The sequence below is a fragment of the Pithys albifrons genome, chromosome 14 (genome assembly GCF_047495875.1).
Source record: "Pithys albifrons albifrons isolate INPA30051 chromosome 14, PitAlb_v1, whole genome shotgun sequence".
NCBI classification, from domain to species: Eukaryota; Metazoa; Chordata; class Aves; order Passeriformes; family Thamnophilidae; genus Pithys; species Pithys albifrons.
In genome coordinates, this window is record NC_092471.1 from 13,630,829 (window position 1) to 13,701,988 (window position 71,160).

At 40.6% G+C, this 71,160-nt stretch overlaps 3 protein-coding genes across 6 annotated transcripts; 2 read left to right on the top strand and 1 right to left on the bottom strand.

Annotated features, from left to right (window-relative positions):
• The first annotated feature begins 5,298 nt into the window (after positions 1–5,298).
• On the top strand, positions 5,299–8,646 carry LOC139678444 (protein EOLA1-like). Of its 2 annotated transcripts, XM_071569277.1 has the most exons (3): positions 5,299–5,525; positions 6,038–6,321; positions 7,649–8,646. In XM_071569277.1, the coding sequence occupies exons 2-3, from the start codon at positions 6,069–6,071 to the stop codon at positions 7,864–7,866; spliced, it is 471 nt and encodes a 156-aa protein (XP_071425378.1). In that variant the 5' UTR covers positions 5,299–5,525; positions 6,038–6,068; the 3' UTR covers positions 7,867–8,646. The 2 variants fall into 2 exon arrangements, with proteins under 2 accessions (XP_071425378.1, XP_071425379.1); XM_071569278.1 differs by lacking the exon at positions 5,299–5,525 and having other exon boundaries at positions 5,630–6,321.
• A 1,516-nt stretch (positions 8,647–10,162) lies between these two features.
• TMEM185A (transmembrane protein 185A) lies at positions 10,163–20,935 on the bottom strand. The gene is made up of 7 exons (XM_071569276.1): positions 20,809–20,935; positions 18,426–18,602; positions 16,507–16,714; positions 13,708–13,791; positions 12,658–12,834; positions 11,806–11,929; positions 10,163–11,254 (listed from the first exon to the last, which is right to left on the bottom strand). Exons 1-7 carry the CDS (start codon positions 20,844–20,846, stop codon positions 11,010–11,012), a joined length of 1,053 nt encoding a protein of 350 aa, XP_071425377.1. The 5' UTR covers positions 20,847–20,935; the 3' UTR covers positions 10,163–11,009.
• An 11,968-nt stretch (positions 20,936–32,903) lies between these two features.
• On the top strand, positions 32,904–41,677 carry IDS (iduronate 2-sulfatase). Of its 3 annotated transcripts, XM_071569530.1 has the most exons (10): positions 32,904–33,022; positions 33,847–33,983; positions 35,016–35,193; positions 36,058–36,146; positions 37,296–37,496; positions 38,089–38,259; positions 38,838–38,964; positions 40,481–40,654; positions 40,807–40,976; positions 41,055–41,144. In XM_071569530.1, exons 1-9 carry the CDS (start codon positions 32,923–32,925, stop codon positions 40,953–40,955), a joined length of 1,326 nt encoding a protein of 441 aa, XP_071425631.1. In that variant the 5' UTR covers positions 32,904–32,922; the 3' UTR covers positions 40,956–40,976; positions 41,055–41,144. The 3 variants fall into 3 exon arrangements, with proteins under 3 accessions (XP_071425631.1, XP_071425629.1, XP_071425630.1); XM_071569528.1 differs by lacking the exon at positions 40,807–40,976 and having other exon boundaries at positions 41,055–41,677; XM_071569529.1 differs by lacking the exon at positions 41,055–41,144 and having other exon boundaries at positions 40,807–41,048.
• The last annotated feature ends 29,483 nt before the right edge of the window (positions 41,678–71,160 follow it).

Genomic DNA, 71,160 nt, shown 5'->3' on the forward strand with positions numbered 1-71,160 from the left:
AACTCTATACAGACATCTACATGCACATCTCTTTTCTGAGCTTTCATTTTATCTTAAATATTTTCAGACAGTAAGAACAGAAATACAATCTGTATCAGCTAGAAGCAACATTCTTTAGCAATGTCATTACCAGTGATATAACAACCCATTTATTGGTAGCTTCTCTAACACAGCCACTAATATTCCAAAACCAATCAATCAAAAATGACCAAAAAAATCCCAAAAGCTCAACTTAAGAAAACCTTCCCACTCAAAAGCCCCAACCAAAAGAGCCAAGAAGAAACAGAACTGAACTGACCCCTGATATGGAGGCACTTCTCTCAGGGAAGAAAACTCAGGGAGGAAGATAATTCAGAGAGAAAACTGCATTTTCCATTTCTATTAGTGTTTTATCAATAGTCAAAAAGTAATGTTTTAATTATAAAAGAACATCAGGACCAGTTAGAAAAAGCATTTTCTTCTGCAAATTCTTTTTCTTGTAGTTCTTGTCAGGAGTATCTTTTTTGGTTATTTCAAAATGGTGAGGCAATTAATTTTCTCTTCTTTCTTTAAGTGTCTTCTGATTAGATGGAATGAAAAGGTACTTAGCCAAACACAGTAGAAATTGGAGAATTCCTAAGCATTGTAACTGTCATATAAAGTAGATTTTTCTAAGGAAACAAAGTCATTCATATTTTATTTTAGCAGTGCAAACTTTGCAACTATTAGAAACGGCTCTAAATTACTTTTGAAAATTTGCAGTAACATCTTGCATCTGAAAATAGATTAAAATCTGAAGTTATTACAAAGCTGGACAGACTACATCAATTAGACGAAGGATACCTGCACCCTTTATAGCAGGTATGCAGGTTAATTTAAAATAAGTCTTCACATTTCCGAGGGCATGAACCCTGTTTGTAGACTCCTGGCCATAAAAAGGTGTTGATCAGTCTTATCTTTAAAAATGTTTTATGCAGCCACATACTGCAGCATTGCCTGTGGATTGGACATAATAATCAGCAGGGGAAGGAGAACTCATTACTACAAGCTCTCCTTCCCCTGCAGATTACCTCAGCATGGAGCCACGTATCTCAATCAAAAAAGATTGCTACAAAGAGCTACACAAGATGTTTCTAAATCAGCCAGCTTGGTGTTCAGTCTATAGCTACAACCTTCTTTTAACCTTCAGAAAAGCAGAAAGACCAGGATGGTCTCCGAATATTAGCAAACCCTAAGTTTGGAAATAAATCACTAAGCAGATACATCTCACCAGCAGTCCTGGCCTGTCCCGTGCTCACACAGCTGATGCCCAGTTCAAACACAAGCAAAAATAAGCAGCAAGATCTAATTTCAAGGGGACAAGGCAGGATATTTCATGTGTTGGGAGTAATGGGGGTTTAGGAGTGTCTAACACATTGAATAGTACCAAGAATGTTTAAGGGGAAAAAAAGGGCAGATTGTTTCCTTATATACATATTTAGCTCCTTTAAATAACACAAAAATATAAGCATAGCTGAAGGAAGCAAAAACATTTGCCTATCAGAAAATTTTAGACCCTACTTGCATAAGAGCTCCAAACCATAACATTACTGTTAAGAAAACCCTTTAATCAGAACACAATATTCTAGAGAGAAACAATGTTTGTCCTTTGTTCCCAACAAGTAAGAAAATCAAGCACTTGTGGCAACTTTTGAGGACTAAGGATACCACAAAGGCAGAGGCTGGAATGCAATATGAATTTCACTGAAATAATGTCCTAAATACACAGACACTCTCAGGTATTATGTATGTCCTATTTACTTCTGAGATAAATTATCATAAATAAATTATTCAAAAAGCCCAGTAATTGGCAACAAAAGGGAAGACAAAAATCTCACTGAGCTCTGGAGCTCAACTCCCGTGTTAATAAGATCCGTGTTGCTACTTTGCATCATATGTTGTCTGTCTTAGTGCATGGGAACTGATGACTCTTCCACTGCACACCTGCACAGGCAATGTGAGCAACTTCAGGTGTGCCCTCAGTGGAAAGGGACCGAACACGTATCCCTTTGCCAAAAATTCAAATCTATATACTCTAAAAAAGTTAATATCTCAAAAGCAAAACCTGAAAAGAGAGTTTTTGAAATTTCCACCTAGGCTGCAACTGTGTGACTAGAAGCTATTTTAAAATAGAATTTGTCTGACCCCAGAAAATGGATACTACTTAAGTCTCTCTCACAATTTATCTTTGTCCAGTTTACCTGGTTCCACATTTTATGCAAAGCACTTTCTCAAAAAGTGCTTGTTTATGTATTTTCTAAAGCCATTTATTCTGTCTGTATTCAAATGCTTGAAGTAAGAAGGCACTCAACTGCTTGATCAGAAAAAAACAAACAGAAAAAAACCCCACCTAACACAGTCAAACACACTGGATTTGTTCTTAATTTATGGCAATTTGTACTCTTTGTCCACTAAGTCTGTTTGTTTTATACAAAAGAAATGCTTTTCAATTTGAGTTATGGAGCTAATTCTAAACCAAGAAAGCAAGGCTTTCTTACATCACAGCAACACAGTTGATTTTCAAATGACACTATCTCCATTAATATTAGTAAACAAAGGATATTTTCCAGTGATTATTTTTTCTGTACAGAAACTCTGATACAGACAAGAAGTTAGATTTGATAAAACCGAAAAACAGTATGTTAGGTACCACATACCACTACACAGTTACTACAACACGCCATTACCAGAGGAATATGTTTGACTGCAAACAAATATTAGAGGCTGATTCCTCCACTATACCTTTTGCTTTCAGGATGGATATTGAATGTTGTCAGTGAATGCTGACTATTAAATAGTGACCACTCACTTCAAATAATTGTATTGAAATATATTTCATGGGTTATTAACAGCGAAATTTCAGTTTTGCTCTCCATATCCTGGAACATACTGCCCTGCATCTGTCCCTGTTTCTGAACTGAACCACAGCTGATCAAGTGCTTTGAGCCGATTTTGACCCAAGACACCCCAGCCCCCATTGCTGTGCAGAGTCCTGTAAAATCAGCTACTAAGTGAATGTGACACGGAACACAGCAATGCTTGCCTATCTAGATGAGATCAGACCTGAGTCCTCAAAAATGATGTACCAGGCATTGTTGTAGCTTCACAGAAAGCAGTAACACATCCTGTAGGGGGAATTACACAGTTCTTATTCTATCAAAATTAAACTTAGGGATTCCCTAAGAAGACCTAATACAGAAACACTGAAAAGAAGTGTGTGTTACAGAAGTGTATACACAAGCTGCAGACATTCCTGTTGTTGAGAGTATAATCATGGGAAGGACTGCACCAAGAATAGATCACTTAGGATTCGTTCGAGCATGTGAAAGCCACAGTGACCAAGAAACAATTACATGCATCCAAGATATCAAGCATAAGCTGATCATCTGTTAAGGTCAGAATGAGTTTTCTTTGTCAAATTCACTGCTGTAAGTCAAATCATTATCTTTTATCCTGAGAAAACCTACTAGTCAGTTTACCGCTCATCACACAGAACACATACACAAATATTGCTAATTTCAGGGCCTTACTCAGCTGCTCCTAGAAATTGTTTTGAAGTCTTCTGGTGAGTGTCACAAGATGTGGGACAAGGTTTTTACAAACTAGGTAAGCTAGTTTTGTGACAGGAGACTTTCAACAAAATATTTATTCACCATTGGTAGAAGAAAACAAGTCTTCTATTTATATTTCATTTAGAACTGTTAGGCTTGAGATTTTAAGTACCTTAGAGATTTTTCCTTAAATCAAGAAAAAAAAATCCAATTTATTTACATGATGAAACACAATGCAAAATCCTCCTATAAGTTACATGAGCGTAAAACAAAGCTACTAACACAACATGAAGACATTTTGGCCTATATTTTCCCCAAAATAAATAGCCCTCACACAAACTATAATAATGCAGTGGAAAAATACCAAAAGCAAATACCAAAAACTCCATGAATGCTCATTACTTGCTTGCAACTCTAAACAGATTCAACAAGTTCTTCAACTGACCACACACTAAGACAAAAACAGCTTAAAGCCAAATAAAATTTAAAAATAATAATCCTGTAAAAACTACAGTGGCTTCAAATTCACATCATCTATTAATTTCTCTTCTTATTATGGCATTACATAAAGGACTGGAATTACTCCACTTGAAACATTTTGAACAAGATACTGAAAATATTTAGGGGGGAAAAAGGAATAATGAAACAGAAACTTCAAAAAACCCTACAGTTATAGAATACTAAGACTACAAGTACAGTTTTACTGATAAATATCTGTTATTCATGAAGTCATAGGCCTGAACAAAAGAATACCATCAATCTTACCTTTTACTGTATGAAGTTCCCCTGCCCCTCTCCAGCACATCACTTTTCTCTTCCCACCTCTGAGCTCCTGCAATTGTTAAAGTAATTTTGAGATCCCTCATGGTTGAGAAATGTGGTTCAACAGACTAAAGGACAAAACAAAGGTCACCATCACCTTCTGCCTTTGTAAAGATTACCATTTTTTCTTTTCCTTCTCTCACAGTTTTCCTCTGTTGTTCTTTTACCTGTCTTTCCTAACTTCTAAACTCCCTCCTTTTGGTCAATGTTCTTTCTTCTCTGCTTTCTTACCTGCTAATATGGCATCCATTGAAAAGCTCCCCAGATACTTCTCATATTTATAGCCCTCAGCTGATAGCTATGGCTCTCCAGGAAAAACAGCTTCTCCTGTGATTTCTAGTGGGATACAGATGCACCTGGAGCTTTTTATCTTCAACACCTGCAGAAATTCAGGCAGTGCTCAACTCTTCAATTTGCTGCACCTGTAGCCATTTTCAGTGTCAGTTTCTGCCTTAATGAGGTCACTTCTATTTGTAAACACGGGAAATTAACTCTGTAAAAACAAATGTGTTCACCGACATAAAATATATATTGACTGCCCATTAAAACCAAACACACACAGTGTAGCACATCTATTTTGACCCCTTTCTTTTCCCAATCATGCTTTACTGTAAGGTCTCTGGTTTTCACCGTGTTCCCTGGGCCTTCACACGCTGCTCCTGCTGCCACAGCAGGACCAGCACAGACAAAACCTGCTGTCAAACGATAACTGCGCTGCCCGAAATGTTTGTATCAGAAAGGCAAAGTGTTGATGCAAAACACAAAACTGAACAGGAACAGGACACTGATGGGACGCTCCTCAAGGAGCAGGGCTGGATGAGATCATTTAGGAAAATACTCTCCCAACCAAACCAGTCGCTACAGAAAGCGGGGCAGTGGCAGACGCTGCGTTTCCACGTGCCAAGTGCCTTTTGGTTACGCGCAGAGCGGCCCCGGGGCGCGCAGCGGGAGCTGCGGCCGACACGGCCCCATCGCCCCACCCGGGCGTGCTGGAGCTCCCCGGGCCGGGCCGAGAGCCCGCGGGCAGCGGCACCACGCGGGGCTGGGTCGGGAACTCGCCCGGGGCCGCTCCGCACACACCGCCCCGCGCACACGGCGGGCCCGGGCGGCGCGGAGGGTGCGGAGCCGGCACAGGTGGGCGCCGGGACCGGGGCCGCCATGGCCGGGCGGGGCCGAGCGCTCCTCGGGGAGGGCGGCGGGGCCGGGGCCGTGCACGGGGTGTGGGGCCGCTGCTCGGGCCGGGGCCGCTGTTTGTGCCGAGGCCGCTGTTTGTTCCGTGTCCGTGCCGGAGGTCGCCGCTCGGGCCGTGGCCGCTGTTTATGCCGGGGCCGTGCCCGGGGCTGCTGTTTGCGCCAAGGGCGCTGCTCGGTCCGGGGCCGCTGTTTGTGCCGGGGCCGGTGTTTTTGCCCTAGGGGCGCTCTTTGTGCCGGTGCCGTGCCCGGAGCCGCTGTTTGTGCCAAGGGCGCTGCTCGGTCCGGGGCCGCTGTTTGTGCCGGGGCCGCTGCTCGGGCTGGGCCGGCTCGGCCCGAGCGGCCCCGCGGGTGTCGGAGCCGCCCCCGGGAGGCCGCGCAGCACCAGGGCCCGGAGCTCGTCGTGAGCATCGGTGGCTTGTTGCGACTCATCTACGTCTGTCTGTGTGTTTACAGGAAATAAGCGCATTTTGATGCGGGGAGCACGATGAAGTTCGGGTGCCTTTCCTTCCGACAGCCTTACGCGGGGTTGCTTCTAAACCAGATCAAAACAGTGGAGACTCGCTGGCGGCCTTTGCTAGCAGGCTACAAGAACTGCACCATTGCAATTCATATAGCTGTTAAGGACTGGGAAGATGAAACGTGGAGAGAAATTCTTTTGAGTAGGCTGGGTATGACACCAAAAGAGGTGCAAGATTTGTTGGATGAAGGGGAAAAATTTGGCAGAGGAGTTATTGCAGGTAAGCAACCTTAGGTTATGTTTTCTAAGCAAGCTTTCAGTCTGTAAACATTCACTCAAATGCATGTCTCTTTTATCTTGTTTGCTGCTCTCATTAAGTTTATTTAGCACTCTGAAGCAGTGGAGCCCGAGTTGTGATGGAGGGTCTGTTTCAGTGCCTGTAGGCTAAGGACAGCAAGGGAGGTTGTCAGTAAGCCTTGCACTGTTTCATTGTGTTGGAAATGCATCTTTGACGTTCATGTTAAAGAATCTTAGGCCTCAGTCTTCTAAAAACACTACCAAAAACTGCAGGCTACAACTCTGAAGTCTGTACAAGAAATAAAATGGATTTGTGCTAACTCATCATGCAGTAGGATAAAGTAGGTTGCATGTTATTTTGTTTCAGGATAATAAATGTCAATTCCACACCCACTGCATTTTGAGCTCAGGAACTCTTGCATTACTCATGGTCAAGTAGAGTCAGGACATTGCAGCACTTTGCATGTCATTTTACATAAATAATTACATAAATCTTGTCTCAGTTTTATAAATGCTGTCACTCGGTATTTGGGCAGTGAAGAAGTTTGTAACAGTCAGGATGGAGTGATGTTTCATTGTGTAAATTGTGCTGACATACAGTGGATGTTGCTGCACTGCACAGGTACAAAGTTTTCATCCAGCACTCATTTGGCACGATATCCATTGAGGTATATTTGTCATTTGAATATATTTAGCTATTCCTGCACAACAAATTACTTCTATGACATACATTGAAAACTTGTGGTTCTACAGTGCTGAAAACTGCAGGTCCTACAAAATATGCAGATTTAGAGCCTTGACATAAATTGTACTCAGTTGTGGAGTAGGTATCAAAGCTTCTTTGATCTTTATTTAACATTTTTAATCATTAAGCAATATAGAAATTCCCCTTTGTGACACTAAAAGGTTTCCAGAGAGCAGGAATTTCTGTATAATGATTTTAAAATGTTAATAGAATAGTATTCTGAAAGGAGCAGAGAGTGTTGTTTTAATGAATCTGTTTCAAGGCCAAATGTAGCTCAGTTTTGATAGCAACTCTATCTCCTCAGATGCAGGCGGCTTTTCACAGAATTTTGTGTCAGAGTTGTGGTTGTAACTGGGTGCTTCTGTTCTTCACCCACCTAAGGTCAGTTCACAGGAGTTAGCTTTGGCAGCAAACAGCACAGACTGGAGGTATCATCCCTCTGACTGTGTCCTTCTGGTAACAAAGTGGCTGTTCTGGATGTCCTCAGAGAGGGGTTACTTCTGGGAAACCTTTCTGTAGGAAATCAAACAGGCAACTAATGTTGTATTTTAATTTTACAATACAGGATTAATTGATGTTGGAGAGACATCACTGTATCCAGAAAACCTGCCTCCTGAAGAGATCCTGGAGCTGGAAAACAAAGCTGTCCTCAGTAATCTAGATGAGAAATACTTGACTGTTGTTTCAAATCCAAGATGGCTCCTGGAACCAATTCCTGCCACAGGGAGAACAGGTGTATGGCAGGTGGACATCCCTGAAGAACTGATTCCTTCAGAAGTGTAGGTGTTGTCCCTCACTACTGTTTTTCCTGCCTAAAAGCAAGTCAGTGTCTTGAATACATCAGCATCTTGTTTAGGATTCCCTTCCAAAACTGTGTAAAAGGGCAAATACATTTGAAGAACTGCTCTTCTGAGGCAAAACAACAAAGATGTAATTTTTATGATGTTACTGGGAATTATATTTTCCTAGATTTTTCCTACATAAACAACTAAGTAATGTCATTTTTTAAATACATGACTTTTTATTGTGTGCCAATTTAAGATATAAGTAAATAAAACCAATTATATGATGCCTGCATCTCTGACTATAGGAAAATAGTGCTTAAAAGCAGGCTGCCATCATCAACAGGGCATGTCTCACAGCCTACTCCTAATCCTACTTTGACAGATTGTTTTCACTCAGGTAGGTACACAAATGTGCATATGAAGGATATGGCTCTGTGACCTGACAGACATTGTAGAATGGCAGTACCATTTCTCATGCAAGCTCCGTGTCTGGTTTTCTTTCCCAGGTGTGCAGGCAAATCCACATCCACTGGAAATCCTGCTGGTGTTTGCTTTTACTCCAGTAGTTTATGTGAAAAATGTCTTCTAAAATTTGGGTTGTGGTAGAAGTGAAACTAAAAAATATAATACTTGCCACTGCCTTGAAGCCACAGAATTACAAGAACTAAGAATTTTAATTGCAAAAGAGGAATGTTGATGTTAAAAAGGACTATCAGGGTGTTCGAAAGCTGAAGTTTAGGCTGAATAAAATGCTGTGATGCAGTCCTGTTCAGTAGTATCCAGCCTTTTGCTTTTGTTGCTTGGTCAGCAGATAACCATAGGTCTTTCAAAAACATACAAACTGGTCTAGAAACCCAACCACCATTAATTGTCAGACACTTCAGCATGGAATGAACATGTAGGCAACTCTGTGATGCTGACACCTTCTCAGCCTGCATCCAATGCCACAAGAAAACTGCACATCTGGTACAGCAAGACACATAGCAATTAAAAAAAATCCCAATGACAATATCTTTCCATTTTATGTGTTTAAAGTACTTGGAAATAACCAAGGTATATTCTATCAGCATTTCTACTACTCAGACATGGTACCTCAGGTGCAGAACAATGACAATTAGAACATTTACTGCCATCCTCATGTCCCATGTAGTTTATAAAGGCTTATTTCATTGGAAAGCAATCTGTCCCCATTAGAATATTCTCAGTTAGTTTGCACATAGAGGACCCAACGTACCTCCCTGGCTGTTTTTAATGCTGGCTGGTCATTGCAGTATCATTCCTCTTTGAACAATACTTCATGAATCACTACACACTCTCCCTTGGCACCCCACCAAATGGACTCAAACCAATTGCCCTCAACAACATCCCAGAGCTGCTTTGGAAAGCTGAGGTATGTAGAGGCATTGCTTTGGGTAATGACTTCTCAGGTGAACTCAGACACTCTTGACCAGCTCAGGTTTGTAGAGCCCTTCCCTCTCCTGGAGATCCAACAGCAGTGTCACTGCTGCTCTTTTGTCCCATGCTGGAGAGAAGCTGAACATGACTCAACTACATTGGCTGAAAGAATTGCATGAAGTTTCTGATGAGGAAAGCTCCATTTTAAATTCTTTTTTCTTGTTTTGAGTAAATTTTTCAGTTAAAGCCATTTACCTCAGCAGTCAGATGAGTCTGCAGCCAGCCAGCTTGAAGGAAATGACCAACTCACTGAGAATGCCAAGGAAGAATTTCAGTCATCACTGTGACACCCATGCTGTGCTGCCCTGACATCAGAGCAGCATCCAGTGTCCCAGAGACATGAAACAGAAGCAGCAAGTGCTGAATACCACTTGCTGCTTTTCATTTCCGTATTCTTTTTCATTCAAGCAAAAAAGGAAGTAAAACTGCAACTAAATATAAGGCTTGGGATAGGACAGTGCTGGGCTGGGTTTCAGCCAGTAGCTGGTCCACAGGCAGGAAGAGGGAGCTCTGCAGCATCAAGAATGGAAGTACCACTGCCAGGTTTTCCAGGTGTGCACCTTGCACACGTGCAGAAATGTCCATACACTCCTTGCTCTTGTTGCCATGCTAACATTAAGGACACAAAACCACCCAGGGTATTTAAACTACCAGAACTGGGGGTTACCTAAACACAGAAAGCAGCTGCAAGGATCTGGGAATATCAGACATCTGTTTTTGTAAACTACAGGACTACAGGTTTCATAGACTCAATTTCTCCAAAGCACCTGTAAGTCCAAGATAATCTGTCGAAGCAGGTCTTTCTTCAGGCAAGAAAATGCTATACCAACACCAATGAGTTCCTATCTTGAAAAGTTTAATCATTTACACCAACCAAGACAAAGTTGGTAACGAAGACCAAGCTATGATATTTATACCTAACCATCAGCTGTGAAACCTACAACAAATGTTTCTGGCGTAGACTGCAGACAATGCAATGGGGAACAACTTGATGAACAGCCAGACTAATGGGAGAATGGTGTACATTCTGCTCAGGAAAAGTCAAAATGTGAAACTGGAAAAACAGAAGCAACACGTAACTCCCAAGCCAGTGCAAGAGTTGAAATACTTACATGGAAATTTACATGGCTGACTCAAAAGCATCATGTAAATTTCCATAAAATCTACTTCTCCCCCAAAAAAAACTTTCCAGTGTTACCTGAGAAGAGCAACACTCTTGTGCCTCATAGCTGAGACAATGATTGTGGCTGAACAGAAAAAGTAGTGAAGAGGTACTATTCTAAGGCATCCCCATGGCATTTAAAAGAGACATGAAAATCAAGTGTATATTTAGGACCTAAAAGACACCTGGAATAGCATAGGCATTTCATACAGGAATTTTAAAAAAATACTTTTAGATAATACTTATACTGTACACAACAAAACTTTTAAACAATATATTACACTGCTAAAAATGTTCATATAAATACTATACAGGCAAGCGTGCAACCAACCCGTTAGGAAGGTTCACAAATTAGACAACCACGTATCTCTGGAAAAACTCTCAGATTATCTTCAAGATCTCTGATTTGTGTAATCCAAGCCACTGATTCAGCAATACCTGTTTCAAAGGAATTGGGACAAGGCATGAGATGAAATACATTTGTCTACTGATGACCAGTTCAAGTTTAATATGCTACTGTCATCTTAATCTGGCATATCAATGTTTAACTTGGGAGGTGGAATCACGTATTTTCCTGGACTCTGTGTAATGACCACTCCAGTCTTTTTTCGAAACATCGGTGCAATTTTTGGCGGTTCAGGCAGTGGAGTTTCTTCTGTCTCCTCATTATCTTCATGATGAAGATCGTAAGAAATATTTCCATATTCTCGTAAAAATGGGAAAATTTCAAGTAGGAACTGGCAAAAGTCTTTGCGAATTCCAAACCACCCTAAAAAATAAATTATTTCACATTATTGCAGAACAGAATGAACACATAATTAAGTAGGCAGACTATGCAATCTCATTTAAGTTCTCTTGATTGTTTGCATATGAATAATATAAAAATGTGTTAGTGCTGCTTCTCAGTGTTTTTTTACCCTATCATAACATTACCATTCAGGTTATATACACACAGACACACAATATGGACATGCCTTTGCACACACAACCTTGTGTGCGTATCCATCTGTGTAAATTACAGCTGTACTAATACAGCAAGAATCCATTTCATTTCTTAAGTTACACAGTGTCAGGTCACATCAGTATAAAGAAAGAACACAAAGAACTTTGCATCTCAACCAAAGCAAGCAGTGCCACACGGATGACACTGTAAACACTGAAAACTTACTACAATCACCCAAAAATAACAATAACAGACACATGTGAATTATTTCATGAGGATCTACACAGAAAACCCCTTTTGAAAATACAAATCTTAATAAAATACACTTAGTGCAAGCACTGACTTCCAATATGTCTTCAGGATTTTGAAATACTTACAGTGATTTCCTCCTTTCTGTCCAAATGTTGTTGCCATTAAAGTTATCAGAGAAAGCCAGAGAGGAACAAATATGGGTATGAAGGAAAAAGAATTATGCCCATCCAGTCTGTGTACTAGCAAGATCTAAATGGCAAAAAAAAATTACAATATAAGTTTAATTGCAGTAATCGCTTTCAAACTGCTTAAAGCATATGCTGATATCAGAACTTCAACTTCACAGATCTGTGGGGAAAAAATGGCCTCCACAGACACATGCATGAAGTAAACAATAAATACCATGGAGGAAAAGGACACCACGCATCAGACCAGCGTGATCAAGCAAATGCCATTTATTACACACTGCACACAGTTTAAATAGGGTTAAAGCTACGTTCCGTTGGCTAAATTGAACCTCACCATCTAACTGCAAACTCTAATTGGTTATAATCCATATCTCACAAGCCCAATGTTTTGGTGAACTCATCCTGACTGTTTTCCGGAACATCTCTGGTGTGCTGTGAGAAACCTGAGGAGTTCTCATGAGAAATTTCTGAGGAGTTGCTAAGAACTCCTAGGGAGTGATCTCTTCTTCACCGGACAACAGCAGCTGGGGCCTTGATTATTCTTAGCTGCTTTCAGTCTCACAGGGTCTTATATAGATCTGAACTGCTCACCTTTGATATTTCTGTACCTATACATGTAGTTACAGTTCCAATGCAATGCAGATTTTGCTCAAAAGAAAACTTTCAAGAACACATCTGTTGTTAGTATTTTATTAAAAAAAAAAGTAGCATTCTCATTTAAGTTAAAAAATCAATATTCATCACTCACTGAAAAAAGAACAAGACACATCAAACTCGTTACGCTCTTACCTCAAATGTGAGCAGTGGAACCACAATTGTCATCCAGCTGACGGCCATCGTGATATGTGTCCTCCTCTGCTCAGCAATCACATCCATGGAGCGCAGGAACAGAACAGACCACACGATGTAGTAGAGCACTACCAGGCACAGGAAGGACATCAAGATCCACAGTGGAACACAAACAACCTGAAGAAGAGATTTGATTTGTTTCAGAAGTGGGTTGTTTTTTTTAAAAAAGCAAGTCTACATATTAAACCTAAACAAGAAAAAGAAATTTAAGTCTTTAACTAATATAATCCTTAAGAGAAATGCATCAAATTCAAGCCTGCTGTTTTGAGCCATATCAGCTCTCTGGGGTTCCTTAGCTTTCTAAAACTCATGAAGATGAAACAATTTAAAATTAAGTCAATTTAATTCAACTTTAGTAAGACTTCCATGATTTTACATGGGCTCAAAATGCACTTGAAATTCATTTTAGCAAGTATTTCCTACAGTGGACATCTTATTTGGAAGATTTTTGATCCTTTCTCAAATTCTTTGGAAAATGGAAAGGACAGACATAACCATACCAAGTTGTCAGCTTTATGCTAACTCAGACATAGAACCAGAACTTTTGTATTCTAAAGGCTCTTGGGACAGGACATCCCAGCAGTTCACAGCAACCACTTGCACAGTAAGTGGATTTACATGCATGGTAACACAATAAATAAAACTAGTTATTTACCACACCATATTTACCAACACATTCTCTAGCTCACCAATCGTTTTCATGTCCAGTTTACTGTTCCCATTGGAAACTTTTAGTTAGGATTTCTCTTTCAGCTACTGCTCAGAGATGAATTGCAGTTGATGGCACATTCCTGTCCCTCAGAGGATTGCCCAAAGAACAGGCTCCAATTACCACGACCACTGAATGAAATGCCAAACCTTCAGTGAAGGATTGCTAAGCGAGCAAAAATATTATCATGGACTAATCATGTATTAACTGTTCCCTACAGTAAATATCTTCATGAAATTCAGCATTTAAACAAGGATAAGAAGAAAACAGTTGTTACATACAAGCCATGGCCACCTGATGATGTCGTCTAGTCTGAGTGCAATAAATATGAACTGTAGAATATTGACTGAACACAAGATTTCCAGCTAGAAAAAGAAAAAAACATTAGTTAACTCTTAGCATGATAAAGCTACTTCCAAGACAACCAAGGAATCTGTCAAAGGACTTCTCTGTCTCCATGTTCATCACTGCAATATGAAAATACCTTTGCATTTACATTAGTTATTACTAAACAGCCCTGAATTTGTGAGGGTGTGATCCCAACCAAATAATTGTAGAACCAGCTGTTTTCAAGGAAAGACCTTCCTGGTATTTAAAAACAAACAAACAAAAAACCACTACCTGCAACACATAGAGTGATTAGAGAAATAAGAAAAGTAAAACTAGTAAGACTGAAAAAAGCAAAGCATCACAACACAACTATTTTCTTCATACAAGAAATACTGCTAGAATATTCAGTAGTAAAAGGGACCTTCAACTTAAAATTAGCAAAATTAGTCTTTTAAGATACTGTTTAGTACTTTCAGTAATGGACAGAACTACTAACAGACCAGTTTAAGAGTCCCAGCTCTATCTGGGGGAAAAGAGAAATACAGAGAATATTGGAAGATGACATCCAAATTCAATCATTTCCAGCATAACTGAGAGATATTTTAAATTATACTGAAGACATGGGGTTTGCAGCAATAGAGAAAAGGAGTATTTCTCATTAAAATGTTAATGAAAGCTTTTCATGAGTCCCACTTGCCACTAAGAGAAACAACCCTTCATTATACTTTAAAAAACTGTTTTGGTCTAGCTTGAACAAAGTGAAACAATAAAACATCATCAGACTTGGTAAGGTTCTGTTTCTGAAGTTTATGGGCAACTCTACATGGGTAGGAATTTCAAAGATTATTAACTGATTATTATCTGAAAAAACTAACTGAAGCTCTTGAGTATAAGTTAGACACATTATCCATTGCAATAAAAAATGTAGGTAGTTATGTGAGGCATCTTTCAAATGCAGTATTTCTCAGAGGGCAGACACTACATGTACTTCTCACTAATACAACTGTAGCTCCCTGATCTGGATAAATGCCTTTGGAAGTCACAGCACAGGGAGTCAAAAATCCAACAGGCAGTAGGCACTTGTCTCCTTCAAGGACCACACCAAAGTCTCCACTGCTGAACTACACATTAAAAAGACTGGAAAGGCAGATTTAAAATAACTTCATACCACTGGCTTTCTCAAAAGAATTAACCACCAAAAACCCCACACTCAAGCATAAGACCAAGCAACCTGAAAGCTGCAAGAGCAAAGAAAAAAATATAAAGATCAGAGGATCAATTGCCATAAACAATTTTCAGAATCAAATTAACATATGAGGTTTATATGGCAAGTGCATGTGTATTTGCACTGGCTGAGCCCACAATGTAATGAATTCAATATGCCTAAAAATGGTGCTTTATTGACTATAAAAATAATGTAACACTTTTTCTGAGCCCACCACAATGCAGAGACAAAACCCCACCACATATCACCTAATCAGTTGCAGAACAGGAATGAGCAGACTAAATACTTCTGAAAAATAAACTAACAACTACTTTGATTCCTCATGTCAAAAATTAATGTCCTGGATTAAAGAAAGGCCCATCTTATGTTTCTAGCAAATGAAAGGGAAATAATGAAATCTTCATAGAATAAAAAGAGAAAGTAGAACAGCACTAACTGAAGATGACAAAATATTAAAAAAAACCCAATAAAAATGAGTAGAGACAGCTGTTCCCTTTTATGGATTCCACTTTCTTCTGGCAGTATTTAGCAGCTGTGCAGACATCTGTAAATCAATGGGCAATCAAGCATCATCCAGAGGAAGAGAAGTAGTTCTACACAGATTTTTACTTTTAGGAATGGTTAACTATGAACAGAACTCTGCAAAATAAGATTCTATTGGCAACTGTTTTAAAATTAACATCTTGAGATATCAGTTTACCAGCTATCCTAACAATCAACATGTAAGTTTCTCTCTCTAGTGATAAACTCACCTTATGCCAATGTTAGAGAAACAGTCCCTTAAAATTAAATGTTTTAAGATATTGTTCAGTAGTTTCAGTAATGGACAGAGCTACCAACAGTCCAGTTTAAAAGTCCCAGCTCTGTCTGGGGGGGAAAAAGCTGAATCTAATCTAAAAATCAGATTCTTAATTGTTATGGGGTATTTTGAGGACACAGCAAAACAAAAAACTCCTTAAACAAAATAAATTCAAGAAGAATTCTACATTTATTGCAAAATGCCACAACTGTGGGAATATCTTGAGAACGCTTCCAAAGTTCTTCCAAAACCAAAAGGAGTTAGTGAGAAGACAGAGGCAGAAAACAAAATCCTGCTGTTTTATGCCTATCATCCACATTCCCAAATTAAAGAATAAACATACAGGTATATTAAGGCATTTTCAGCCCTGATTATCCAGAGCTGGAAATTCAATTCTGGAAATTCAGTTCTCCCCAGGGACAGCTTCCTATCAGTGAAATTTTTTTCAGTTGTTTCCACATAAATGCCCAGTATTAGTCTACACTGCAGAGTTCCTGCTTGGTTCTTTTAACGTACAATAATAAAAAGGCAGGTTCAAAACATGGTGCAATTTGGTAGTTGAAAACATCAGCAGATACAAGAAAAAATTATATTACTCCTGATCCTGATTTTCATTTGTTTGCAGGTGAGTTCAAATAATTAATTGTACTGATGCAGTCCTTCAGATCAAGCTTTCCTGAGAGTCAAACTGGCACAGAGTTTGACACATCCCAAATGAAGCCTCACCTCCAGGGACCTGTCGTGCCGGAATCCCCACACACAGGCGGCAACCGACACCGGGGACACGAAGAACAAGGGCATGAAGACCAGAAGCCAGAAATGGGTCCCTCTCTCGATCCTGTCACACACCAGCACTTCAAACATCAGCAGCAGCAGGTGGATGCCTACAGCAATCAGCATAGCTTTGAACTCCACGCAGGTTTCTCCTTCTGCTCTGAAGAGAGGATAAGGAAGCATTCAATTGACTTGCCGAAAAGAAATCACATTATCCTGCAAACATTCCAAGACACTTGCTGAAGTTTCAGATATTGACACTTGTTTTTATTAAACATACACATTCTACCCAAATAGACACTGACTCCACTCCTGATGGCCTGATAGGATTTCCTGCACATAATGATGCACAATGGAACTATTTACTCAAAGGGCACAGCAGGATTGTAATAATTTGAAAATTTTCTTAGGATTCCACAGCTGGGCAGAGAAAACAGGATTTCTTTACTACTACACTTATATACCATGCAGGCTGTTAGTAAATAAGCTAAATCCAAAATTATCTCTTTGATTCCTGTGTCCACTTTCACTGAATCAACATGTTCCCCCAGAATTTCTTTATTCACCAAAGTCAGGATATTGCAACAGAATATTTTCTGTTACTAACAAATGAAATGCCTATAAAATGACAGCACACACAGAGAAATCACTTTTCTCCACACTGGTAGAAAGGGCAATCAAAACCTGAACCACACAATGTTGGTGTATCAGAAGGAGACCAGGGCATCAGCATTTTGCCATTTAATATTCACCACAGATAGAAGAGACAACAGAATTTATTGCACTTCATTTAAGGTAATTTTTCTTTTGCATTGGGATCTTCAAATCACATCCTACTCAGATTAACAAAAAAAGTCAACACTGATGTATTTAAAGGTCTCAAAATAATTTTACTGTAGATTGATAATATCAACATTCAACAACTTTGAGAAAAATTAGGAGGAATTTGTTGTCACAAACATCTTACTCTGAAAATGTTACACCTTTGCCTCTGTTAAGTGTAATAAACTACTGGAATATTTCTTACAAAACAGCAACTGAAGTCTGAAAAAAAAATTGTCTACATTCACAACATATTCAAGAATTGCTGAGTATGTTCGCTGAGGTTATATGCACACAAAGAAGAGGAAAAAACCCCAAATCTGACATTTTTCAGTCTGGTCTGTACATTTTCAGGAAACTGATTTAGAAAATCGTCCATTTAAATCAGTATATTCCTAGTGCATATGAACATACATATTTATGTGGCTTACACTAAAAGAACTTCCAGTGTGTAAACAGCTGTGTAAAGCTGTGCATACACTATAGGTGAAGATAATTATTTTTAAAATCATAGAATCGATTGGGTTGGAAAAGACCTCTGAGATCATCAAGTCCAACCCTTGCTCCAACTCCAGTCCCTTTACCAGATCATGGCACTCAGTGCCACATCCAATCTCAGTTTAAAAACCTCCAGGGATGGGGAATCCACCCCCTCTCTGGGCAGCCCATTCCAATACCTGATTACTCTCTCTGGAAAGAATTTTTTTCTGATCTCCAACTTCAATTTCCCCTGGCAGAGCTTGAGCCCATCGTGCCCCCTTGTCCTATTGCTGAGTGCCTGAGAGAAGAGACCAACCCCCACCTGGCCAGAACTTCCCTTCAGGCAGTTCCAGACAGAGCTGAGGTCACCTTTGAGCCTCCTTCTCCAAGCTAAACACCCCCAGCTCCCTCAGCCTCTCCCCATAGGACTTGTGCTCCAGTCCCTTCCTTTGTTGGAAGCAAACCTTCTGGATGCTCTTATGCTGTTGAAAGACCCGTTTATGAATTGAATTCAGAATGGAACACACATGATGCTCCCTCTGTTTTGCCAAATAAACCCCCTCACTTACCGGTACTGCGGGTTCCGAGCCCACACTCCTGTCCCCACCGAGGCACCAACAATCACCATCAACTTCCACAGCCATATTGGAGCAAACACAGCCCAGTAACTCCACTGGATTTTGTCATCCAGACGTAGAGAGAGCAACACAGAGAAGAGCAGCAGGCAGGCGTAAATAAGGAATTTGCTATTAAACAAACAAGCAAACAAAAAACCAGAGTCAGGAGTCAAGGCAGGCAACTTCACATGAACTTTGTACAGATCAACAAAATCAGTCATAGCTGAAATTTAATTGGGAAACTTTCTAAAAGAAGACATGTCAAACTTCTTTGCAAAGAATCAGATATTTCATCATAAATAAAGCATGCCATCTCTTCCACCTGTAAAACCATTGCTTCAAGGGACAGCATCAAGTATTCTTGCATGGCAATCTCAGTGAATGGACAGCTATAAATAGTTCCCTCCCACAAGGATCCAGTCGGGAGCTGTGTTACCAGAGGCTCAGAAATACACCAGCTGTACACGTTTGTAGATGATTTGTTCTGCCGTACAAATCAACTAACATGGTTCTGAATGTCAAAAACTGAGTTATGTTACTTACGAAAGTTGATCCACACCATTTTTAAATAAAGGTTAGAAGCTATTACAAATTTTAACAGGGCAGACTCCAGAGGTTTTTTTTCTTAATATTTACATTCAGTTAAAAAAGCAACATTCTAGAAAAAACCCCCACAGGATAAACTTTTAACCAAGTTCCTGATTGCAGACTGAAATTTCTAACTGGAATACTAATGATGGTGCTTACAAGTTTAAAATAGCTACATTGATACATTTATGAGTTAGTCAATTTAAGAATGAATAAATGTATCCGGAATACTTGACCAGTGGCACAGCAGTTGCTTGCACCACCAAAAATCAGACAAAATAATTACATAGTAGGCTATTTCCTCATCGGACAGGAAGAGAAAAGTAACCCACCCATTCCCCAGAAGCTCACAGACTGCTTTATAAAAAACATAATTAGGTTTCAACACCACTTTGGTGAAGTAATTATATGTATCTTAAAACATGGATAACGTGAGGAATAGAGTAAAGTAGCAAAACTCAGGGAAAAGTCTCTCTCAGTCAGCACAACTTCAACTATCCACTTTAACTCTCATCAAATAACAAAGCATTCATCAGAACACCACTGGTACCTTTAGATATAAAGTTGCCTTGTCTCTACTCAGAACAAAAGTTTCATGTGCCCCTTAATAAGGAAAGCAGATTCTTGTGTTATGCTTGATGAAACTACCTGGGAACAGGATGACAGAAAACCGTCACTCTTCACAGCAACAAAGAGCTGTCTCAGCTTCTCATCCTTTTTTAGCATTCAATATTTGTGTAATTTGTACTTTTCCTGGCTCAATAAATAAAGCAACAAACGCCATGTGTAAAGTCCCACTGCTCCCCGAGTTTTCCAGCAGCATCAAAACACTCGAGATGAAGATTCCTGCACAAGTGCAACATTCAGCTTCCTCATTCATCACTCAGCGCTCAAATAAGCTGCAAGCATCGCTCTGCAGTAACAAAACTTTGTAACCTCCCGGGAGTTCTGCTCCCACTTTTCCATTACTTCCAACCACACATATTTCAATTGTTTATTTCAGCCTCTGCAACAATGCATTTCCCGGAGCGCTGGTTACCCTTTTGTTTGTCTAAACAACCGATTGAACACAGTTTGCTGTAATTGCCATCGCGCAAGGCCTTCACGAACAAGGTTTTTCCAGGACTCAGCATCTCAGGCCACCTTGCACAAAGTTACTTGGAGACCTTTATTCCGTGGTCTTAAAAGTACCCGGTAACAGCAAAAACTTCAATACAATTATCTCAGTTTCTTTAACAGTTTCGTGTATCAGTACTTGCTTGGCGAGCCAGCAGGACCCCAGGCTGCAGTGACTTGGTACCTTCAGGAAGCTCTCAGAATTAAGGCTGGCGCCCAGCAATGCTCCCTGTCCACCCCAGGACCGCTCACACCGCCGGTCCCGAGCCTGGGCCGGGGCGTGAGGCCACGGGGAGCACTTAAACACCAGAACGAGCCTTGGGCTCATTTGAGAGAGTCACACAACAAACAAAATGAAGATGACTGGAATTGGGGCTGGGAACCAGGTGCGGAGCGCCCGCACGGCGGGGAGCCCGGACGGACCCCGCGGCGCCGGTCGGGTCGGACTCGAGGGGCTCAGAGGGGCTCGGGGTCTCTTCCACCACGGTCGATGCCGTGAAGGAAACCGGGACCGGCGTGTTCCCAACGCCGCCCGACCCCAGGCCGCGCTCCGCTCGCCCGCTGCCCGTGCCGCACGCAGCGCCGCTCGGGGCTGACCCCACGGGGTAGGCAGTGCCCCCGCCGTGCTCACCTGGGGTTGAAGTCCTGGAAGAAGCCGCGCAGGTTCATCGCGGCCACTCTACCAGCCGCTCATGGCGCGGCCTCCGCTCTCGGGCCTGGCCTGGCCGGGCCTCGCCGCCTCCCGCGCCTGCGCACGGCCCGCGGCCCGGAACGGGGCGGTGCGAGCGGCCAGACTTCACGGGAGGCACCGCGCATGCGCCGAAGGACTCTGCCAGTGAGTGGGCGGGGCCTGGCGGGGCTATAAAAGGGCGGAATCAGAGGGCGACTCTGCCCTGGGGCTGCCGCCTCTGGCAGGAATTGCTCCTTCATACCTGATCCAAACCCGCCCTAGAATCATAGAATCGATTGGGTTGGAAAAGATCTCCAAGATCATCAAGTCCAACCCTTGGTCCAACTCCAGTCCCTTTACCAGATCATGACACTCAGTGCCACGTCCAATCTCAGTTTAAAAACCTCCAGGGATGGGGAATCCACCCCCTCTCTGGGCAGCCCATTCCAATGCCTGATTACTCTCTCTGGAAAGAATTTTTTTCTGATCTCCAACTTCAATTTCCCCTGGCAGAGCTTGAGCCTGTGCCCCCTTGTCCTTTTCATACTCTGCACAATACATTCATCTCATAAGGCAAGAGCATGTCAAAGGCTACAAAAAAGCAAGGACATGTCAGCACAAATAATGGCAGTGGGGAGGGTGTGAGGAGACTGGTGAGAAATCAGGATAAGAGAGAAGGAAGGAAACACAATGGAAGAAAAAGGAAGGAAGAAAAGGCAGCCTTCTGAGACTGATAAGATGGAAAAGGTCTGTATGATGCCAAGGCAGTACAAGGAATCAAAGAATTAACAGGCCAAAAGAATTGAAAACTAGAACCTTGGGTATCATTCTGCTTGTGAAAAAGTGAAGCCTCAGCAGTTTGGAAGAGAGACAATTATGCATAATGTATTTATCCAAGATAAAAACCATCTATTGCAATGGATAAAGAAGGTACTAGACAAGAGAGAATCTGAAAGCATTATCTGCAGCTAGATACAATCATAAAACAAAGTCAAATATTAATAACAAGGAATTAACTTGAGAACTTTTAATAATTAAGAAGGCTAATAAAGCAGCTTGTCATTTCTAAGAATATTCATGTATGTCTGGAGAAGTAAATCAAGAAAGATTTCTTCTGCAGTTACAATGTTTTGGCTGACTGCCCAGGCAACAAAATAGTTCCTGCAAGGGATAAGAACTAGGAAAGAAATCCCTAGTTATAGAAATGAAAGTCTGGGGGACATGCTTCCTACTGGTACTTCAGGAAGCTACAGCTAAATTTTTGGCTTGAAGTAAATGGGAATTTTGGGAGCTTTCTTAGATCTTTTAGTTGTCTCAGATTTCTTGATTGCTGTGGTTGATATTACACATGTAAGGGTGATATTGAGAGAGTTGGACAACAAAGGAAACCCAAACTGATGTCTGAACTTAAAAACTTAAAATATTTATCTTGAATTTACGTTTTATTATGATTTAAGGGTGGGAGGAGGAATATAGGGAGAGGATAAAAGAAGCAGCAAGTAATCTGTTTCCTCTCAAGACTCCGTGTCTGCTGCTGATTGAGACTTGAACACTGTCAACTGAATTCTCTGAGATAGCTTATGCTGGAGACCAGACACACATTTTGGTTTTATTCTATTTTCTCAAATTAGTTAAAAAAGTCATATATAGTGTCTCTTCTGTAGTCACTGCTATTGCTGCTTTCATAAGCCATTTACTTGTATTCTTATTCTGCTTAAAAAAAGCATAAACCAGGAGGATCCTTATCCTTGATGGGCCAAAGTTAAGTGCAGGAAAAAAAACTGAATCAGCTTTCTAATTTGTGCAGGTTGCTTTTCTGTTGACAGTCAGCCTTGACTCCTTTCTGAGATACCATATAATTCATGTTTGCTTTACAGACTTCTCAAAGTGTCACTGTTAGATGACTGGAGCACCGTGACATTTAAAGGGAGGACAGCAGTTCAGTAATAACTGACTGATGTGGCTGACAGCACAGCCATGAACTGTTTCTAGCATCATCTTTCATTCTCTATGACAGAACATCAAATTGTTTACAAAAACAAATCTCCAGGTTTGAAAACCTCCATTTGAATATCAGTTGATTTCACTGTAGGCCTTACTATTAATATTTATTCGCAGAATAAACAGACATTGACGGGTAATTGAGAAGGGAGAGATTGTTCAATCTATTATAATATCTTTAGACTAGCCAGTAATTTTGCACAGTTAAAAACAGTAGTGATCTAATATCAACAAAGATTTTATTGTCATTGGCATTACACACAGCTGCTTGGTTTTGAAATAAGGGCTTTCAGTTTCAATGAAAATGTCAATAATTTTTGCAATAATATTGGGTTTTTGTCCTATTTGGGAAGTTAGTTCAAGGGCAAAGGCTTCTGTATATTGGATGTTAAATTAATATCCTCCAGTCTCAAACCAATTTGTAGAGTTGTGGTAGTTCAGCAAGCTGCTGTTTATATTGATGCCAGCTATGATTGTGATGTGAAGCAAATTATACTACTAAAACACTATGAGTTTCACAGGCTGTTCTGCCAGTTGGATGCTAGAAAATGCATTGTTGCAGAGCTGTTTGGCCAAAGCAGGATCTGACATAATAATTTAACATCACCTGCAAGAGATATGTCTGGTTAGACTTTACTTTTCCATCTGTTCAACTGCTTTTACACATTACTTGTTTTTCTGTTGAGAAGAAGCTCATTTAAACAAGTCATGTTTCATGTCTATTTTCTTATGGAATCTGTTTTTTTTCCTGCTTTGCCACAACTTCAAATTATTAATTTTTTGTATTGCTCTATGCATGAGCTTTCTTGCACAACTTTCCCTTTCACTGTGTTTAGGAGCTGTTGAAGATAAAGCATGAAAATAAAGCATTGGATCATTATAAATAAATCCTATCAATTTCTTAATAGTAATGATTCATCAGAGCCGATGCTTTTCTTCCAGGCTTTCTTAATTCCTTCCTAATTTCCTTCAAGATTTTGAGGGGAGATCAGATCACACATCTTGTCCTGGCAAAATTAATGTACTTTTTTAGTCTTAAAATCCATGTACAGTGTCCAGCACACAATGTGACTCTATTTGTAGTTTTTTAACTTTCAACCTTTTTGGGCTACTTGGAGCAGCTGAACCCATAACCACTCAAGGAAGTTCCATAAATTTCTCAGTGGAGAGATGATTTTGAGAAAAGAAGGAAGTGACCTGTTCAGGAAGATGCCAAGGGAGAGGTATTTAGCTTGAAGAGACAAAAGCTGTTTAGAGAACCTCAGCCAAACAGAAAACTGAATAAACTAGATTTTCATTAACATATGCACAGGCAGCTGTTAGAGATGTTGCCAACCTTAAAACAATATGAGTTTGTAAGTCTCCTAAGCCCTCCTCTCAGCCCCCATCAGTGCTGGGGGTGCCACAGCTGACAGGTCTGCCAGTGCCACGAGTGTTTAGAATTATGGATCCTTTCAGTGACAATTGTCACTGAAACATCCTGGTTTTCTCTTCCCATCTTTCTAACTTTTGGAGCAGCTTCTCTGGCAGATAATTTTTTTGTGTCTCTCCAGCACTGGAGATTTCAGTAAATAGTGACCAACAAAGTACTCCCAAAGTAGCTTCTGCTTTAAGGTGATTGAAATGGTTCTTATAAACATCAGTGGTGGTGGCATCCTTATCCACTCATCTGAAGTCAAAGTGAGGGCTTTTGTGTTAACTGGAGGACACAGGTCAACCTGACCCAGGTTTAGATTTCTTTAGTTAGACCAGTGTGCTATATTCCTCAAGTATTTTAGGTAATATTTCTTCACTAATTACAAGTAAACAGATTCAGAACTGGTGAGGTTTGATTTTTGTTTCCCTTAATGGCTTTTTCAAATACTGTCACTATGTGACTTCTTCATTGAAATTCCTGTCACATCCCTGGGAGAGCTTTGGGGTTTTTAATAGCCATTGAACATTGCCTGTTGAAGTTCATACAGTGTTGATTTTCATATTTTCTTTCAGCTCATACTCTGGTTTTGTTTAGTTGCCAAAAGTAATAGTCATCCAAATTCTAAACACAGCTAACAAAAGTGCACATTTGCTGCCTTGCAGTAGTTTATTCTTTGACTAAAATTTACCAAGTAGGTTTTTTAAAATAGCAAAGCATAAAAATATATCTGCAGCAGAAATGTCCTTATATAAGTAGAAAATCATATTTAATTTGTATTAATTATTAAGAAATTGTATAAATTTAACAACTGGGGGGAAATGCATTAAGTACTTTATATAATGGAAATACAGCATCCCTTTAATTTACCTTTGAAAGTTGCATTTAATTTCAATACAGTGAAGTAAGACTGATTGAAGGGGTAGAATGTTTGATACCAAATTCCCATGGTTTTGCTACAAAATTCAGTGTGTGGTTGATTAACACAATCAACTTAGTCCAACCCACAGTAATTTAATTCTATGATTTGTGTTCTTATAATTGAAACATATGGAGGTGTTTAATGTGAGGTTTCTAAGTAATTAAAAAATTGCAGTACGATTCTGCTTCTGGTTTTGCTAAATTTGCTATGATTTTTGTTAACTTCCACTCCTCCTCTACTTGATCAGTCCTGCCAGTTATAAAAGGAAGGCAATTTCAGCTTTCCCTTGACCTGACAGTTCATGTGAAAAGACTGACCTATCAAATGTTATAAAAAGTAAGAACTCTTGTCTTCACCAAACGTTTGTACTTTACCTAAGGAAATTGCACTAGGAATGGAAACTTTCACCAAGGACAGTCTGTGAGTTAAAGGAACTGATTGTGCCCATCATATTATGCCTTGAAAGGGATGGAAGTTCTGGATGCAACAATAGGCTTCTAACTATTTATGTTCCTCCTTTTTTTTTCAGTAAAAGCACCTAGTAATTTTGCCTAAAGCATTATTCAGATTAAGAACTTTAGTATTGGCACAGGTCAGGTGGTCCAAGGATCTCAAGGATCTGCATGTCTGGATGACACAGACTTCAAAAAAGATTTTTGTCCATGACTTTCCTGGGCTTCTCTCAGAAGGCAGGTGATACAGCACAAGATAAATGCTTAAATGCCACCAGATCAAATAACAGGTTTCAGATGCTGGACACAAACAGTGAGTTCCATATGCCTTGCAGCAGTGAAATAATTTGCAGTAATGTAGCACACGGCTTGCAATATTGGCACCCTGATGTACTAAGACTGTGCAACATATACTTTAGTCAGTGATGCAGGACAATGATAAATTTCATCTTATCAGTAATTGGATATAATAGAGCTCCTTTTGCAATGCCTTCAAGGAAAAGAATTGGGTTAAATGTCAATATGATTGTAGCAAATTTTCATGGCTTTTACAGAAATAAAACACTTAACCAGATACTTGCTGCATGTTATTCTGTGACAAGGACCTACTTATATCTCACCCCACTGAAAAGGGATACAAAGATATCTAAAAATATACAACTCCCTTAGGTCTGGATGTTTCAGACATGAAGTAAGAAAACAATTGTTAACAAAATTGGATGGGAGACAGGGAATGAAAGTGAACAAGATCAAAGTAGATCAGCTTTTTTTTTTTTTTTTACCTTGGTTTCAGGTCTGAGGTTTAGCAAGATTTTGGAATTATCTAGGAGCTATCCAAATTAATAGGCCAAAATCAGAAAGCTTAAACTCAGTGGTCCAAAAGGACTGTTAGATTACTAACTCCAAGCTCACACAGGCTGACTCACTAAGAGGGCAGGATAAGGTGATTTATCTTCCCTGGGCTTTCAGCTTTACGTAAGTCTACTAGACATTTGTTTTTTAACTTTTATTGCAGTGAACATGTGTGTACTTTTCCAGAAAAAAACCCCAACAATATGTTTTAAAGCACTGGTATTCTCACACAGCCAAGCTGTGCAAAGCAACCCTCCATGACATGATCACATCCTGGGTTTCCCCATGTGATTCCTGCAATAACTTTGGGCTGTCTAGTGAAGCGTCGTCTTGGGTATGGTTTTGTTGCTGAAGGTGAAAGGTGTCCTGTGAAGGAGTCAAGGATGTTCAGGAAGAAAAAGAATAATCTTCTCTAAGACAATTGATTCTTACTATGTATCTCTGTTGAGTACAAGCCAGGCTTCACTGGTCCTTTCCCCCCTCCTCTTTGTATTCCTTACTCAGTGGACGTCTGTGTTTGAGATCCTGGGTCCTGGTTCACTCACACCTGCAGGAGTGATGAGGAACTGTCCTCATTCAAAATGGTGTTACAGGGTAAGGGAACAACAGTAAGTTTGGAAAATCAAGTTCTAAGTGGAAAAAATAGGTAACCACAAATTTAGTTTCCAGGTGGGCAAAATAAATGACCACAATTTGGGTCATAGTCTGCTTGTCTTCTATTTCTCCCTCTTCTGTAATTCCATCCTTTTATCAAAGACATGAATTATTCTTAGTGAAGAGATAAACACCTCTGTGCTCAAAGTATTAAAATAGATGGTACCTTTAGCTCCCAGTTGCCTCCCCACCCCCTGCTTCCAAAGGCAGGCAGGAGCATGGCCCATGAGGCAGGAGAAGGGGGTAACCAGATCACAACTGCTCACTTGTTAGCAGCTTGGTTCTGTGCCTCCCTTGTGATTGCAGCGGAAAATTGTGCTCAGCTTAGGCTGGAGTTTCTGCTGAGCATGTGCAAAGTGGTTTTTATTTATTTATTTTTAAAAGAAGACTTATAATATTATCATGTTCATGGAAGTTGACAGCAAGATCAATACTTATTTTTGGTTGCTCATGCTTATAAAGTTACAATTTATGTTCAGTTTCACCTTTTAAGACCTGCAGGGGCTTTGTCTTTCTTTTACTCCCATGGTTTTCAATTTAATTTCTGATGGATATTTGGAGATTTCATATCCTGCTGCTCCCTGCTATCACTATGGCTACCTCCTTCCAGCAAATCTGTTATCCAAAATTTGTCACTAGAGCATTTCATGGTACATGTGAAAGTCCTTTGCTTAAAAAGTGATCAGAGATATCATTTGACTATATATTATTATGAGAAGCAACACATACTAGAACACATTTGTTCCTATGTAGTTTTTACTTGAACCTTTTGAACCGTAGAATACTATTGAAAAATTATGGGAAAAATAATGTTTGGAAAGGGCATACTAGTTTGAGCTGTTCTTCAAACAGCTCCTGCAAAACACTTTTGAGTCTCATTGACTCAAGGGAAAAGGTGGTATCCAGAACAGATAAGCTACTTTGCTGAAGTGTGATGCTTAAAAGTGCTGAGTAAACTCAGTGTGGGGCCTTTGGGATCCAGTACACTACAGATGTTATGGCAGGAGATCAAGGATGCACATCAGACAGAAATAAGCTTTAAGTTTTTCTTCTTTTACATTAACAGAAAAATGAAATGTAGAATAATTATTTTAGTAACCAGGTACAAGCTATCCCATTCTGCAGTCATATTCAAGGTAGTACCCATTCCTGAATACCTTGTGGATTGTATCTTGATCTGTTACCTATTGAATTGGGAAAATGACTGTGGTGGAAATGTGGAGCCTTCTGTGGAGCTTGCTGTGTACCAGAGTCATACTTGGCACGTTAATGGGATGCTCCTGGAGGTATTTTTCAGGACATGAAGCAATGTTACCCATGGGGAGCTGTAAATCACCCTGATTGGTCTTGCAAAGCAGAACTTGGAACCTACTGGTATAGAGACAGAACCTGCCTTCTCCTGTGTGCACAGTAAATGCAGAGCAGTGCAAATGTCTACAGTGAGGAAAAATTCTTTTGTAGTTCTGAGTCATTTACCTCACAGATCTGTTCCCTAAGGTGAACAGTGAAGAAAGGAGATGGTAGAGAAAGGAAGAATCTTATCTTCTCAAAAGACACTATTATACACTATTAGAATTGTTAGTACTGTATCTCTTGGTCTTAATACTGTTGCTTTAGTAAAACATGACATCATGTATCATTAATAGAATCCTAAGGAGCAAGGATCAGTCCTTGCTAATTTCCAAAAGGCTTTATCCTAACCTTGAGCAATTTTTAATTCTACCTTCTTCTGCCTAATTACAGATCTCTGTTTATCCTCCCCTGTGCTTCCACCTTCACAACACTTCCTTTGTATCCCACAGTTTGCACATATATGAGAGGCAGGATCTGCCCCTTTGCAGGAGTGACTCCTCTTATGCTTTGTAAGTAGAATTACAATACAGAAAACATCACCTTAGTCAGAGCAAAGTAGTCATGTACTTTGGTGTCCTTGTCAGATTACTAATTGCAAGGTTTTAGTGTTTGAAATGGAGAGTTGCTTAACAGAAGAAGGTGACCTTCCTGTTAGCACTACCTGAATACTGATGAGTTTATTCACTTCCCCTCTAAGGGAGCTGTAAAAAGGGGAATGGAGGGTCAGTTAGATTTCACTATTAACAATAATGGGGGGCAGATTATTTTGGGGTTTTTAACAACTGTATGATGTAACTACACTGTGTATGCCACTCAAAACACCCTCTAAAAACTGCAGCAACTATTGATCCTAAATAAAAACAAATGTGAGTTTGTGGATGTTTAAATAATAGACCAGCCCTTGAGAGCTATCCACATTAAAGAATTCAGCAGCCTTACATGACATCTTGTTGATGCAGGCTTTCCTGTTTGCAGGTTTATCTCTTTATTGTACTCACCATGTAACTTGAGAAATTGTGTCAATGCTTATGTGCATGAAAGGTATTTCACAGGGGCTACATTGCACTGTGCTTGTCTGCCCTCACTAAGCACTCGAGACTGTGATTTCTTTGAGCAGTACCTCAGCTGCAGGCACATTTTCTAAAATGGGTGAAGGGAGGGTCAGGAAGAACTCGAGTTCCTCAATCCACCCATCTCTTTTCTGGCCAGCACATCACAGACAGAGCTGCTGGTGTCTAATTTGCCATGTGTATAGGCCAAACAGGAAATGGGAGAAACTGAGGTGTGCCTTTGATTCATTGCTTTTGGTGGTGGTAACAGCACCTGCCTCACCTACTGCCCAGTACTCTGAATTGAGTCTGAGTAGTATCTTATAAATGACTCTCATGTGCACTACATGTGCTTGGGAAAACCCATGGTGTGAGATCAGTGACGCAGGACTTGGGGAGAGAGGGAGCTGCTGCAGGTGAGCAGATCTGCCTGACTCACTTCAGCCATAGAGAAATGACTGTGCATGAAACAAAGGCTTAAAATGGGTATTTTTCAATTGGGAATGTTAATAACTAAGGTCTACAATGTATTTTCTAGGGCATAGCTCTGCAGATCAGACTACAAGGATGGACTACAATGGTATCATAGTTTATCATAAGAATGTTAATAAAACTGAAAGTCTATGCAGATGCTTAGATGTTTAGCTTACTCTTGAGTGCTAATTTTCACAGATGACGTAAAAGTATGATTGCTTTGATTCTGAAAATACAGCTATGGAATCCTTTAAAGATAAAAATGCTGTTTAGAGATTTATCAACATTATGTCCCAGGGGTTCATGTTTGCTATAGGTATTTCACTTCTCACCATATTGCCAGAGGAGGCTACACATATTCATGCAGATTATATTTTTAAGTGGTCTTTCTCTCAATTTATTCATAGCAGCTTCTACAGGAATAATTTAATCAGTCCATACAATAAAAAAGTAAACAATGGGTTTTTTATAAGATCTGTCTAGGGATAATCAGAAGCTTCCTGTAGTGATTAGTCACTTTCTATAATGCATGAGAAATAAATTATAATTGATTTGGGATTCGTTGTACTGATACATTGAAAACTGCTTCGCTCTTTTTGAGTTTGAGTAAACGGATCACAGTGCCCAACCATTTGTTTATGAAAACATTGTTTCTTAGAATTACTGAGTGATGCAGAAAAAATTCCTTAGATTGGCTTTAGTGTCAAATGCAACTTCTGGTGTAATCACTGGGGGACATGTGCAAGGGCAGGTTACATTTGTGAAGAGTCAAGACATCCTTCCCAGGTGGAGTTCAACACCTAGGATATTTTATCTTGCCTGACCATATTCACTTATTCTTAAAAGCATACTTTATCGTCTTTGTCAGAGGAAACTTTCTTGGAGAGCATACCCAGGCATGGAAATGCTACTTTATAAGATCCACTATGGGTCTGATAGAACAGACATTTCTTACAGAGTCCTAGGAATAAGATTTTTCCCACTAAAAATATTGCTGTGCTGAATTTTTACCATGTCTTAATATAAGTCTGTCATAGAAAATAGTTTATGTTAAGATATTCAGCTCTTATGTTCGTGGCCTCATCTACATTCCTAACACTTGTGCAAGCATTGCTGTAGACCCCCAAACATTCAGTATCTGCCTCAGCATATTGCCAAGCTATCAAAGTGACAGACTTGGTACTCAGTCATAGATGTAGGAGGCTGACATTCATAAGGGCCTGTGGGACTTTTAGCAGAGTGACTAAGGAGAGTGTACAAGGTATCACCAGTTCAGCCAAGGTTTAGGTTTAACCTTTCCTGTGACACCCCTGACTCATCACACCAAATAGAGCAGTGGTTTAGTTCAGGAGCTGAACGACAGGCTGCTCAAAGGCCCATGTACATCCGGGGTGGAGTGGACATCTGAGCTGTGAGACCAGTTTGTCCAAGATACACTATTAGGGCTGTGATTTCAGTCTGCAATCATTCACTGGCATCATCCCAACTTGCTTTTTAGCATCAGAATTTGTGCGCTGTTTGAAAAAGAATTTTTCCTGTGTAATTTGTTCTTCTAGTGGACTGAACTTAAGATGATTGCTATATACTCATGTTAGGCAAACCAGGAAATCCATATCAAGTACCACTTACTGTATTTGCATTTGAAAGAGGCAAGTGTTATGGTAATTAAATGCATGTGCAATAGCGAAATAATTCCTTGGCTTTTTGCATAAAAAGTCTCCAAATGAAGAGAAATGTCACTTGGGGATGCAATGTTCAGTACATTTCCAGCAGCTGATCCATACTAGGAGAGTTGCTGATACCTGTGAGATACACTGCTTATACACAACATTAATTCTAAAATATGCAGTCATCAAATATATTGAATAATGTTCATGAGCTGCTTGCATGTCTTGTGCTCTGTAGTAACTGAACTTGTAGTAAGTGTTTGTGATTTGATTTGAACTTTTCCAGCATATGCAGAAAGGCAGTGTGAAATCCACATAAAAATAAACTCCACTGTAGTAGTTTAGAGAAAGTACATGTGTTTGCACACACTGTATGTTACACAACGTACTGGACTTCTGAGTCACACATCCCACTGAACAAGTCTTGTGACAGGCCATTTTAGCCAATGCTCCTGGTAAGCTTATGGTGAGTGTATATATGGTGTATTTGAGGTCACAGGTTGAATTCCTTATAGAGCAGAGAAGCAGATTATTTTCTATCGTATTCTCTTAAGAACTTAGAAAAGAAAACCAGTTACAGGATACTGAAGCATTCCATACTATTTGAAAACATCTGAAAATGCTTAACTGTCATGAATTGTGTTTAATTAGCTCACATTTCCTCGGCTTCATAGTTTTTTCCAGTAAATCTACTCTCTCCTGAAGTATTCCTATAAATATTTTAACAAAATAGCTATCTTTCTTTGAAAAAAAATAGTCTTAATTCAGTTTCATAGTTCTGTTAGCTTTTTCAGAGATGAGAAAAAGGTTTTTCTTGCTCTGAGGTGGTTCTGTTTTAGCATTGGTGCAGATTGTTCTTTCATTGGTACCAGTGAAAGAAGCCAGCAACCTGGGGAACACTGTTACAAATTCCTTGGTAGCTTTAGGGCAACGTTGCTGTATTTCTGCTTCATACTTTCCATTGCACAGGTAGTTTAATGCCTGGACAGAATGCCACTGACTCCTCCTTTTCCCAGGGAGCTGCGGCGAGTGCTCAGAGGCTCGTGGCAGGAGCAGCCGTGGGTGGGGACCGGAGGAGCAGCGCCGGGACTCGCCCCCCGTGTCTGCGCTGCCTCCCTGGCTGGCGGGGCAGCTGCGCCACCGCGCGGGGCGCGGGGGAACGGGCGGGTCCTGGCGCCGGGCGGGGTTAAGGCAGAGCCGGTGTTCGGGATCCGCCCCCGGGACGTTTCGCTGGGATATGGCGGCGGCCGCCCGGCTCTGCTCGTGCTTGTTCCTGTGCCTGTTCCTGCTGCAGCTGCCCCGCGACGCTTTCGCGGCCGCTCGGGTGGCGCCCGGAGGTGGGAGCGACCTCGGGGCTCGTTCGCGGGGGATGCCGCGGGTGCGCCGGGACGGGGGGAAGCGGCGGGCGGGCGCTCCGGGGATGGAGCCGCGCAGGGGCTGGGGGCTCGATGTGTCCCCGTGGGAGTCTCGGTGTGTCCCCTGGCGTGGTCGACGTGTCCCTTGCTGTGCTCGGTGTGTCCCGTTGGGGGAGCTCGGTGTGTCCCGTTGGGGGAGCTCGGTGTGTCCCGTTGGGGGGGCTCGGTGGGTCCCTTGCGGGGGGACGGGGGCTCGGTGGGTCCCTTTCGGGGGGCTCAGTGTGTCCCTTCGGGGGTCTCGGTGTGTCCCCTGCGGGGCAGCGGCTCCTCACACCGGCAGCAGTTCGTGCGCTGTTGGAGCGACCAGTGCAGTTCGCCGCCTTAGTGGGCGTTTTAAGAAATACGCGTGTGATTGATTTCAGAAAAACAAAATATTTTTATCTGTTCAGGGCAGGATTATATTGCGTAACGCTGTTGTTTACCTGTGGCTTTGATACGTCTCTCAAAGCTTGCAGGCTGTAGAACTCGGTACTAGGGGTAAGCCTGCAAAATACCTCTTTATTTTGCACCAACTTTCTATAGCCAGCTGAAGAAAATAGCATCTGTAGCAGCTGGAGAGAATGGGAGTAAGCAATGAAAGAGGAAAAGAAATGAAAACCACTATAGTTCTGTCCAGGCCAAATAAGAATTCCGATTTTTTTTTTCCCTTAGGTGTTCTTCGGGGTTAAAAACTGATAAATCAGCATGAAGTAGCCTCTGCTTACTGCAGCTCAAGTTAATTTATTCCTAATTCTGTTTCTTCGTAGATGGCATGAATGTCCTGTTTATAGTTGTGGATGATCTCCGTCCTGTTTTGGGCTGTTATGGAGATAAGCTTGTTAAATCTCCCAACATTGATCAACTTGCTTCTCAAAGTGTTGTGTTCAGCAATGCATATGCCCAGGTGAGATAAATGCAAAATAATTACTGGTTTTATCGCAGTAGGTGTTAGGCAGATCAGTGGAGAAAGCAAGTATCCATTAACTTTAAGTATTTCCAGTAGAAAATAAATGGTTGGACTGAACTGTGTTGTGTGAACCTGTCCTTACTAAGGTGAGAAAAATGAAAACAGAACATTTAAATTATGATACTTGTGTAGCCCTTGGAGGAGTGTAATGTCACTTAAGCATTTTCACTGTTAGCAGCCAAGTGTTGCTTTAAAATGCTGTTTTATTAAATTAGAGTTTTTTCTTGTGCTTAAAAAGGTTATGTTTTACCTTTGAATCTTTTCTTTTGAGAAAATTGATTCTCTAGGCTGCTATGGTGGGGCAGTTTGTGTGGTAAGCATCACTCTTAAATAGAGGACTCAAAATCTCATTAATTGCTCTCCCTTTGCATACTCTGCATAGGATACCTGCAGTCCCAAGTTTCTCTCTGCTGAGAAATTAGAAGTTTGAGTCTAATTCTGACTAGGAAATAGAACTTCAAAGCAATAGCTTTTGGTTCTTGTCAGTCTGAAGCAGAATTGGTGAGGCCCGTGGACTGTAACCCAGACCTTTTGTGTTTATCCTTTCATTCTTAAGGCAGTCCAGATCAACTAGACTTGGGTTTTTATCAGCACAGGCCACCTGCCACTGCTGCTTAATTCCGTGTCATGTCATGTCAGCAACGAGATTTTCAAAGCATTGCCCTTTAAGGAACCTGACTTTTTTTCCTCTTTTATGCTACTGGCTCCGTAACCAGTTTTTAGTGCTTAAGAATTGGCTATTTGGTGAAAAATTATAGATTGGTAAGTGTCCATCTTGCTGAAAGCTTGCAATTGGGAATTGATATGCTTAATAAGGATGCTGTTCATTCCAGCCTAAAGTGAATTGCAACCCTCTCCCTGCAGTTCTGAGCCTTCAGAGGTTTTGCCCAGCCAGGCCTAAGTCCATTTGTCCGTATGTTTTGCTTTTTGTTCCAAACTGATTCTCTCTCTGTCTGGCTCTCTCCTCAGCAAGCCCTGTGTGCTCCCAGCAGGGTGTCGTTCCTCACTGGCCGCAGACCTGACACCACCCGGCTGTACGACTTCTACTCCTACTGGAGAGTACATGCAGGAAACTACTCCACAATGCCCCAGTATTTCAAGGAAAATGGCTACGTCACCCTGTCTGTGGGGAAAGTTTTTCATCATGGTATAGTTTGAATTGTCATTTGCTTAAATACAAATGCTTAACGTATGTAGTCTCACAAACAGACTTTAATAACTATTGATTATTGTTATTCCTGTTAATATTGAGAACCTAAATCACAACCATGAACCAGATTTTACAATGATAGTAGACTGACATTAAATCTGAAGTCATAAGGCATTAGAGATGAATGCATTAGGTGACTCTTATCTAATGGTATTTTCACATCTTGGCTAGGAATTGTGGGAATAAATGTCTGCATTCTAAAAATATATCTGGAAGTGAGGTATCTGCTGAACATGAAATTACTGACCAGTCTCATTGGCTTAGTTCTGCCTGTACACATTTCATGTTTCCTATTAAGTGTATCAGAACATAGAGATTGTATAATAACTCTACAAGTTCAGTAGGAAATTAGTTCACTAGTTAAAAAGTAATGCTACTGAGTTGAAAAATACTGTGTAATACTGACCCTCTTTTTGGTAGTTCTTTATTCTAGAACTAAACTTGTGTGAATATATGAATTTTCAGTTGATAGTGAAGCTAATCAAGAGTGAGCGTGATAACTGTTATTAATCCTGGGGGGTTTGGGTTGATTTTCATTGCAGTTCCCTGAAGTAAGGCTCTTCAACAGGCTTGAGTCTCCCTCACCAGTAAGAGGTGTATTGTGGGGAAAAATGCCTTAAACTGTTTTACTTTTATTTCTTGTTTATTTTTTTCCCTCAGTTGTCAAAGATTATTTGAAATGTTTTTTCATTTGCATATTAAAAAACAAAGAAAACCAACTGCAGAGAAGTTAATCTGTGTTTGAGCTCTTCCTGGTTCAGTGAACTATTAGAGCATTTCTAATATCTTTATCATTTTCAGGGATTTCATCCAATTACAGTGATGACTATCCATACAGTTGGTCCATTCCACCCTTTCATCCTTCAACTGAAAAGTATGAAAATGATAAGGTAATGGTGATCTGTGGGACTCAAATAGGGAAGTGTTTTCAGGATGTAACCAAGTTCTTTGCATCAAGCACAGGCTGTACTCTGTGGGTTTTGAGGCTTCACCCTTGTGCAGGAAAACAGCTAACTTTTGTTTCTTTGCCTTCCAAAAGAAGGCCTTGATTGTCAGATATGTGTCTTGTTAATCTGTGTGCCCATCCTGCAGATGTCTTATTTCTGATTTGGTATTTGGAAACTGAGGTTAATGAGATATAAACAAAAGTGATCTTAATTTGTGTCTAGGTCATGAATTCCTTTATCTGAAAGTGCAGTTGTCAACTTGCACACTGATCTGGCTTTGCTTAGTAAGTGACAAAGCACTGTCAATAGTCTTGGTGAACAATGCAATAAAGAGCCCAGAGCTGAGTGAGTGGGGATCATAATTAAAATAATCATTAAATAATCTGAAATATTGTAATCTGATTCGATTTTCTAGAATGTCTGTTACTCTTAAGTGTGACTCAAAACAATCTGGTTTATGTTTATGCAAACGTTGCATGAGCATCATGTGTTGGAGTCTGTAGATGGCCCAGCAGGAGCTGCAGCCATGAGGGTACAGAGAGCCTCAGCAGTGCTTTGGACTTGTGTTTATTGCCAGAAAAGGCTGGTTTTAACAGCAGTAATATTTGCATCCATGACATAAAGAAAAGTATATTCATTTAGTAGCTCTCCCAAACACCCTGCTGAGGCCACCTTTCCCTGACAACTGTTTAGTCAAATTTATTTCTCTTCACTGATTACACATCAGCCACTGCTGGCATTTGTTCAGAAACTACGTCAGTAGCTTCCAGGCAGCTTTCTGTGAGCTCTTAGGATTAGAAAGAGTTTAAATGCATGTATGTGGCATAACCAAATATTGCTGCATGGCCAATAGGTCACAGATTCTATTCATCATGGAAGCTGTGGGGGTTTTCCCCCATATGACCATGTTTAATCATCTAACCAGCTTCAGAGAGGATATCTGCTTTGTCATATATAAGAAAGTTATATTCTTTTGTTGGTAGAAGGGTTGAGAAACAAATTGGGTTAAAAGGCATGAAACAGAGGATTTCACCTTTGCTTTCACATAAGTTACTTAACTGATTTTTCTTTTTTTTTTTTTAAATAATAAAGACTTGTAGGGGAAAAGATGGAAAACTTTATGCAAACCTGGTGTGCCCAGTGGATGTGACAGAAATGCCCAGGGGTACTCTGCCTGATATTCAGAGCACTGAAGAAGCCATACGTTTACTGAACGTTATGAAAGCCAACAAGCAAAAATTCTTCCTCGCTGTTGGTTACCACAAGCCACATATCCCACTGAGGTACCCACAGGTGAGGAGACTGGAACGTGCAGGAGAAGGAACTTACACAATTGTTGCTTTCACTTTTCAAAGCTCTTCCCACAAATGCTTTATTGCTGTTGTTTCTGGAAGGCAAGCTGAAAAACAGCCTTGGTTTGGTGTAACTTTTTAGGAGTCACCTGTGGTAAATTTATAATGTCTAATGAGAATGAATTGTGACACTTTAGCCAAAAGCCAGGCTTCTGCCACCATAGCAGTGACTGCTATGACATGGAGATGGGGCTCACCTTGATGAAGTATGACATAATGAGGCCTTAAAAGATCTTGTATTCCATTCCCTGTTTGAGTTGGTGGCAGAATCCTACTGATTTCAGTGAAAGCGGTGTTGGACCTTTTATTGCAGTGTTTTTTTGAGATCCAGGAGGCTGGGCTTAGGTACTTACTAACTCAGTATTTTTCAGGAGCTATTTGGGGATGACTAGTATTGCTACATTTTACACTCTGAGGGAAGGGGAATGAAGCCTTGTAAATTGTGATATTTAAGGGTCATGCTGTTTTACAACATAGAGTTTACAGTATGTCTGAGGTGAGGACAGTCTTTATGTGTGCTTTGTATTGTAAAGGAATTTCTCAAGCTGTACCCCTTGGAAAACATCACGTTAGCCCCAGATCCCTGGGTGCCTGAGAAACTACCTTCTGTAGCGTACAACCCCTGGACAGACATCAGGCAGAGGGATGATGTGGAAGCATTAAATGTTAGTTTCCCTTATGGACCACTTCCAGATGACTTCCAGGTAAGCTGTCAATACAGTGCACTGAAATCAAACTGCCTCCACTTGTTCAAGTGCAAGGGAGGAGTAAGCTGTTCTTCCATATTCTCATTTATTCAGCAGTTGTCCATTTGCAAATATGATGAATTCCCTGCCTTTCGTAGTCACATCTAACTCTGTAGACAAACTCACTGTCACTGCAGTTTAGTTGGCATATGAGGGAATGTATGTAGCAGGTTTACCACTGTTGTGTTTGTGTTCATTATCTGTTTCAAGTGAGCACCCAGTGTATCTTTGCAAGATTTTCCTTGACTTTCCAGTGCTTGTGCCAAAATAGGGTGCATCGGCTGGATCAAAGAAATAGATTGGTTTGCAATGTTTTGCTTGAAAGTACTTCTGGGAGGTAGAATTTATGGAGTGCCCCCTCCCCATTTACCTTTTCTGGGACATTAATCAGGCTACAAACACTTAAAAAATAAAGCTTTAAAAGTAAAACCCTTTAGTTCTTTTATACAGCCACCCAGTGGTTTTCCTCTGTGTGTGTGTGTGTCTTGGGAAAAACTAACTCTTTTTTCCCTCTCTCCTGTTTTGTTAACTTGCAGCGGCAGATCCGTCAGAGTTACTATGCAGCAGTTTCTTACCTGGATGTGCAAGTTGGCCTGCTCCTGAATGCTTTGGATAATGTAGGACTCTCAAATAACACAATAGTAGTTTTTACTGCTGATCATGGTAAACATTTAAATGTTTCTCCAGCTCACTTAATAACTTGATTGTGCAACTCAGTGCTGACATATTAATCTGGTGTGTTTCTATGACATACAGCAGAGCTACCATACCTTGTGTCTCTGGCTGGTCTGTCTCTAACTGAAGAAGGGACTGGCACTGACTTCTGTGGCTGCACAGTTCTGTCCCCGCAGACACCACTTTAATTGGGTTGAGGCTTTGCTGGTGAGGGATGAGGCTGCCTGCCAGGACTTGGAGCTGAGCTTGCTGTATTCCCACCCCCTTCCCAAGGAGTGACTCTTGCTGGGAACAGTCCTGTGAAAGGAGAGTGACCACTCCTCCCCCTTACCATTTGTAGAGAGCCATCTGGTACAGTGGGTGACAAGCTTGCTCATTAACTGCTCAAGTGTGTTTTCTTGCACTTGTCATTGTTGCTGCAGAGCATCTAAACTGATTGTGGTCTGGTCCCTCCTCATAACTGAGGTCTTGTAAACTCTGGATCCTGGTGATAAATTGAATTCGAATTGTGAAGCAAATACCTCAAGCATTTAATAGTTTTTTGATACTCTATATTCATTAGAAAAATGCTCTCATGATCCCTTTAATTGGGAGATAGCTTAGCTGACTTAAACCAGTTAGGATGTGACTAAACTACATTAATTTATAGTCAGATATTTAGTTAATTTGGGTTGACTTCTGTGAGCATGCTTGTATAAACAAGCCCTTAGGAATTGTGGAGCAATGGGATTAATGCTTTTGGTACTAAAGTGACTTTAGGTGTTTCCTACTGACTTGTCACTTTGACTTGGACTTTCCATTCTAAACTGAATTCCTCTTTCCCTTGCTGTGGATAACTGTGAATAGTTGGTGTTTCCAATGCCATAGCTGGCAAAGTGATCCAAAAATCATGTGTTAACACAGTTATCATAGAGTTTCTTTGTCTTCCCCCAAGTGAAGTTGGCAGCAAATCTGCCTGGAAGGAAGTCATGTTGGCATCTCTTTCAAGAGGAAGAGGAGAGCTAAAAAGTTTTATCTCTATTGCTTTCTTGGGAGTAATGTCCTGATATGGCAGCCTGGCAGGGATAGCAGCCTTGGCTCCAAGGGATGTTCAGTTACAGTGTTAACAGGAGTATTGGAGAGCTGGCAGCTGCCCAAAACTTAAATGAGTGCTTTGTGGCATAGTTCTGGAGACTCTTGCAGGAGCTGTGACACATCCCAGTTCCTCTTTTCTGCTGTTGTAATGCTAATTGCCTAATTCTAATCTAGACTAGGGGAAATAAGGAAAGGTGTAATTATTTCCTTAATAAAGAGTATCAAGTAGCAAGACTGAGGTGGCTGATGAAATAGCTTTCACATTAGAGAAAAATCTTGTTATATCTAAACACAGATTGTTATTTACTGTTTAATATAACCTTTATAAATCAACTAGTGACCCCAACAGTCAGAGTCAATTTACAATGAAAAAAATTACTATTAAATTACGGCCCAGTATCTGCTCTGAATTGTGTTCTTTGTCACCTAGGGTGGTCCCTGGGAGAACATGGTGAATGGGCAAAATACAGCAATTTTGATGTTGCTACCCGTGTGCCGCTGATGTTTTATGTACCAGGAATGACAACTTCCTCTCTCAGTCAAGGAGTGAGGGTCTTCCCCTACCTCGACCCTTTCAGCCATACTGTGGGCTTGGTACCTCAAGGTAAATTTCAGTGTTTATTTCTTTTGTCCAGTGTATATATATATGTAAAGGAAAGGTGGTGATGCAATGATGCTTTGCCTACAGGCACCTTGAGAATTTGCTTTTCTTTCTGAAGAGTTCTTTTCAAAGTAATTGATATTATTGTCTTGAAGGCTGCACATTTGAGAAACATAAGCGGAAAAAATTTTCTTGTTTGAAGTACATCATAAATGCATGGACTGGCATCTTCAGAGCTAACTGCCACCCCTTAATTGCCTTGATTTTGGTATCTCAGAAACCCAATACAAAGCACTTTCGATGAAACACCAGCTGAATTATCAGAGTAAGTTTCTAGAGCATTCTACCAGTGTCATCAAACCATCATGTTCCATGACTTGTATTTTGATATTATTTCTTCTAGGGCAAAGCAAAAAAGTGGTGGAGCTGGTGTCTCTGTTTCCAACACTTGCTGAACTTGCTGGCCTGCAGGTTCCTCCTGCATGCCCAGAGACGTCATTCCACGTTGCACTGTGCACTGAGGGGACGAGCATTGTCCACTATTTTAATGCCTCTAAAGAGAAGGACCAGGAAGAGGAGGGTTGTGATCACAAGGACGGGTGTTTCAATGAAGAACCTGTTGCTCTCAGCCAATATCCCCGTCCTGCAGACACTCCCCAGTGGAACTCTGACAAGCCAAAGCTGAAAGACATCAGAATCATGGGCTATTCCGTGCGTACGAGTGACTGCAGGTACACTCTGTGGGTTCAGTTTAATCCCAACAACTTCAGTGCTAACTTTAAGGATGTCCATGCAGGAGAGTTGTACATGATGGAGACTGACCCAAACCAGGATCACAACATCTATAACAATACCTCACATGGTTGGTTTTTCAAAAGGATTCTTGGCTTTCTGAAGCACTAGGGATCAGAAAACTTCTTTACACCTGTTCTTGCGACTGAACTAATGCTTCTCTCTTTTGTATAAAACCTTTCTGTTGTACAGAAAACACTTGGATTGAATTAAAATCCCGTTTATATCAAAACACTAGCTATTGCCTTTGTCTTGTTACAGCCCTTACTGCACTGAGGTAGTCAGAGGGAACTTCTGCAGTTGTGTTTTCAAACACAAGCTCACAACACTTCTGAAGAGGCTACACAAAGTATGCAGGCCCATACTCTAAAGCATATCTGTAATCTTCTGTAGTGAGTGAAGAGCAAAATTTCATTACCTGTGCTGAAACTGTCAGTGTGAAAGGCAGAAAACCAGAAACTTCTGTGTCAGAAAGGCTATGAAGAGAATGTGTCCTACCCCCTTTGCTTAAGAGACTTGGGACTGGAGTGCTCAAGGAGACATTTGGTAGTGGTGAAGGGCTGAGGTGTCTGTTGTCATTAGCCTTACCTCTGTCTAGACCTAAAAGCAAAACTGCATGTGTTGCATTCAAAATGTAATAATTATAAATAAACACTTTAATTTAGAAATTCATGCTTCTTATCATACAGCAGGAGAATCTGAATTTTTTAATTAATGTACGTGAAATAAGTACTTTTATCACTGAAACACTGAGTAAGACTGGGGGGTTAAGGTAACACCAGTATGCTCTTCTGTTTTCCTCAGGACTGGTCTAATGAGCCTCTACAGATAAAAGGAGATGGAAACCTTTAGCTTCTGTAGCTTGCTGGTTGTTGAACTGCATGGTGCACTTAAGGATTGTCATATCCAGTGACAGACATCTGGATGTTTTCCTTCTTAGGTTCTAAATGGGGTTTGCCAGTCTCTGTTTTGGACCTGGATAGCTAAAAGCCTCCCACTTAATCGTAAGTTTTTAGTGTGGCATTTATCAACACAGGATGTGGAGCATTTGTTGTCCCAAGCTATGCCATAAGTAATTTCCAGATGGCCAAATGCATTAAGGTAAATATGTTTAGGAGATTGTATCTGAGAAAAATGAGTTTGCTGAGTATTTTATTTTAGTGCTTTCTGTACCATGTGCTGGCAGCCACAAGGTACACAGTGCTTTAGTGTGAGGGCAGTAATTTGTGTTGTTTTCTGTCAGCCTGCTGGATTTCTGCAGTTCTGTCTTGGTAATCAAGGATCTTGGAATTCGTACTTTAACAAATTAGAGCTTGTTCAGATGGTGTTAACTCCTGCTACCTTCCTTAATGAACTGCTCCAATTCCTATAAAAAGCCAACCATTACTTGTCTTCCTCAGATAAATTGGCTTTAATATTGTAGAGAAGCCACAGACATAACTTTATTTCATTAAAATCCATGTGACAGTCTTATGCCTAATTAATGTAGAGATACCCACCATGAATCTGATTCTTTCTTAGAAGACAGCAGTTATTTAGTGCCTTAAACTCAATTAGAAGAATATATTTCTTATGAACTTGTCATTTGTTTTACTCAGCTCAGGATCCCGTGTGTTCTGCAGCATTATTTTTCCAGGTGAAAACATATTTTTCGCTCATTTATGCATGTATACTTAGATCCTCAGCTGGTGTAGAACACTTTGATTGCAGGTAGCAGATTCAGTGTAGCTATACCAATTTCACACTGGCTTAAAGTATGTTTTACTGAGAGCAGTGCCAGGCAGAGTTTTGGAGTGTGCAGCTAGAGCTAATTATATCTCTGACACACTTTCCTTCAAAGGAAAATCAAATATTGGGAAAGTTATTTTGGGGCATGTATTGAAACGTTAAGAATTAATCTAAATCTCTGGTATGCTGGGTCAGTAATAAAATGTACATTTAAAATAGATCTGGGAAATGGGTATTATCTGAGACTTGGTTACGTGGGCTTTGTGTTTTGTTCTGCTAAGACACCTGTTAAAAAAAATGACCAAATACCAAAACCACTTTCTGGGGGATTGTAAAATTATAGCATATAGATAAATTACTCAGGAATTTATTTGCATGAAAACATTCCTGTGCATACCCTGCCCTAAGCCTCCCATCACTTCAGGCAATTTAGTTTTTCAAGTGGAGATAAAAGTCCTGGTGCTAGGTGATGAGTATTTTTTTCCTCAAGTCATTCTCTTTATATTGAAAGACAAAAACTGCCCTTGACCTTTCTTAATCAAAATCCAGTAATCTTTTGGGGAGACATGAAACAGAATTGCCTCTGACAGCCAGTGAATCAAGACATATCCGTGAGCTCAGGGCAAGGACGTTCTTGAGTAATTGCAGAAGTCCCCGGGCAGGACTCTGCAGTGCACCTGGAGAGCTGGGCCCTTCTCCTGCGGCGGAGCTGGGGAGTGAGGCACAGAAGTGAAAAAAGCTCTGCTCTCACAAGTGCCATGAGAGTTTGTTATGGATTTGGTTGAGTGAAATCTAAATCCAGCAGAGACAAAGGGAGAAGGCCCATTTTTGCAAACAAACCTAAATGCTGCTTCTGCTGGAGAGCCTGAGCTGTGGGTCTTGCTGGGCTGAGCAGCCTCCATGGAGAACAAAAGAGCTTAACAGGAGCAATAAAAGTAAAGTGCTCTTGCGAGCAGCGCTCTCTCTAGAGGAAAGAGGATGCAAGCCAAGCATCAGGAAATAAATGAGATGCCAGTGTTGACCCTATTTCTCAGGATGGCACCAGAACAGCTGGATGAACAGCATGATGCTGCCTCAGCAGGAATTGTTACCTGCGGTACATGTATGGAGAGACTCTGCTGGGGACCGTGGAGTAGCCGCCGTAAGCACTTGGCACAATGCGGAGTCAATAAACAGGCCTCTGTTAATAAGCTAATGGACAGGACTGATTAAGCAATGGAATTAAGATTTTTGGTCCCCAAAGAGCTGTACATCAGTCAGTCATAACTCTTGATGTTGTTTCAATTGTATAGATGTACAACACCTAAAATCAAAGTTTTTGAAGCAAAGTCAAAAATACACTGTTTACAAAGCAGAAGCAATAGGAATCTTAAAAAGTTGGAGGTGTCTGTGTATTTGGGTGTTCTCTGTAACACTACATAAATGTTTGCAGCATGCTGCTTGCAAAGAAAAGATTTGGGTCTAATTTGAGGCATGCTGTGCACACTGGAGTATGTGCAAATGCTGTAGCTACACACTGTGCTGTGCAACAGATTGGAATCCACCCTTTGGCCTGTGCTTGCTGGGGGAAATGGGGTATGTTTTGGATTAATGTGAGAGTTGCAAATGTGTTTCTGTGGTGAGGCAGGCAAAGGCAGCTGAGTATCCCAGCTATTGGTCAGATGTTACCTAATTAATCACCATTGCATGTTAATTACGTATTAGTGACTTGCTGCTGGGTTGCCTTGGTCAAGTGGAGTCCCCTGCTGGAACAAGTGTTCCACAGCATGAAGGATGGATGTGATGGTTCAATATCAGGGATGTTTCTTAATTCCTGGTGCTAATGTGTACTTTCTCTGATAAGCAACAATATCACCAGTGGCAAAAGGGCCATAATGTCATCGTCAGCACCCAGGACTGCAGGGCACTGTGCACAGTTTACTTTTCAAACTATATTTGGGAAGTGCCTGGTAGTTGCAGCTGAGATCCTTTGTTGAATATGTAATTCTTCTTTTTTTTTTTTAAATTCAGTGGTTACTTAGCCTTCAAATGTGAAACGCTACATAAAGAATGAAATTGCCCTCTTGATAACTAGATTTTCTAGCACTTCGTGGTTTTCTAGCACTTCACAGTTTTCTAGGCTTTTCTTGCTTTTCACATCAGAAACTCCCAGCCAAGTTAAGATGACTCTGTGTCAAAACTTTTTATGTCTCTGTGTTTGACTTCCTAGCTAATGAAAATTATCTTCAGATCTGCATGGGTGGATCTTGACTCCAATGTTCTTCTCTGCCTAAATGTACAGATCTCCTTTTAATGTCTGTGGGAGTTCTGCTTATGAAAGAAGATAGACTACCAATGTCAAGATCCACCATACGAAGCAGCAAAAAGAGCTTTTTGCCCTCTGTCTTTAACACTTGGCTCAGTACTGAGTAGCAGAAGAACATTTCTATCCAGCAGTGTGTGAAGGCCCCAACTATAATGGAGCTTTGACTAAGCAAGAGGAAATGGCAAAGTTTGAGATATTTCTGTAGGTGCAGTTGGATGTGGAGTGGGGAATAATAGACTGAAGCAGCAGAGAGGAAAGGAATAGTAAGATGTAATGAACAGTGAAATCAGATGTAAAGTCATGATCTGAAAGATTAGGATCCAGCAAGAAAATAAAACAGAAATCTAAAGGTAGCAAGATTGGGAAGGGAAATATTTTGTATCTTTGGTTTTAGGCTCTGCACACATTTAGGGTCACTCATACCTTCCTATTTCTGCTCTATTTTTGCCCTGTGTTTTTAGGTATAATATCTATAAATTTTGTATATGTTGTGGTTGTACAAGTTCTTTGAATTTATCTCTGAAGCACTTTTGAAAATCTGCCTTGGTATGTTGTGGTTTTTGTCCCAAGTATACTCAATCTGGTGTTATCCATGTATTTATAACCCTTGCTCTTTTCTTTTGGTCCCAGTGCCATAGTAGAATCAAAGTCTACAATTTCAGTATGTGGTACTCTTGTGCTGAAGAGTCCACGTTTACTGTGTAAACTGAAGAGGAGTTACCTGTAGGTTCCTACCCTTGATGGTTTGACTGTGCCCTGTGGCCAACCTGCACTAAATGTCTGGCAGACCTTGGGGCTGGTTCCAAGTGTGGCTGCTTGGTAAGGTGGCATCACTCTGGTTGTGCTTCAGTGATGTGTTGGGCTGCAAGTCTCATGACCAAAGTCTTGATTGTGCATCCTTTGCAGACTTTACAAAAGCTGGCTGAGTATCATCTAACTGCAGCCTTTTTATTTTTTTGTCAGGAATGTGTTTATTTGATCAAATCAAACTGTCTTATGTAGAGATATTGCTTTGGTGACAGTTATATTGAAAAGTTTTGCTTTGATAAGATCAGGGACCTTCATTTCAATTTTTATTTATATTGCATAATTTTGACATAATATAAAAGGGTATTATAACAAATGAGAGTGCAATTACTTTGTGAAAATAATAAAGTCAAAACTAAAAATGCTGATATCGGGAGGATATCAGAATGAAGTGGCTTACTCCACAATTTTTGAACCAGAGTGTTTTGTAATTTTTGTCTTATGGGAAACCTTTGAAATATTGGGAACAAGAAAGTGAAAGAAAATCCCAATTCATGCACCTCCTTATGGTAGTAAAATGCCAATTCTAACCTGTCTTCACAAGTAATTATTCACATCAGGAGTGTGCTGAGGGCTGGATTTGGGTTCAGGCCATTTCTGGATGCAGAGCTCTAGAAGGAGTGGGGCAGGAGTTGGACTGGATAGTCCTTATGGATCCCTTCTAACTCAGGAGATTCTATGATTCTAATTCTTGTCTGAAAAATAGACCAGCAGCTTTTTCTTTCAATTCCCCTCTCAGCCCCACCATCAAGCTTTGTTTTGCTGCCTTTCAGGCTCACCCCATGCTGCTGTCAGATACTTCTGCTTCCAGGAAAGCCAGGCTCTACAGCCCCTGCACAGCCAAAGAAATGCTTTCCCTGGCCAGAGAGCTGCAGTGAATTTAAAGCAGGGCTTTTTTTTTTTTTTCTCAACAAATAGCCTACTAAGAGGGCAAATATTAATCACATGTCTGGAAAAGGTTTGTTTTGATCTCTGTGTCTGCTATTCCAGCTTTAAAGAACAGAGGCTTTTCTGAAACATTTTCCTGGTAACAGAATTAGGATATAATTCCTAGAAGACAAATCTTGGCAGGTATGAAGTGTATAATACCTATCCTTGACTGAACCTACAGCCTAGCCTAATACTTCCCACATTTTCCTGGTTTCAAAGTGAGTTTGATCTTGTGTTGAAGGAAATGATTCTCTTTACTTGAGGCCTCTCGAATATTTCACAGTAAGAAGGATGTGATCCATTACTTCAGGAGCCCTCATTATGTGCAGCTGTGGGATACTCATCTTTTGCCTTTATCTTCTCTGCTGGAAAACTTGGATACCTTGTTTTACTAAAAATCAAGATCAGGGATGTTAAAAATAGATTGACTTACTGAACTTGATAGTATATAATTTTCCTGTTGCCAGCTTTAGCTTTTCTCCACTGAAATAAGATTAGCAGAGATTAAAGCTATTTATTTTGGAGGTATAGCATTCTGGACAGGAAAGCTGTGATGGGTTTGCTTTAAGAGGGCCTTCATATTTTAAGAATTTGTACACCCTCTTTTCTTTTGAGGGTTATTTGTTTGTGTAACTGCTACTCCTGCCTGCAATTACTCTTTTCCAAGAAAGTACTTAGTAGAAATACCTCAAATATCTTCTGTATTTGTTCCATGTTGCTCTATAAAAGTAATGACGTTCTTCCTAATTTAAAGCCGTGTAAATGAGATGTGAATTTTTCACTGCCTTTTTAAGGTATGGTTTGTCTAAGGATTCTTCTAATAATCACTTTCTGAAAGAAATAAATGCTAACCTTCATTTACCTGTATCAAATACAGTGAGGCTCTGACCTAGTTAAGCACTGAACCATGTGCCTAAGTACCTTCCTAGTCAGTAAAACACTTAAGTGTATTGGCTGATGTGTTGAACATGCTCTGCTCAACCAGGGCCAGGCGTCTGTGGCACAACCATCCTATTGCCACCAAAGGAACCAATGGGCTGAGGAGACCTGCCTAACTTGGAACTGAGTATTAATTAGTAGAGTTCAATTTCTTCTAGAAAAGAAAGTACTCTGTGTCTTAAGGCCAGTTGTTCACTTTTCAGAAATGTGGTGGGTGGATGTGGCATGGGTTTTGTAGCACAGGATGGAATTTCTGTGCTCCTTAGGCTACATAAGGCTTCTACATCTCTCTTGTATCTCTCCTTTCTCTCTTTCAAATTTATTGGTTTGAAACAGGAGTCAGGTCTGGATTTCTCAAGATGTCTTGCATCCCTGAATGCAGATCAATAGCACTTAACTTGTCTTGAGAGGTTTAAATGAGTCACAAGACATTAAAGCTAAAAACTTGAAAGTGCAAACACTCAGTGTTCCTGCATAAAGTCTCTTACATAACCTTTCCTCTGCTTTAGTCAGGGCTTGGCTGTGCTATGCATATTCCTCGAGACCACGGCTGGGAAGAGGCAAGAGTCCTCCAGCTTTGCCCTGCAGTGTTGGGATTTAGAACAAGTTCTTCAGATGCCATCCACAGTGTGGGAGCGCCTCGGCTCTGCAATTCCAGAGCTCCTCGACTAGAGGTCAGTAACACATCAAAGAACAGCAGATGGAAAACCAGAAACTGTGGGATATTAGCTGCCACTAGACATTGCATTTTGCATTTGAAATGAAGACTTGTGATCTGGTTAATCAGCAGCAGCTACAAGTCCTATTTGTCATTTCCTTACAACTTCATAGAGTGTAGAATAGATCAGTCACTATTTAATAAAGGCTGAGTTTAGGAATGCTTAAAGGTAAAATAGAGATTTGTTTGTTTCAATTTCTTTTAAAATAACCCTTATCGTTCTTAACAATTCTTTTTATTTTTCCCTGCTGAACTCTTCCTGCTTGGTGATAGAGGAACTGGTCATCTGGACAATTAAAAAGCAATTTATGGAGCAGATCTTTCTCTTTTCTTTCTGCAATTTTAATAGCAAGTTGGTCAAATACATCCTCTGAATAATTTCTTCATAGAAACAGGCACAAAGGATTCTGTTTGTATTATTTGAGTATGTTCTATCTTGAAAATACTCATTTTCTTTATCATGACTAATGCCATTACTGAGTGGTTTTGCTGAGACATTTGGTTCAGTTGTGTTCATGACCATGATTAGTGCATTTGTCTCCAGCTAAAATGCTGATTCTTAGAATGTTGCAGTCAGAGCTGTGCTCCAAGTCTTTATGAAGGAGAAATCACTGTTTCCCAGCAATTTTGTGTCAGCTAAGTTGATGGGTTTTTTCCCTGCAGAAAGAAACAGAGGCCAAGGCATTTTGATGTTACTTGTTACTCAGGTCCTGTTTCCTCCCCTCACATCACTTTTACACTTGCAAGCCACATTGTGATTTATCCCAGTTAGTAAGAGGATTTCAAAAAATGAAATATTAGCAACAATTGCAATGACTGGTGTAATGCTAATGAACAATGTCAAGCTGAGAGATGCAGGCCCTCCTCAATGTAATTGCAACCAAGAGTGACAGACCTGCCATCAAAACTGAGGCAAAGACTTAATTTCATCTGGGTTCTGCATTTTGGTTCTTTTTTTCTTTTTTCTTCCTCCACGCATACACACACACACACACACACACACACCCCACACACCACTTTAAATGCAGGAGAAGAATAAAAGTCTCCAAGATGTGTCTTCTTAGTATAGTTGGCACCTGTTGAATAGGGAGGATTACAGTCATGTTTGCATTAAAAAGGTCTCAGTGTATCTTGAACTGAAAATTTAAAGAAATAAAACCAGATGAGTGGAACTCCTGTAGTAAACTGCAAAAACAGGTACATCTTATGCTGGAGCAACAAAATGCATTAGTCTAAAAGTGGCTGGTTTTAAGAAATGATTATGCCTTGGGAATGTTACAGGCAGGACATGGAGATGAGAATGAGGGTTGGTATTTCATTTTGTAAGGATGTTATTAACAAGAGTTATATTTAGAACAGGGATCAGGCTGTAAAGTCATGTCCTTTTCTTCAGTTTTCTTCTCCAAGCAGCCTCCAGGCTGCACAGCAGCTTCATTCCTATGGCCAGCTTGCACTGTCATGATTTCTACCTCATGGTCATAACCCATGCCCAGCTGGTGCAATACCAGCACCTCCCTCTTTAGCAGCAGGAAGGTAAAAAGCTCTTCACAGCCAGCAGTCACTGACTGGGGTTGAACAGTAAGTGCTTTTAAAAGCCCAGTGCAGTCATCTCTTCGGTTCTGGCATCTCTGTTTCTTGAGCCTGTGCATTGGCAGAGCTCTCCACTGCAGCCTGCCAGCTCCAGAAGTGAGCGGTGACAGCCCGTCATCATCTGCTATACCCTGTCATTCAATCAGCTTTAAAAGGGAAACCTGAGCTTGCGGGGCAGAATTGAGGACTCTCATGCGTTTGATCATTGAATGAGTAGGGGAAATGAAATGCAATGGGAACTCAGCTTTTTTTAGTCTCTTTCAAAAAGTAAATCAAGTTCTCTGCTGGTGTGACTCCATGAAAGCCATCGGGATTAGCAGATTTGCATTGTTTCACTCAAAAGACAAAGGTAGATTTCTAGTTTAAGTGGTTCCGTATGTTTTTTTTCCCCTAGAAAATGTTCAGTGTTTCAAATCTCCTGTTCTCAGTGCTAGACACTGTGCAAACCATCATGGGGGGAGGTTTGAGCTGTGGCTGAGCTGGCTGCCAACAGCAGGGATGGTCCCACCTCCGAGCTGCTGCTCACAGCTGGCTGGCTCTGCCCTTGCCCTTCTGTTGGTGCATGTCTGCTTCCCAGGAAACTGGTTCAGCTTGATAACCCAACAAAAAACACTTCCCCCACTCACCTCCTGTTGATTTAGCTCACCCAGAGTCAGAGAAGGGCCAAAGTAGGAAGGAATACATGGCCTGAGACACAGCTCCTGCGTGAACAAGATGGATGAAAGCAATGTGATTGCCATTCCCTTTCCTAGTAATGTATCTGAACTTTTCCAGTGGCTTTGCAAGGAGTGTGGTGGTTGTATGGAGGCAACAGTGCAATTAGGAGATGTGCATTAGAATGTTGTTGCAAGGGAGAAGGTGGTAGCCTGGCCAGATTCCAGAAGGGGATGAGCTTGGATAAAAACTGAATAATATTCCCATCAGGATGTTGCTTTATCCTGTGTTGTTCTGAAGATTAATTTTTGTACAGTATAGTTTTTGCCATTATGGATCTGTAGTCTAATAAGGAAATTATTAAGTTGTACAGTATTAGCAGGCAACTAAACCAATATTTGCTTTAGAGTGAATGAGTTGTTCCAAATCCAAGTGAAATGTATAGGTTGGAACTTAGCAGGTTTCTTCTGCTTTTCCCTGAAACTCCAATGTGCTGCTTACAGTCCACTGTTTTGGAATAATGAAAAAGGCCTTTAACCTCTGTGGTAGGATACTGTCTCAGAAAACCCAGTTTTAGTTCTATTATTGTCTTATCTCCATAGACAGTTTTGTTATTGTTTATAGCTTTTGAAAATGGGCTTATTGCCAATGTGAAAGCAAAGAGGGAAACTCTCTGTGACAATTTTCATACATCTGGTATCATGATAAATATTTTATATTATTAATAATAAATAGCAGTTTTATGGAAATGGTTCCCTTTTTTTGGGCAATGGTAGGACAGCTGTCTAGTTTGTAGTTGTATAATTTGTCCTACTGGCAATTTTGTGCTTATGGCATATTGACTTCAGTGGGGAATTCTGCTTTAAACCTGATGGCACAACAACTCGCTCTGTATTTCCATGAAGGCAGGTGTAGGCATTTCTGTTTCCTCTGCCAGTCCCTGGGTGCCTCTTTGGAGAAGCTTTAGGGGAAGAAATCTGTGAGCCTTCCAAGTGTGTCCTGCATGAAGGTGAACCTACTAGGAACAATTACAATGATCCATGGGGTGAATTGCAAAGTTACCTGCCTTCCCCTTAAGAAATGTTGTAATCTCCTCAGAATACACTGGGGTTTTGTCATTAGGAGCAGGATCACAACTTACATGAATGTTACTGAAATTGCAGAAGCACCTCAAAAGTTTATTCAGAAAAAAAGCCACATCATACTGATACTGCGCAAATACAAAGTTTTTTAGGTTTTCTGATGTGTGTTCGAAGACATGTCTAACCCCATCAATAGTCCTTGTGTTTTAGTGGAACTTGCTGTGGGGTAGGGATTGCTGCCTCTATCTCAAGAATATCCTGATTCATTTAAGTGACGGTAGAACAGCTACTGACCCTTGGAATGGCTGATTGTACGTAGCAGAGCTCTTGGGAGCTGAGCTAAGCTGCAGTCTAGCAGGTGAATCAAAAAGCTTGAAAGCAGGAAGGATCTGGAAGAGTTGCTGCCTTCCCTTAACAAGACCCTGACTGGCAAGTTGGGTTTAATACTTCTTACATTAATAGCAAAACCACTGCAATCTACAGACTAGTTCTCAGACACAAACCAGATACCAGGGATCCAGTATACAAAGTCTTAATCCCCAAGGCTATTGGGCCATTTTTTCACTCTTTCAAATAACCTTGCCTCTCATAAATCTGTTGCTCATTTAAAGCAAACTTTCTGCTTGCATCAGAAATTACTTCCAGCACTGGATATGAAGCATTCTTCAATATGTTATAAAGTGAGGGCTGGATTCACTGCTTAAATAAAGCAAGCCAGTTTGCTTCAAATGAATCATTTATTGCTACCTTCATGCTGTATATTTATTGTGAGGATATTGTCACATTTCTTTCAGTTTTGAAAATGTAAGTTGGATTTTCTCTTTCAGGTTGCCATCTGGTGTATTGCGAACAGTCTCAGAGAGTAAGAGGCCATCTGTTAATACTTTTTCAGGAAGCTTTTTATAGAGCAGTGAAGTGGCAAATCTCAAAAACACGTTGTAATGACTTACAAGATCTTGGGTATGTGTACAAGTAAAGGCTGATATTTTATTCCTATCAACAATATAGTTATCAAGCCGGGGAGGAAAGGAAGAGAAAAAAGAGAACTTGCACACAAATGCACATGCATTTTAATGGATCTGTTGCATATATTACTTCTTCTATTTTTACATAAAATGTTAAGTGAGTTTCTGAAGCTCTGATTCAGTTTATGCTTATGTACTTTAGCAAGACTGATTGCCTCTTTGAGAAGCTGTTTCCTTCTTTAACCATTAATAGAGATCAAATTACCCAGGATTTTGCCTGATAACACTAAGAATCCATAGCATGTGATTTTACATCTCTAGTGGTTGGTACCCAAGATTCTGATTTGTCTGCTGTAAGATGTCTGCCATGTAGGAAGGCCTCCAGTTCAGACCTCCTGCTTTGAGTGCCAACCAACCTTGTATCAGTATCTGGTGTATTTCTGTGGCAAAATGTTATTTCCACATTCAGCTCCACAAGTGGAGAGAGTTTCAGCCCAAATTTGATATGCTTGCTTGGTCATGAATGGTAGCAGTGGTGGACATGACAGAAATACTCTGGTTGTTGTGGAACAACAAAGATGGGAAAGGAGCTAGACATGAGCATCACCTTAAAGGCAGTGAATCTCCCTGCAGAGCACTGTGGGAGCAGGTGGGGTTAGCACTGTCCTGTCTGAGTGTCCCACAGAGCGTGTCTCTGGTTTCTGCCTGTGCTGTGCAATGGAAGGAAACAGGTAAATCCTTGTAAGGTGCCAAGATACTGGTGATGGTTCAGAACCAAAAATTGTGCTGTTGATTTGTATTATCATTTTACAGTAAAATAACTTGAAGACCTGAGGAAGATAAGAGGTGACCTTTCTGAGGTTATCCGTGAGGTCTCTGGTACAACCTGGAATAGGTACTGGCTTTTTGGAGAGCCTCTCTGGGGGCTGTACATGTTGAGCCATTTTTTTTCCACTTGCATTGACTTCTCATAATTTTGTGGTACAGCAGAAGCAAATAGAGCTACATTTGTACCTCCTGTGTGCAGTGCTGATGTTTATCTCAACTCTCTTCTGGCCTCTGAGAGAAGGCACTTGCTGCTTTCAGGACCAGACGCTTTGAAAGCACTCAGAGAAGCATCATGACTGATTTCTTTGTAAGCCTGACATGCAGAGGAGAAAGGGCAAGTGCTGATTATCTGGGCAGGTGAGTGGCGTTCTGCTACCACAGAGTGTTTTGATCAGGTGGTTTTTTGGGTGCTCGTATAAATCCTCAGTGAATGTTGTGTTCCACTTCCACCTGTGCATCATCTGAAGCGGCCCAGTCAAGCACATTTTTCTGTATTTTAATGCTAATTTTTTGTGCTTTGTGTTCTGCAGTAACAAGATTCTGTGGTGATGTTCTGGGGCATCGCTCTGTGGAACCAATCCTACTTCAGTTAAGAGTAATAATAAAATCTTTTTCTCTTCAATGGATACAAATTTGATAGTGAGACATCAAAAGTATCATCCAGGTATCACTGGTATTAAAGGTCAGCGCTGCTGCATGTCAAGGTCATGTAAACCTGCAGTAAGGGGTGTTCAGTCTGGCATTGTGCTTAAGTGCTGTCATCATTTAAACAAAACTAGGCAGCTCTAAAAACAAGGACAGCATGAATATCGCCATAAAATTAAGCCCACTAGCCCGTGGTGAGAGAATCTGAGTTCTGTATGTTGAAAGAGTTTTAAAAGCAATGCAGGTTGGTTTTTCAGGGCTAACAACCCTTAAAAATAGAGAAATAAGTGACTCCAGCTGTGTTTATTGTAATGCGAGTCAATTCTGCATAATGGTATCTAGCAGTGGTCAGAGTACCTTCTAAAAGTTTTATTTATAAAAAAGTCTTCTAAATTATTTTTAGAGGCATTCTCTTTTATTGAATGAAGAAAAGCTAATCTTTATCTTGTTCCTATGTTTTTAATGTAAAAGTGAGGTAAAGAATGAAAGCTAAAAATTGAGGACAGACTTTTTTTGTTATCCAAAATTGTACAGTATCAACCACAATTTTTAGTAAGAAGTATGTTTTTTTTTCTCCCCCATCTAACACTCATGCTATGGTGTTGGATGATTGTTTCCTAACCAAAGGCAAAATAGGCAGTCATAATTTTGTTACTACATTATTTGAGAATGTTATTAAAAAGTCCTTGAATCTAGGGAAGAATTGACAGAAATTAGTTCTGTTGTGTCTATTTTAGCCTAAGTGGTCTTGACTGGCTCCTGCCCTGGGCTGCAGCATCTTCCTTTCTTTGTTAAACACGTGAAACTGCTGAGAGGTCTCCTGAGATGTCAGGAAGTTAAGCGCTGGTATGAAGATGTGCATCGTGTCCTTCATCCGTTCTGTGTCTATTAAGCCAGGTCAGCATGTAGGCAAAGAAGCTCATGGTTCCCCAGAGGTGGAGGCTTATACAAGTCCCCTAAAAATTACCTGCCAACAGCTCAGCACTGAGAATTATGGCTTATTGGGCACTATAGAGCAGGTTACTACTCTGTACAGATGAGCGATTGAATTAACAGGGCATCCCTGATGAATTTTCAATTTTGCCATTAGAACTGAGATGCCACCAAAACATCTGTGAGCTAAACCTGACTTGTACTGGTGTAATCTGAAGCCTGGGCCTCTAAAAGTGTCAGGAACAGAACTTTCCTGTGTTGTGCTTTGTCTTGTGTTCCTGAACATTGAGTCTGTGAGCTGGCATTGTGAGAATTTACTGGGCTAATGAAATATGAAAGATTGAATCTAGTCCTGTTTAGGGTTAAGAGTCTGTAAATCCACTGGGCTTGCAGAGACCAGGAATAATTTACACTGCTCACATTCCAGCCTCCGCAGTAGGGATGGGTATTTTGTTTTGAAGTTTTTTTCCCTTATCTCAACTGCTGTACCATTTGGCTATCTGAAGCTTTTGCATGCCTCACAAACACCATCTGTTACAACCCAAGACACAAATACTGCAAGTGATTAGTAATATAAGCCAATGTTGCAGCTGTATGTGGTGTGGAAACCTGATAGAACCAGAACTTCCTTTGTAAGCCTGACATACTGAATTGTGTGTTTGTGGTTTGTCTAAGCTTTTGCATTCGTCAAGTAAAGATTAACTTTCTGCTGCAATGAAGATATGATAGAACAAAAAACATTAAAATAAAATGTTTCCCCCCCAAGAAACCAAACCAACAAAACCCCCTCCTAAAACACCAAAACGCCAAACACCCAAGCATCCCTTTTAGACAGTGTTCTTGAAGCAGAACGGGTAAGTTACCAAAAATAGAGGGAGTCCTTAGCAAATAAATGTTTCCAACTATGTCATCCCTGGTCCAATCACAGAGACTGAAATTTGGCATTAGTGAGGTGAGTCTCTTTTTAATGTTGAAAGAAAGAAATAATGATAACAGTTCTGTTATTGCTATTCTTCCCCTCCATCACTAAGCTATGTATGCACCTTTGACATCTGTAGGCATTTGGAAATATGACAAAGTTTGAAAACAGATCCTTATCATTTGAAAACACTCAGATCCTTATCATGGTCTCATGTCCCATCGTGCTTGTTTTGTAAACAAGAGTTTTAGTTCTAAAACAACTTGTTAGTGTTATGAATTAATAGGGAAATGTTGGAAGATGATAGGTGGATTTTTTTTTTTGCTTATGCAGACTGTTTTCTCTATATAAGTGCATTATTGTCCTTAAACTTGTATTTTTTAAAAAATATTTTTTTGTCCATGAAGATAGGACAAGAAGTAATGTTGTTAAACTGAACAAAAACTTCAAGCTAGATATTAAGGAAAAAACCCTTACTGATGTAAAGGACAGTGAAAGGGAGAGAGAGACTCTCAGGAAAGTTGTGATGTCTGCATCACTGGAGACCTTTAAGAGCAAATACCATATTTACAGTTGATCTCACTATGAAGAGGAAAAGGAACTAAATGGTCTTCTGGGATGTCTTCCAGTACTATGATTTTGAAAGCTTGTGACCTAGGAAGTCCTTCCCAGTGCTGTGCTGTACGTAAGGAAATTCAGGATCATTGATGGAGAGCAAGCCCTGAATGTGGGGGTGTCTGGCTCCTGTGGGACAATCTGCTGCCATGACCAGACTCCCGGGGGCTTTAGAATATGCAGGAAAAGCAAAATGCCCCCCTGTGGAGTCTGGATAGAGGGCTGGCTGAGCGAGGAGGTACTTAGTTTAGCTGATAGAAAAAGCAACTCTTAATCCTGTTTCTGTGGAGCTGTGGCAGCAAGAAGGTATCAGTGTCAGACCACTGTGCGCAGCAAAGAAGTCGTGGCTGTAGCAAGTTAGGCCTTGCTAAAAGACAGCAGGTTCTACTCAGTCTGATGAAGGAGGCAGAAGTTACTCTTTCCTTTCCCTTTCCATGGCTGCAATCTGGGCCATAGGACAGCAGATTTGAAATGGTTGTTGGCCTGTGGGAATGTAAACCCACCTTTTCTTTCTTGAGTCTTGAACCCCTCTGGGTGTGCTGTGGCCAACGGGGGGTTTGCAGGTTGCCACCCAGGGCTCATCGAGCTGGAGGAAAGCAATGAGACTTGCCCACCTTGTGGGCCAGGCATGTCCTTGGAAAAGGAAAGATGCTGTCTTGCCCTAGGAAGCACTGAGGCCAGTGCTGTGGCCTGCCTTTTATCATGGGCTAGATTGCAATGGAGGGAGGTGGCATCTTCATAATAGAAATTTTATTCTGATGGTTTGATAACTGGTATTTAAATAACTGGTATTTAAATAACTGCAGCATATTCCGGAGAACTGAGCAGGCACATGTTTATGCCCTGCCAGTTGTCCTTTACTGTGTATTATGAAGTGTAAGGCTGCAGGATTGTGAGTGGCTGTGATTTAAATGACTAAATTTACTCTAGATTAAATGTTTGCCTTTCATGTTTGATTTCTCATTAACTGAGAATTTACAAAGTCAAGTACACAGTCCTATTCTTATTTGTAAACTTGCAGCTTTCTCTTTTAATGCCTAATAATAAGTCCTCCCCTCTGGTTGTTTAATGTATCACTTGTGATTCCATTTTGACAAATCTCTCAGCAGTTCAGAAAACTCTTTGTTACAAGGAAATAAATATCCTGCTGACTCAATGGGAAAGAAATGCTTTTTGTCCTTTGAAAAATGTTGCAGCCCTGTAGATTGGTCAGTGTTACTTATCTGAATAGTGCTATTGTACAGAGGAAAAGGGTACTTTATTGAGCCAAAGAGCATTCGAGGGTACTGGAGTATGTAGGGCAAGGTTATCAAGGCTTTGCTTTAGTAATGTCTATTTTTGCTTTGAAAGATCATCTTACATGTGAGATTTGTCTCTGCTAAATGCATTGCCTTTATTATTGCAGTAGCTTTTCTTTTTTAATTACAAAATGCTGACAAGATGTTTTGCAGTGACATATTATAACTACATTAACCAGGTGCATTAGGATCTGTGTATATGGCAATTGATGCTTTCTCTTTGTCACTTACATAATGAACCTTCTGCCTGCACAGAATAAAATATTTATCTGGAATGCAGGCTAAAGCAAATGTTGGAGACTGGAGGAAGCAAAAACAGGCTGCCTGCAGTGAATAATTGTTATAATCTCATTGTCCTTTGCAAAGTTGTTAATTAAGGCCTTTACTAAGCAGACTGTGCTTGCAGGAGTCCCACAGAAGTCAAGTTGTTGTACTCCTGTGCATCTGTTGGCTCACAGTGGTTTTAGAATGCTTAACGCAGGGCTCCCCAAGTTTCATCTTCAGAGAGACTGTATATTGGGGGATGTCTTGATATGTTCTCCCTCTTCCCTCCTCTGCACTTCTTTCTTTGAAAGAAGAAAGAAAACAGCACCTGAAGGAGGCTGATAATCTAATGTATAGAGCTTGGGTGTCCTCCATCATCAACATTGGCATGTAAGCCTGCTAGGAATGTGGGGCTGTTAGTTTATTTGCAGGTACTCCCTGGAGTTTTCTCTGCAAGGAGCAACTGGTATAAATTGTGTGTACTTTGCCTACTCTAGTTCCAAGTTCCTTTTGTTATTTAGTGTTTATATTTCTATAGCAACTAGAAGATCCACTTAGAGATTTTGACCATTCCTGGTAGGCAGCAGTGTAAATAGTATAAGGAAACAATATTTTAGGTGAAGAGATCTGAGCAAAAAATGATCTATTGTTGTCAGTTTCTTTGTAGGCATTAATGGAAAAGAGAATCTTTGAAAAACAGAATGAATTAATTTTTAGATTGTTTCCTGTGTGAGGGGACAACATGGGAGGAAGAAAAGAAAGCAAGTCAGTCCTAATTTTAAAACATAGCAAATGGAGAATTTTGATGCCAATGGCTGATTGGAGGCAAGAACTGACATCTTGGGAGCAGATGAGAGGAAATGGGATGTGTCAGTAAATCATGAACAGCCTTAAAACTCAAGACAAGCAATTCATAAATAATAGAGAAGGGAGAGCTGGAAGAGAAGGAGGAAAACCAGCAAGATGTGAGCTCAAACAAAAGGTATTTGCAACATGGTTTGGGAGGGAATGGTATTGGGGAACAATTGCATTAGGAAAGCCAGAGAGAAGAATGTTGGTGTAACAGTAGGATTGATTGGTTCCTGTGTGAAAAAGCAAGGGGACGGAAAAATGCTCTGGCATTATGCAGACAGAATCATCAAAATGGGAATGTGGAAACTGAAGCAGGGATGAACCAACAGGTGGAGAATCAAAGAGTCAGTGTGGAGACTTTCTGAGCAGGGAGATACTGAATATGGTAATTCTGAGTGTACAAAGGCACACAGGTAATGGGATGAGGATGAGAACAATTCCTAGAGAACTAAAAGAGCTGGCAGAAGCAAAGTAATTTCTATGTCTAAAGAGAAAGGAGTACTAAGAAGGAAGAAGAAAGAGTAAGATTTTCAAATGTCTAAAAGTCTTGTGTCCCTTTTTTTTCTTGGTAGAAAATTTGCAAAAGCCTGTATGGAAAAATAATAGGAGGAAGAGTAAACTGTGGAGGTGGATTTATTTTTATCAGAAAAACAGACTTTGCTAGGGACATGCCAGAGAAACTGATGGAGCAGGTAATTCTACTGGAACTACTTTCTTCTATGAGCTGTGATGATATGGTGTAAATGGAGGTGATCTGGGAGGGAAGCTTGGAAAATCAGACCTTGTTAAGTGTGAAAAGGTGGGATATGATATTAATGGAGGAGGGAAAGGGAGGCAGAGAGGAGGAGGCTGAAAGCAAACAAAAGGTTTTCCTGTGTAATAGACACCTGACGCAATTGAGTCGTGAAAAAGCTGACAGTCCTAAAGTGGGATAGAGGCAGAGGAAGCAGACTGTGCTAATAGAGGCAGCTGTAGAACAAGGGCTCTGCAGCAGGAGAGTCAAGCCGGACTTGCAGGTGTGAGACCAAGGAGATGGGTGACCGTGAACACGTGGCTCAGTACAGAAGCTGTTGTCATTGAGTTAAGCTTAAGGACAGTCAAGAGTCAGTTGGAGAGGAAGGTTGAGGAGAAGCTGCATCCACACCAGACAACAATACTGAGCAGGCAAGATGGCAGGAGTCGTGTTTACTAAAATGAATTATCTCTCTGCTGCTTAATTAGTTTAATTAGATCAGTTGTTTAAAATTAAAATACGTATTTCATAGTTTTTGGCAGTGTCTGTAAAAATAAGATTTTTTAAAAATCAACAAATACATATAGTTGAAAATGAGTGCTTAGTTACTGACTCTAATAGCTGTTTGGTGTTTATTTGGTGAATGTGTGGGAGTCCCAGCAGCCCTTCCAGGGGTCTGCCAGGACCCTCCAACCCCTGCCCCACTGCTGAGTGGGACCAGGAGCAGCATGAGCGCAGTGAGCTGGGCAGTCAGTGCTTCGCAGCCTGCTGACTCAGCCTCCAGAAATTTGGGTTTTCAGAGCCAGTCAGGTCTTTTTTTCCCCTAATTTCTCCTGTCTGTCTGTAGGAAAACAATACTCAGCGCGGAAGCCGAGCTTCCACCGGCAGAGGTTGCTGCTGTTCTCTTCACCTCCTCCTCTTCTCAAGCTGGTAACCTGTCATGTCAAGTGTTTAGCTGAAAGCAGTGGGAATTGTGAAGCTTTAATGTTTCCCAGACTGTAGTCTGCCACATTAACAAATCTTTCACTTTTCAGAAGATGATAGTGTCAATCACGGTGACAGCCTGAAAGACACCATTCATTGTTAATTAATTATTAGCTGTCAACTCAAAGACTTTGTTGCACTAAGAACATTCAGGCAGATTGTGGATTTCCTCTTTTTTAAACTTTATGTTTAAAGGACACTAAATACCCTTAATTATCAAAGTAAGTTGAAATCTTTTCATACCTTTTTCTTCTGCAGGTGACTGCTTCAGGTACAATATTAATTATAAATAGAATGAAGATTTTGTACCTTCTTATTGTTGATTTATGTTTTCATAATGGATGAACTAAAAAGAAATAAGTTTCCTTTCTTTGCTTTGGTAACAGCCTGTGATCCTTGGGATGCCTCTTGAGTTTTGGTGTTTGGAGGAAACAAAAAAAAGAAATTTGTCTTTCTGGAGAAGGCCTGAGGGCTGTATGACCTACAGTGGGGGCCATGGCTTTGTGGCTGAATCCACCACCAAAATCCTTGGATTTGACTTGTTGGAATATTTCAATTTCATTCCTTTGACCAAGAAGTCGAGGGTAGGTTTCTCACTGGACTTCCTGCAGGTGGGAGCAAACTCTAATGGCTTTTCCCTAAGCAATTACCTGACTTCCCAGCAGTTCTGGGCACATCCAGCCATTCCTGCAGAACTTTCTGCTCCCGGAGCCTTACAGTGAGATGTGAAGATGTTCATGTGGGCACTGCTCCAGCTGGGGCCATGGCAGTGCTCAGGGCAGGGAGACAGCTTGGGCACAGAATTGCTTCCAGAATGTGTCTGCAAGTTGGAAAACGCTGGCCAAGTCTCTCTCCATTTGGGCCTGCCAAACGCAGAGGGATACAAAAATACTTACCTACCTCACAGGAGTGCTCTGAGGCTTAATTAATGCACAGGGTAAAATGCTTTGAGATCCTCAGGTCATAATGATACTTAGCACTTTATATCTTCAAAGCCCCATACCCAATGCAAAGGAACTAATCCCAAACTAATTAGGCAAAAGGCACTATAAAAGTGCCAAGTGTTGTTATTTGCCTTAAAGTATTATTATTTAATCACAAATTGCCTCAAAGTGAAGTGTGACTGTATGAGATTAGAGACATAGTAATTAAGGCCCTGATTTAATATTTTAAATTTATTCAGAATACTTCAATGCAGCTCTTGATTTTTTTTCATTCTTTCCCAAACACCCAGCTCACATTTTAATTTTTATAAACACTGCATCCTCATCACTTAATAAGCTTTCCCTCTTCTCTCAGTTGTGTGCCCTTAGGATGTTGCAGTGCTGAGGGAAGATAGTTTGGTGAACAAGGATTTGGCCAAGTTGGAACATAGCAGACTGAGTGTGTGCGGGTATGAATTAAATATGACAAGAAGGAAATGTGTAAATAAAGTCGTTCTTGCATATGTAGTAGATATATTTATGTATGTGCTGTGTAAGTTCTACAATGCAAAAACAGCTATGAAAGCATCTGTCACCCCACATTACTTATTCTGCCTTTGAGATACAAGCTGCGGCAGAGCTTCTTAAAGACAACACTTCTCTGCATGTCAGGGAGCAGCTGTAGTTGTTAGACTGACTTGGGAAGCAATGACTTTGGGTAAATAGTCTGGTGAAATTCACCCCTCTTTACAGAAGCTCAGCAGAAGGTTCAAGCACCACTTCCATCCTAGATAAACCTTTTTTAACAGTGAAAAGGAATGTAAAGACCTGGTGCAGAGGAATAGATTTCATCCACAGTGTTATGGTGAGTTTAGGGAGACAGTTAGTGGGAAGTGACTATATTTGCTCCTCTTTCTAAGGCAGTAGAAGGGATGTATTTTTCAGGTGCAAATAACTTGAAGTTCATAGTTAGATGCAGACTGGATGCAGCATGACCTGTGCCATCTGAGCTTTAAAGACCCTGGTGGACATAATCACCTGTCTTGTAGTGTTGAACAAGGAAATTTATGAGATAAGAAGGCTTCATAGTGACAGAGGAGCAGTTTGGATGCTTTATACTGGGTGAGCCTTGTGGTGGCACACACCCATTACAGTGACACACTGAAAACTCAGTAGCAGCCACGCACTTGCTCTGCAGAGTCACCACACTCTAGTGAGAGACATTTCTGTAGCAGGAGAAAGGTGTAGGGAGAAGGAATCCTGGATTGCAGTAACACTGTGCTTCCTGAGGAACCTCACTGCAACACGTGGAATTACTTCCAAAGGAAAGTAGTGCTCAGAATGACAGCAGCACCACCAGCAGTGTGCTTGTCCTGGTGTATGCATTTACACTTATAAATTATATTTATTTAACATTTATGCAATCAAAGGGAGCTTTAGGAAGTTTGGGGTTCTTTTGTGGAGTAATGGTTTCTTATGAATCATAGCGAAAGGTTATAAAGGAAGTTTTCATACAGCTGTGAAAACTTACAGTCTCTGCTCTGTTGCTTTCTCTCCAGAATCCTTCCCCTGAAACTTACAGCATTTTTTTCATGTCTTGGAAGTTTGTGGAGCCTATTTTTTGTGGGAGAAGGTGTTCTGTTCAAAACTGATCTCTGAAGAGACTGAAGAAGGGAAGTGTTGACACTGGTCTGCATGAAATCACACAAAAAACTGCTTAGGTGACACTTGGTGAGGCCAGGCCGAGCTGGGGAAAAAGTTGCAGGATGTTTGTGTCTCAATTACCCTGAGACATGCAGACCATCAAACACCTGAATTCAGTTTTGAAACAGGGAAGTTTGGAGTGGGCTCATCATGCAGCCACATTCACTCTCAAGGCTCAAACTTCTCTTCCTTGTGCTTTTTATACTGCATGATACAGGAGCTGAAAGAAATTCAGCCAGGGGCATGCAAACCCTGTTTGCAGGGTCCACATGTTCAGCTGTGAAACTGCAGTCACTTTCCTGACTTCCCACCAGCTGAAGATACTGTGCTGTACACTGGGACTGGGCTGCAGCACACAACTCTGTGATGACTCAAAGCTTGAGAGGGTTTATTTCTCAGCATGAAGGACCAGCAGGTTTGTGTTTATTCTTAGCTTGCTGTCACTGAAGTGTTCCTCTGTCTTTTGCTGTGCAGGTGCTTTACTTTTACAATGAAAGCCAACTAACCTTTGCCTCCTCCTGGAATGAAAGAAAAATCCTCCATCCTAACAAAGAATATCAACGTAGCAATGATCTTTAAAATGAATAAGTGAACCAGGAACTTGTGCTTAGATAGGCAAGTGTGGTTTTGTGGTAATATCATTGCCAGCATGTATTTTGATAGAACTTTGGGGTGGAGAGGATCCATGTAAAGCAGCAACAGCTGAGTGCTCCAGACAAGCCGCTTCATTCTGGAGAACTGATGCTCTTATTGAAGAGTCTGACAGTAAGCCCTCTCCTGAAGCTTACTCTTGATGCTGAGGAAGGAAAAGGTGAAGAGATGAAACAATGAGACCTGCTATACTTGGGAGCATCTTTCAGTTAAGCTTCAACAGCTGATTTTGTGTTAGAAGTAAAGGTGGCTGTGTGTGGATTGTGAAAGAGAGAAAATCGGCACGGCTCTGCTGAAAGGATGTCAGCTTTGGCCAGCTCAGCCCTGATACATTCGCCCTTACAATGGAAAAATCTGCTGAGGGGTCCAAAATGTGGTGCTGCCACACCCAAGCATAGGCTGGGGCAAGAAGCATTAATGTCTTCCCACTACTGACACACCTTGGGGAAAGATGAGGTGAAATGAAGCGCTGACCTAAAAGACAAGAACCCCCGAGGAGGAAGGTGCTATCAAAATGTCATCTAGATAAATAAGGACCTGAACTTCCAGTATCCTAAGTAGCTGGACTATTGATTAAAGAATCATGATAAATGAGTATAGGGCTGTGAATTAGATCAATACCATCAACCTTAAAAGTCAATCTCCTGTACCAACTTGAACAGAGACACTAAAAAAATGCACTCAGGAGAACCACAAATCCTTGGGCTGATGGTGGCCTTGAGGCTTTGGGCTTTTCTATGCCATTTCTTTTTTCCTTTGTTTCTCTGAAGAGACTTTAAAGGAACTGGTAGAGGAGGTGTTTATGCCTGTAAATACTTCATAGTTCACACAATTAAGACTACCAAAATCCAGGCTTTGCAGTAGCTAAGGATGTCTTTAGGACACTGTTATGCAACTCTAGGAGAGACACTTTTCTGTGGCAGTTGCTAAAAGTAAAGTAAGAGTAAAGGGTAGACAGACAGTGATGTCTTGGGGTAAGTTCTCACCTGCAAAGGAGGAAGCTGTAAAATTTCTTGCTTTGCTGAAAAGGGAATCATGTGTCTGGGAGATTCTGCAAAATTAAATCTTTCTGCAGGGATAAGAAAGAAAGAAATTACTAGATTTTCGAAAATTGAATACCTTGCTCTATGTACTTTTTGCATAAGTCTTGGGAGGGGGTAGTTGGCCATTTTAGTACAGAAGGTATTGAAGCAGACTGAAAGAGATGGTGCTATGCTGAGTCAGAGCATGTGTCTTCCAGTAGGACTCTGCATGGACAAGGGTTTCATTTAAAGTCTGTTTCTCGTGTCTTATTGGTTTTTTGTGTGAGCTTCAGCAAAGTCACATATAACCTTTTCCCAGCTGTTTTTGCATCTATGCAATAGAAATGTGCACGCCTTATTGGATGCTGGTATGTTCCATGATTTCATCTTTCATATCACTTCTTTTTGTTATTCTTGCAGCAGAATTGCTCCAGGGTTTCTTAAAGTATCTTCCTTCATTTGCCTACATCTGTACAAAATGAAGATGTAACAACAGGTATGGCTGTTGGTTGTAAAGACTGGTAAGTGTGTTTCTAAGAAGTATTTCTTTGGTTTTCTTTTTGTGGGAAAAATTCTAAGATACACAGTCCTAATTCTTGCCCTTCGAAGTCAGTTATTATTTAATAATGATTAATTTCAGAGGTTATAGGTATGTTTTTTATATCTCACTGTGAGGAATAGACTTTCATCAGTGTTTCTGCACTCGGATAATTAACACAGACATTACTCACAAAGATGTGTTTTCCTGATGCTGTTTTTGAAAACTTTCATACAAATCAGAGTCTGTGAACAACCTCGCTTGTTTCTGTCTGTAGCTATTGCTATGAGAATTTGTTTTATGATACTATGAAGAGGCTTTCCCAATACTAACATGAGAACTGTATCTATGCTGGTAAACTGCATATGTGTTGATTTTAATGGAGCGCCCTCTTGTCATCTGACTTAGGATGAAATTAACCCCCTGTGCAGATATCTGGCACTTGTGCATCACTTGAGTTTCCTTTTGACATGTTAATTGTGATTGAAATAATACCTAGTGCTTCTGCTGGTTTTCTTCAGAGAATTGAATTTCCTGCCAGCTAGGTAGCAACTCTTAAAGCAGAAATCATCTCCTTCCCAGCAGCACCCTCATCTTCACCTTCAGAGGGCTGATCTCCCACCTAAAACAAGGACATGAGCTCTCAAAAAACTGCTGAAGAGTAGAGGTCAGGGGAATTTCTTGGGAGCAAGCTGTCATTTGTGGTCATTTATAGAGGACAAGATCCTCAGCAAGTGTTAATACATAGGAAAGAGAACTCCATCTGAAAGTAGGTGTCTAGTCTAGGGAATTTCAGTTCCCTTTTTTGTAAAGGTGAGAGTTGTTCAAAATTAGTGGTGCAGTAGGTCATCAAATTGCTTTTAATCTTTACGTGTTTCTTCTTCATGACAGAAATTTGTTAAAGTTAAGGAAATATTTCCTGTTGTTAGAAAGATTTTTTCCAAACCATGATTCTAGAAAACTAAAAAAAAAAAACTAAAAAAAAAATAATTAAAAATGGACTCAATTAGAAGTGCTAAATGAGGACCATAATGAGATATCCAAAGTCTTGCCAAGTGAATTTAATCACTTTGTGATCCCAACAGCCACACAATTCAACTCTTTCTTAGCATAATTAAGCAAGTGACAATGAGGATGCTATTCCAAGACATGGTAATGAGATGCTGTGGGGCCTGAATTCAGCTGGAGGGGATTTCCTATTAAATATTTATTGTATGTGTAGCTTCTTCAGTAGCTAGAAGTATAGAAAGGGAAATTTAGCCAAACTGAACCTCTTTTCTGAGATTAATCTGTGAAAAACTGAAGAACTATGGTCACTTGGTATTGGAATGACTATTACTTTTGGCCTGCGGGCTGCATTCAGCATCAATAAAAATCATACAGTATGCAGGAGGAAAATAAATATGAGGAAATTAGAAGGTAGAAAAATAAAAATGCAAAGGAATTGAGAAGGGAATGGGAATGTGACAAACCAATTAGGGAGAGTACAAATGATAAAAGTCAGCAGAAATTAACTAATGATGGGTTGTAGCATGCTGGAACACTAGAAGGTTTATGGGGAAAAAAAAACATGTGGAAAGGAAATAATTGGATAACAGAGATGATGGGATGAGCCAGTGAACTAAAAAAATAATAAGACTTTTAAGCATAGCGAACGTTTAATTCTGGATCCAGGGAGAAGTGAAGTATGCTTTCATCACATTACTTTTGACACTTTATGGGTGTTATGGAAGTCATGGCCAACCTATATTTGACTGAAACTGCAGTAGAAAAGCACTATCAAGGCCCCAGGGATTTATAACACATTTGCACACACAAGCCCAAGAAGAATGCTATTTAGGCTACAAAATTGAGCTGGGGCCTTCTTGCTATTGATTTAAAAAAAAACCCAGCTTGCTTTAAACCTCCTCAGATATCCTGATCATCTTCCATACTGTTTTATGATCATGCTTATGATAAAGTGAAAAATAATATCAGAGCAGAATTAATTTTTGTTATTCTGGAGTCTTTTGTTGTTGTATTTTTTTTTGTGCAGCTGGTTCATAAGGAAAAGTGTTCATAAACACCTTCTTATTCCAGGCTGGAATGTGCAGGGGGAATAGGTTCTTGGGGTCAACAGAGCAGTGCAGGTGCAGTAGGGCTTTGGCACACAGAGGTGGTTGCAGACAGTTCTGTGCAGAGCCCACTAAGCCCTGCTGCTGCAGGGGCAGGCTCTGAGCTGCCTCCTGCCTCCCTGCCCTCAGAGCTGCCTGATGCTCATGGACTGCAGTTCTTCCTGGCCTTTGACAGAGTGCACTGGATGTTCTCTGCACCCTGCTTACAGTCTCCATGGCTTTGAGAATCAAGGGCATGGCTGAGAAACGAGTGAGATCTGGGAAAGTACCAGAGCATTATTAGCTCCTGTGCAGGCACTCTTTGCTCCCTCACCCATCCCTTCAGCTGTTGGGGCTTACTGTCTGTCTTTCCCTGTGTATTCGAGTGATGCCTGTAGAGTTTATTTGAATTCCAAGGAGAAACTGCGGTGTAAATAATAACAGTTCCTGTCATATCTGCTAAATGGCACTCATAATTTAAAAAAAATTTTTTGGCAATAGGATCAAATTAACTTGATGAGAAAGCTCTTTTTTCTTGTAAAGTACTAGGAAAGCTGTGAGACAGGAGGTGCAATTAATTATCTCACTTGGATTAAAAGCTCTTTTATTTGATATTTGATCTCTTATTACTTGATTTCCCACAAAATTGCTGGTAACGTGCAGTCCCACTTAATAGCTCATTAGCACTCCAGTGTGGTATTTGTAAGGTGGTCAGGTTTGTGTATAATAAAGCAGTTGCTGGCTGGCAGTGAATGACTTCAGCCATAATTAATTAATTAAATGTGTGTAAAACATGGTTCATTAGCAAGGTGTGTGACAATTTCATGGTGTCCAATGCTGTCCCTCTAATCGTGTAATGGGCGTGATGCTACTGCAGCACCGCTTCATTAGTTTCCAGCTTGTGCTACTGTTGTTTAGGTAAAAGACCTCTGAATTCCAGGACTCATTCCAATGACCTGGTAGCATTGAAGGAATAGTTTACGGTAACCAATCGAACAGCATTTCTTGCTATTTTCACTTAAAACCCACACAATTAGAAATTATTGCTATAGCTTAGCAGCAGTAGCAGAGCATTTGCTCGGGAAGCTGGAAATCTCAGTTCAACTGTAGTTCAGGCAATAACTATTCTTTATACTCAATTATGCACTGTAACCCATTAGGGAAGTCTGTGGTTTCCTGATGTAGTTTTTTTTCCCCCTTCTGTTTTACTGCAAGGTTGCAACTGACTGCAAGTGTATTAGAAATGGGTACGACTGCACAATTATTCTGCAGGCTATCTAACTTCTACCCACTATATTTATCTGGCACATTTAGAGACAGAACAAAGCCGGGAGGTTCAGACCTTTAACCCAGATGTTAAGTGTGGGAGAACACTAATCTGCAGAACTGATGCACTTGTGGTGTAAAGCCATTATAAAGTCATTCTTCAGACCTGCTAGATCCAGAAATCAGTTACTACCTAGACTTCTGGGCCTTGATTGTGATTGTCCATTCAACAAAGGAAAAGCTTGAAGAGAACTTTACTTGCACCACTTGAAGCCTCTTGCATTCAGCCTCTGAAAACGGGGTCTGTTAGTTCTACCAACAGCTTTGTTTGCTTTCACAAGCCAGGCAAAAACATTTCAGAGTTTTTGAGAGAGTCTGTGGGTGTGATGATAACAAAATCATTTAAACAAAATCATTTAAAGGAGGTATGATAATCCCCACTGTAGTGAATAAAGGCATTGAGGATTGGTCTTTCTTGGTTTTAGATTCAGTCGTGCTAAGTGTGATGTACAGGTCCTGATGCTCGTGTAGTTGTTCTTTTGAGGTGTTTCTCTGTGCCATATCATTTTGTGGTTAGGAGAACAGGAGGGTTTGTAGTGTTAAGGTTATGGTTTTCTGCTGCCTTGTTTCTGAATGAATTCCTGGAGAGCTTCGACACCCTGTGACATTGCTGTAAGAAGCCCACAGTACCCACGTTGTTGATGGCTCTGGCTTGTTGTTCAGAAATAGTTTTACAGTATTACTGACATATTTGGCTGCTTTTTAATTATCTTTCTGTTCTTGATGTCTGTCATAATCAGAGCAAGCACAGGTAGTTTCCTCCTTCAGTGGATGCACTGGAAGTCATTAAAAAGGTTATGATGGAACTAGAAAGGAATAACGTGTGCTCTGGTTCTGGTGCCTTTCATGAAAATATTTTTACATCTGAGGCATGTCTAATTTCAGGACTGTGTTTATTTTGGAGTTACTGTGCTAAGTTTTCTATAAAAAAGCCCTTGCTAGATTTCTTCTGGCCAGAGAAGTTCCCCTGCTTCCTCTGGAGGAAGGACTTTCCTCTTCAGTTGTGCAGATTATTGTGGTATGACTTTGACCCAAGTTTTTGGATTGGGTTGTCTGAACTTTGAGCTTCCCAAAATGTTACTGAAGCACTGCAATACACAGAGATTTTCTTTTTACTTAAATTTATCTAGCTACCTAGGACAAAATAAAATAATGTAATCAACTACATGGGAAATGGCACTGAGAAGAGCATCTCCAGTTTCAGGGTTGTCTACTTGCTCTTATTCCATTTCATTGCCATAAGCCTGGGCATGAGCAGGTAGTTACAGATCAAATATCAATGTGCAAAGCTGCTCTTCCCACCCCTTTACTCTGAGCATCTCTCACATGCCAGTTCTGTGCTGCCAATGCCTTCAAAGCCATTAGTCCTCTTTGCAGTGTTTTAAAGTCTTATCTAAGTTCCCCTAAAATATATTTCTTTCCTGAGGTAGGCAGTGAAACTTGTTCTTTTTGAGTGGTGATTTCTGAGGCTTTTTGTGGGTTTGTGGTTTGGGTTTTTTTTTTTAATGCAGAAGGTTCTTTTAAAGAAGGACATATTATTTCCCCCTCCTTGAGTCTTCTTTCCCCCCATTATTACAATTTTCAAAAATGTAGATGCTCCTAATACAGCAGAGACCGTTCCACAACTCTGCCTTTAATGGAGTGAGCAGATTGCAGTAAGAATGCAGTGCT

Bases quoted from the DNA above. Each gene is read 5' to 3' on its own strand.
- LOC139678444 (XM_071569277.1), top strand. From the start codon at position 6,069: ATGAAGTTCGGGTGCCTTTCCTTCCGACAGCCTTACGCGGGGTTGCTT. The intron at 6,322-7,648 runs GTAAGCAACCTT...TTTACAATACAG, and splicing joins TGGCAGAGGAGTTATTGCAG to GATTAATTGATGTTGGAGAG.
- TMEM185A (XM_071569276.1), bottom strand. From the start codon at position 20,846: ATGAACCTGCGCGGCTTCTTCCAGGACTTCAACCCCAG. The intron at 18,603-20,808 runs GTGAGCACGGCG...TTTGTTTAATAG, and splicing joins TTCCAGGACTTCAACCCCAG to CAAATTCCTTATTTACGCCT. The intron at 12,835-13,707 runs GTATGTAACAAC...TCTCTTCTTCAG, and splicing joins TCATCAGGTGGCCATGGCTT to GTTGTTTGTGTTCCACTGTG.
- IDS (XM_071569528.1), top strand. From the start codon at position 32,923: ATGGCGGCGGCCGCCCGGCTCTGCTCGTGCTTGTTCCTGTGCCTGTTC. The intron at 38,965-40,480 runs GTAAACATTTAA...TTTGTCACCTAG, and splicing joins AGTTTTTACTGCTGATCATG to GGTGGTCCCTGGGAGAACAT. The intron at 40,655-41,054 runs GTAAATTTCAGT...TATTTCTTCTAG, and splicing joins TGTGGGCTTGGTACCTCAAG to GGCAAAGCAAAAAAGTGGTG.